Raw genomic sequence first — 72,089 nt, 5'->3', positions numbered from 1 at the left:
GCGTTGTGGCGAGCTACTTTGTCCTCAATAAGAAAAAAAGTGTAGAGGTGGATTTTTTCCCCGAAGCCTAAGAGATTGAACCATTAGGCCGCTGTAAGCAACAGTTCTGTACACAGGACCGACCTGGTCTGTGAGAGTGAATCATATATTTAACCCTGTCCTGAAGAGGCCAAAGAAGACCTGGCTGAAATGGGGATCACTTTGACACACCAGTGGAGGAATCTTGGAATACCTGCAATTTTTTGTCATTTCTGTATGTTACACGTAAATTTGGCGAACTCATAGCCATTTAGTGTGACATCTTGAAGATTTCCTTGTAGTGGTTCTCCTATAATTAGAGGGAGACACTAGTGTATATATATGTATATATGCTTGTAGGGTTAGTATATATTTTTGTGTATTTTTTTGTATGCTGTATTCTTGTATTTGCACATTGTTGAATGTTGTACTGTATATTATTTGGCCATTTGTTGTCACATGTCGCGCTTTGAATAGGCAACCTTGCCCTTTGTATGTATAAGATTGATTAGTTCTGATCAAATTAAGTTGAAGTGAGAAGGCAATTAAAGTACTCTTCTCATGAAGAATTAAGTATTGTTTCCTTCAATACCTAATTTTGCATATATTGAATCATGCTTCATTATAGGCACCCTCCCCCCACCCAGGTAAGATGGTGCTACCAGAGCGGACTCAACCTCCACTAAGACTTGGTGAAAGGAGGGAGTTCTTACATAAAACTTCCTGGACAAAATCGGGATACAGTTCTATTAAAAATACCTTGAGGAGTCTCAGTTATCACCTTTATTAGTGAGGACCTCAGGTATGTTAAAAACAAATACGTTGATGGAGACTGAAGAGCATAATATTCTCATAATCCAATATGTTTCTGCCCACACACAGAGCCAGAAAGTTCTGGGGCATTCGTCAGGGCTGTCGGATCCCTAGGAAATCGCAAAACGGTGTTCCCTACATCTATTACATGCTAAAGTGGGGAGTACACCTAAGGTATGCCCAAGTGAATCCTACCTGGGATATTCTTATACTCAGATCGTCTGAAACCCCAGATTTTAGGGGATACCGGAGACTTGGTCAAAGGAGGGGTGGTGGCTTTTGTAGTCACACATTCTTCAGGAAGCGCGCCATGCCAGAGCACCAACATCCTTGGGTTCCCTGCTGGTTGGTATCTCCTGTATGATGTGAAATAGCAAAATCATGATACATATTCATCACATGCAGTTGTAATTCTTGAGTTGAAGTCAACATGACTTGTTGACTAAAATAAAAATTGTTATATTGTTTCAATGGGCAGGCAGGTAAAGAGGAAGCTCCTCTAGCTTGTTAGGATCCAATTGCTCTTGATGCTCTCTAACACTTTCCAAATGGATTGATCAAATATTAATGATGATCAAATATAAATGTATAAACAAAAAAAGAGAGGTTACATAGGTCTCAAAAAGCCACAGAGACGGAGCGATGCAACTGGGGAATCACACACCCACTTTGGGTGGATAAGAAAGCCCTCACACGCCGACCTAGTCAGTGTCATGCTTCATCATCGGGCCCCACCAAAAGAGGCCGAGTGCCTCTTTGGTGTGCTACGACGCCAGAAGATTGCGGATTTGGTTGTGTGAAAAGGGCGTGCAGTGAGGTATAAAAGTAAAGAACTAAAGTTAGTCAGTCAGTTAGACTGACTAACTTTAATTCTGAATTAACCAATCCATCACCTTTGGCAAAAAATTCAGACACATAACCCCTTTTAACCATGTCCTAGGGATCTATCATTAAAATATTTTTTGCAGATACCCTTTAGGCACTTTTACTTTTATACCTCACTGCACGCCCTTTTTACACAACCAGAAGACTGCGGGTCGTAGCACACCAAAGAGGCACTCGGCCTCTTTTGGTGGGGCCCGATGATGAAGCATGACACTGACTAGGTCGGCTTGTGAGGGCTTTCTTATCCACCCAAAGTGGGTGTGTGATTCCCCAGTTGCATCACTCCGTCTCTGGGGCTTTTTGAGACCTATTTAACCTCTCTTATTTTGTTTATACGTACTAACCGGGGACTAAGAGAGTGTTCCTTAATCTCCCTACCTCTCCTATTGTTGTTTTGGATCAAATATAAATGACAATTCTAGAGAGTAATACGATAAGGCACCAGCCAAAAGGTTTTTTGAGCCAGGAACATGTGTTATAGTAAAGTCATACTGTGCAAACAAAATGCCTTTCTAACTTCACAACTAGTACTACGATGGAGATTTTGTAAATATTGCACATTCTTACTATAAGGCCAAATTTCAAAAGGTTCTCTAGTGTCTGATAGTAAATGTCTCCATTCAGTTATTTTCATGGCTATTTACTTTCTTTCACGACAGAAGAAGGGACAGGTACGAATCAGGATCTTCATTTACATTACTTTCCTGAAATTCCAACAACATAATCCGGATTCCTCTTCCAGAGGAAATCAGTCTCTTCAAACAACTCCTTAGAAGTATCAGAATGTCACAGAATTGGAGCGCAAGTAAAATGTTGAAAAGAAACTCAGCTTCAGGAATTTAAAGGAAAACGTCCTTTCATTCTTTTTCTAGAACATGAATAATTTTACTGGTTACATTTCCAATATTTTTGACCAAGGGATTTTAAATAATTACAAAAGCAAACAATTGACAATGACGTGTTAACTTTAAAGATAAGATGCTCAATGTCCACGTTCACAAATGCACATTCGTCAGGGTTGGAGGTTAAAATGCTGTTGAAGCCTAGTCAGACTCTCTCCAATTATAGTAGGAATCTTAAAATATTCAAAGTATTATCATGATAGAATCAGTACCAAATAATGTAGGGCATCAGAAAAGACTGGATTGATGAAACATTACAAAATAGCAGGAGCATTGCACACTCCAAATGACATTAGACAGTGCCCAAAATGCCCACTCAGAGAAAACAAAGCTGGTGTCCAGGAGGGAGGCCAGTCCATATTTTCTGGCTGTCTTGAGTTGCTGTGGTACTCGTTGATGGCTAGTTTGAAGTTAGAGCGGCCATTGTTTGTTTTGCTGCTGCACCAGATCCTTTTAAGATGCTTGCAGGTGCACTTGGGGAATTTGAGCTCTGGTGTGAACCAGCTGTGATGTTTGAAGGATCTGCTTGTTTTGGTGGTTTGAAGAGTGCTACTACGTCAACGTAATTGTTGATCCATGCGTTGAAGTTTGCTCAACGTTGGTGGTGGTCTTAGGAGGTGAGGCGCTGGGTGACCTGGTTCAGAGAACTTTGGCTACTTTGCTCCAGCTCCAGTAGAGGGGGTTGGGCGGGGCGATGGAGGTGGTGGAGGTGGTCGTGATGTGAAAGTTGACAATGGAGCGGTCAGGCCAGGTGATTTTGGTGGCTTGGCTGTATTTGATTCGGTTGAGAATATGGGGTTCAGTGTGTGTCCGGTGATGTGCATGGGTTCCGTGACCAGTTGAGAGAGTATTTCCATGACCTCAGGTAGAATGGCTGTGTTGTGTTGTTGAGGTCTTCCAGGTGAAAGTTGAGGTCGCCGAGGAAGACTAAGGGGTCTATTATGATGTCAGGCGGATCCCATTTACCCCTGCCATATTATGATAGCGAGGGGTACCGCAGTGGATGGGAAGACCGTCCGCTGCTTTTCTGCCCAGTCGACTGGGCGGAAAAGGGTTGATTATGGTGGCAGTAGACAACGCCATCCATATTATAATGGGAGGGGGGTAGCAGCCTTTCCGTGGCGGCATTGCCGCCAAAGAAAGGCATGCGTTTTTCACAGATGGGGGCCTGTTGCGGGACCCCAGGATGTTGGGAGGGTGGGGATGCTCATGGGGGGGTACCTATGGTACCCCCTTCATTTGCATGCACTATGCAAATATTGTTGCATAGGCATTGTACTGATCTAGCGCAGTAGAAAGATTGGCCGAAATTAGATTAGAAATGATAGTGAAATCTTTTCAATATATGACAACCTCCAGGTGGATAACAATGGTCAAGGCAAAATTGTGATGATAACAATACTTTTCTAGTAGGCCAATTAGGATGTTGATTGTGCTTCTTAAACCAAGCAATTTAAGAAATCATAGCATATTAAGGAGCAGCTATTCTATCATATGAAAGCTCTTTTGAATGATCTCTAAATGAGGCCTGTGAAGGTAAGATGCATTTTTACTCATCCAGAATCCAATGGTGAAACATCAACTGTTTACACAACCTCTGAATCTCTTTCACTCTCTCGTAGGAATGTTGTTTTTAAGGCCTCAACTATCATCAATAAACATCAATAAACATTTCTCACGCTTCACTATCTAACTGTGCTGGAACAACAATGCTCTCAGCTTCACTTTTTAAGGAAAATGATAATGGAAACAATTGACTGTCAGGACCACTCAAAAGATTCAATGTAAGAAACTCATCACACACTTGCTGATTTCACTTTCTCAGAAGCTTGGTATTTAATCTATTGCTTTTCAGGACAAATAGGACAGACATGGATCAAGTGTCCAGACTCACAGCAACATAGATGCAATTCTATCTTTAATCAACATCTCTCTTTTAGTGTTTGGCTGTTCCTATGTGCATAAGTTCTTTTTTAGGCAAGGAATCCACATAACAATTAACAGGGATATATCAAAAGTTCAGAAAATTAAGTTGGACAATGAACACAGTCTAACTCATCCTAGATGTTGTCCTTCAAACTCAATGAAATAATGGCATACGGGTCCTCTCAAAACAAGTCATTTCTGTTGCCAGTTGACAAAAATGAGTTGCCTTTCCATCTTGCTGAATGTCACACAGAGCTTCCTCAGAAAAATGCTCTAATTAAAGTTATTTGAACATATTCTTAAAAGCTAATAAGAAAGTATTATAACTATCCAAATAATAATCTGAATTTCTAGCCAAGGGAGTAGCCAAAGCTAAAGGAAACCAGTAAGGCAACTAATTATAAACCTTACTGAAGGAAATTAGCCATGACCATTGGGTGATGCAGTATTTTTCGGCTTTTGCTGGACCGTATATTTTTTTCAGATTTTAGAACGCTGTAAACTTTACCTCTCCTTTAAGTGCCTGTGCTCCTGCTTTAAACATGTTCCAATATGCTTGTTTTTTATAACTTGACTATAAGTCCCTAGTAAATGGACTGCAGCACCTACTGTGCCATCCACTATAGTGGCAATGTAGATCTTATTTCAGGCCTTTTAGTGTAGCCTGACCATTACAATGTAAAAACTGCAATTGGATCTGTGAAAATTTACAATTTTGACAAGTCCAAACCTCCCTTTTAAATATTAATAAGTCACTTATGTGCAGCCCTTGCAATCCACAAGGCATGTGCCTGGTATTTAAAAGTAGGACATGTAGAAATGTAATGTTAATGTAGTGACAAACCCCCAGACGTTATTCTTCACTTTGGCAGGTCTAGCTGTTCTAGTTAGAAAACCAGTGTACAGATTCAGAATCCTAATATTGTATCTCAGGTATGGCACTAGCTAGAAAAATAAATAAATAACTATTTGTAATACTTATTAAAATCCACTTCAGTAATTAAGCTGTCTTTTTAATGAATATTAAGGAAAAATAAATTTCAGAAAGTCACCATTTGCCTGCCTGACTTCCCTGGAGAGTATATTTGCATTTGCTCTTCCACTTCTGCTAGGCAATAATCAGAATTTTAATGGGTGTGGAAAGGGTGCAACGTGCCTCCTAGGAGCAAATAATATGCTGACCTGTATAAAGAGGCAATAATCTCAGCGAAATCATACTTTTTTGCTGAGAAAATTAGTTCTACTAAAAACTTTTCTGCCTTATCTAAATTTGGTGAAAGCAAACAATTTAGCCCTAATACAGATTTCTGTGACAAATTAGCAGAGTTTTTCCATAACAAAGTAAAAAAGATATATGATGAGTTCTGTAGCTGCCAAGTGGGGGACAGCCTGGATGTGTTGAACAAAGGTGAGGCTACTATGCAGGCTCGCCTACGAAAGTTTAATTAATCACGTAACACCAGTTGAGAGGCCCATATTTTCAACAAAGCCTGGATATCCACTGGACCCCTGTCCAACCATGGTCCTTCATATGTTCCCCAACATTATTGCAGACCACTTAGCACCTCTCCATAACAACATCTTGGATGCCGGACGCTTACCTAACACCTGGAAAAAGTCCCTAATTCAGCCCATTTTGAAAGAACCTTCCAATGATCCTACGGAGGTTAACACTTATTGGCCTATCTCCTGTTTTCCATTTCCATTTAACATTTTTTAAAAAGCTCTTAACGAAGAACTGCTTCTTTTTCTAGAGTCTAATGACAAACTGGACCCTGTACAACATGGATTTCGGCTCCTACACAGCACAGAGTATGCACTGATTGCTACTACCGAGGAGATCTGTGTTCAATTAGACGGTGGTAGGGAAGGCTATACTGATTTTGCTCGACCTCTCAGCCATGTACCATATAGTTAATCATTTGTTACACAGATGACACTCCAATAGTGGTGTCTTTATCCTCAAAGTCTGAGAATGTGGCAACTGAATTTAATGACTGAATGGTTCAAATTATCAGGTGGATGCGTTACAACTGCTTAAAGTTGAATAATGACAAAACCGAAGTGGTATTGTTTGGCAAGGATACTTCCTTTTGGAATACTTCCTGCTGGCCGGAAGCAGCTAGGCCTTGCTCATCCCCAGTAAAAAAGATTCAACATCTCAGTGTCACTCTAGTCTAGATGACCATTTATCATAATCTGTTCAGGTTAACTGCATTACATCATCATGCTTTTTTTACGCTGAAGATCCTATAAAAAATCTTACCTTTCATTCCTATGGATCTAAGGAAAACAGTTATCGTTGCTTTGGTGCGATCAAAATTCGACTATTGCAACGCCCTCTACTTAGGGGCAAACAATAGGACTATACGCAAGCTGCAATCATTACAAAATACAGCTGCACAATTACTGCTTAAAAATACCCAAATTTAGTCCTGCCTCCCATTCAAGACCTGTACTGGCTCCCAGTCCAGGCAAGGATCCAATTTAAGTAAATGTGCATTTTGTACAAAACCTGCCTATCTTTTTAAGCATATCAGACGGCAAGTCCCACAACAAAACCTCAGGTCATCGACGGCCTCCCTCCTGGTTGTTCCCAGGGTGATGACTGTAAAATGAGGTGGCAGAAGTTTTTTCCATCTGGCCCCTAAACTGTGAAACACTCTGCCCATAAGTCTGAGAAGTCAAACCAACAGACAATTGTTCAGGAAATCGCTATAAACATGGCTTTTTGCATCTAAGCCATAGTCCCTACCATCTCCCTTTGGTCTAGTTTCAATGACAGCTAGCCCTAAGACGCCTCGGCATACACACCCTTTATAAAACTTTCATTTCATTAGGGGCAGAGATGACTCCTCTGAACATGACAGAATATGCAGGGTGGGGCTGTCAACTTCCCTTTTCACATTGCAGTGTCAAATATTGGTTAAATGTCAAATTCTGCTTGACAGGTCAGCTGGGTACTGCAAACAATACTGGGGTTGCACTTCACAGGAAGGGTAGCTGGATGCCAAAACAATTCTTGTGCAAGCCACTCTCTGATTGTTGGAAAACCCAACTTCTGTCCTCCCAGACCGCTGTCTAGACATTGTGAGTACACAGATTGCCCCAAATTGGATTTCAACTTATAGATGTAGGAGAATGCTAGGATTACCATAGTACACTTTCCACACACCCAGACCTGAAAGTCCAAGTTAAGTGTGGCCGAAGACTTTGCCTTGTTGAAAATGCCAACATTTGGTAGGGTTCACTCAGGGAACGTTTCCCCATTGGTTAGAGAGTGTTCAGAGGACATTCCCACCCACTAGCTCCTACTAGGCCTAAATGTGGCATCTCTTAGCACCCATTTGAGAACACTCCTGAACCTGAGGAAGATGAGAGGAGGTCTGGATTTGCTTCCGTAATCTGAAATGGGCCATAAAGAACTGAACATGCTCTCTTTTGTACCCAGCTACAAGGATGCAACAAGCTACAAAAGACCTTGTAACAACTGGACCTGCACTGAACCTGCTGTTTGGCCTTTGTCCAACACCCTGCAGGCTTCTATGTGCCTCCCTTAAAGTCCTGAGGGGCTTTGTATGTGATCTCCTGTATTGAGTTGGGATGTAAAGAATTAAAGCCAGAAGATTAGCAGCCAGATTCATGAAACAAGAATCGGCTCGTAAAGGGCCAAATTCTTCGAATCTGGCCCTTTGCGAGCACTTTTTTTGCAATTGGGATTCATCATCCCAAATGCAAAAATCGCTAATTTTAAAATCGCTAAATTGCGAGGAATTGCATTTAAGGAATCTTCATTTGAGATTCCTCAAATGCAATTCATGAACCAATTTTGATTTGCGAAATCGCAATTTTTGGCCGCTATTTACCGCGAAGTCTGACTTCGTGGTAAATAGCGAAAACTTAGAAAAATGCACTTTAGTGCATTTATCTAAGTTGTATGTTACACACACACATGTCCTTTGGACATGTGTGTGCGCAACATCAGTCTACATTTACATTTCAGGGGTGCTACAGGGTGTCCTTTGGACACCCCTGGCACCCTTGAAATCGCATCCTTATTTGCGATTAGCAAATTGCTAATCGCAAATAAGGAATGTCTCCCCATTCATTCCTATGGGCCTATAGGCCCATAGGAATGAATGGGGAGTTATTCCTTATTTGCGATTAGCAATTTGCTAATCGCAAATAAGGAAGCTGTAGAAATCGCAATTTTATTTGCGATTTCTACATGAATCCCGTTTTTCGAGTCTTTAATAGCGATTCCTTAATAATCGCTATTAAGGACTCCCAAAACGGGACATTGATGAATCTGGCTGAAAGTCTTTGACAAGTATGAACCTATTTTGTGTATCAACTCATGCTCCAAAACAGTCGGTGTCAAATTGCGCCCAGGTCCCAGTCTACCACAGTCATTGCTATATTCGACACTTTAGGCTTCTTGCCTCTATTCCAACCTGAAACTTTAAACATTCATATCTCTGGTTTCCTTTATTGGATTTTTGTCTTTTTGGTGTAATTTTGTTTCTAAGATTTTTCTCTATTTTACTAAACCTTTGGGGGATTTTTATTGTGTTGCATTTCAATATTATTATTATTATTTTGGTACTGCATAAATACTTTACACATTTCCCTAAATTAAGACTGTCTGCTCTGTGTTACAGCTACTAGGGGGATGAGCTCTGGTTAATTTAGTGACTTGGAAGGTTCACTCTGACAAAGGTTATGATTGTTTCTTGAGGTGGGTATTCACCCACCCCAAATAATAATCCAATATTTTACACCCGCCTTTCTTCAATCTTGCATAAACTGTGAAGGACAAAAAGCTAAATTCAGCCTTAAGTGAATCTAAACCTTTTCTTAACTTAACAGGGCCTTCAGAAAAATGTGGGATGCGTAAAAGGACTACTGGAATATCACTAGATCTTAAAGCTAAAGTCTGTTTTAAGGTTGAATTTTTAAGAAAAGTTTGTTCAGTCAAATCCTGCGTAGGATCCATAGCACAGACTGGCATTACAAACTCTCAAGGACTGAATGGTGTACATATTTTTCTAATTTCCTTCTTGATTGCTCGAGCAAAGGGTGACTCCTTATAGTACCCGCTATGCCGCTCTGTACAATAATATCCATGTAAAAGTTGCTAACCGTCTCTTTAAAAGGGTACTAGTAATGAGGGAAAAGTCACAAAGGGCAGTAAAACCTACTTTGCAATTTGGGTAAACTTTGTAGTTGATAGTTAATGTCAAAATTGGAAAGCAAGGCATAATCAACATCCGCAAACTAGGGATGAGGAAGACCCCAGTATGAGATCCTCTAGAAGAGAAAATCCCAGAGGAATTCTTCTACAGAAAAGAGTCAAATATCATGGAAAGAAAAGGTAAATGAGTGGGTGGGTGATAAACGCAACATCATTTCAAGGGGCAATGCATTACAATGCATCCTTCTCAAGCCCAAGCCTCCTTCTATATGATCTGGACAGGAAATTATTTCACAAAAAATGAGGATGTTCCCACATTTAATTGGCAACTTCAGGCCCCAAAGACTGGAGAGGCAACCATCTTGGATAGGCATTGATTTAAAGATAGTCATGACTGTTCTTCCAGGAGCATGAAGCAAGACAGACCCTACGTTTCACATTATGCCTCATACATGCACACGTTGACAACCACTTCCTGCATTCAGCCATCTGCAACACCTGCAGAACATCCCTCAGAGCAGCCATAACTGTGGAGACACAGATGCTGGCCTGGAAGAGCAAAGGAAAACCTCTCAACAAAGGCCAGGAGATAAAATCAAAGATGCACTGTCTTCTTATGGCAAAGTATGAGGCCAAGAAAAGACGTTGTTGCTAATGTGTCGTGTTCTGAGATGTAACACACAGTCAGTTTGACAGGTAACAATATGTGTGTTTTGTCAGCTATCAATCATAGTTTAGTAGACCTGTCAGTTCTGTAGAGTCAGATGTGTCTCCCCATGCTCATACAACCCACAGTCATTGATGCTCTTCACACTAACAATATGCTAGTTTTATCAGCTGTCATTCATAGTTAAGTAGACTTATCAGTTCTGTAGATTCAGCAGCCCCTCCCAATGCTCATACCTCCACAGTAATTAATGCTCTTCACACTAGTTTAGGGAGCCCCTTCTTCATTTACCGGTCCCTGGCAGAGTCTGCTGACCTGTGAGAATTCCTGCTTTATTCAGCACCAATAGAAGCACAGACTCTTGGTGGCCATTTTGGGCCGGCCTTTTATAAATGCAGCGACCAAGCCCTCACCCTTTCCTTATCTCAAGAGTATCTGTGGTATAACTGAATTACCTAGCTCTTCTACATTACCTCGCTTCATTTACATTTACATTTACATTTACATTCTGTCTGTGTGTTGTCAGTGCTTCCCTTGTAGTTTTGTCCAGAATGGAATTTGGGCTTGTCAAACAACAGCAGTGAACTGGAATATAATCTGTCATAAAAAGGAAAAAACAAAAAAGCAATCATGCCAGTGGTGATTGATGCTAGAGCAGGAGCCGGCTTTTTCAGTCACAGAACAACTGTGATCACTGATGCATGAAAAGGGCAGTGGTGGCTGGTAACCCAAATATTTGGTGGGGTAACCAAACACACAATACCAGCACCTTTATTAGGCTCCAAATCGCGCTGATGTCACAACCAGAAACTAGTCCCAAAACACAATTTCCCAAACATCAACTTTCTAAGAACGAAATAACACACTATTTTCTCAAACCCAGCTATCAAGAACATTGGCCAACTAATAATTAACAAAATAAAAATTGTACTTGTACTTATATAGCACTTAGTAACCCTGATGAGGCATTGGAGCGTTTTACGCCGGCAGCATGGTGCTCCAGAACCCAAGGTTAGTGATTAGCTCAGTGCTATTGGTTACTGTTAGTTATTAGGATTATTCTTGGGCCCTTAGAACAAACCATTCCGTGCAGTTAATACTACCCCTTAGAGAGAGGTTCGACTCATGGGGCATAAGGCTTTCCAGGCAGGCAAAACCACGCTACCCAGGCCCACTAAAAGAACCATTTGAAGAAAAAGGAAAAAAAGAAAATCTGCTAGAACATAAAGCCCAGGCCGTTTCAGTACTACGGAACGCAAGAGGGAATAGCCCACCATCGGCAATCCATCCTCTATTCAACACAGATAAACAACCAAACCCCAAGACGATACCAACTATTGGCGCGGTCTAACAGACACATTGAACAAACAGAAGAAAAACTGACCATCCCAAAAACTTGAAAAGGACAACAGCCAGGAAAAGTTCCATCTACTGTCCTGGAATATAGCCGGGTCCAGGAAGTGGTTGGAAGATGGCCTACCCCCCCACAACTGGACCGCATGCGATATCATCGCCCTTCAAGAAACCTGGGCACTTGAGGGGCTACCTCTTGTTGGGTACACACATTTTAGCATCCCTGCGAGCAAAAACTTCACCTACGGTCGACCAAAAGGGAGACTATCAGTTTATATCTCGTCGGAAATTAACATTAAATCAGAACAAATAGCACCGCAAGGGCCAAATACACAACTAATAAAACTATCCCTACCTGGCAGATCAGCTCCGGTACTATTGGTTAATTTCTACGCACCGCCAAAGGCGAAAGAGAAACAAGCCCAGCTGGATGAGCTAGTATCCACAATTAGGGACATCCGAAATAACAATCCCACCTGGGAAGTCATCCTGACAGGTGACTTTAACTCAAATTTAATCTTTACACCAGAGGAGGACGAGATGCTAAGTGCTGCCAACGAATTCTGGAATGCTAAACCACAAAGCCAGCTTAAAACAGAGCGCTTCGATCCAATCGGGCAACAATTGGTAACAACCCTGGAATTCCTTGGGCTGCGGTTCCTCAACGGAAGAACTCCAGGTGATAACCCACAGCAGTACACCCATTTAGGAACCGTGACCACCTCAAGACTCGATTACACAGCAGTCTCACTTCCATTACTGCAATTCGTCCAGGAATTTTCAATTGAATACACATCAAAAGCGATCATTCATACCAACACACTTACTTTAATTTAAAACTCACCCAACATCGCAGCTCCAGGTCAGTGGGAGATAGCTCCTCTACCACTAACCTGAAACGACTTAATTGGACAACGGCCAACATCGACGAGTTGCAGGCCAATGTACAGAGATTAAAAATGGAAAGTGAAACAACTACAGGCAACCAAATACAAAAATGGGAGGACTTTACGGCAAAGTTAACAACAACTAAGTACATCACAAAAAAACCACGGCCCCTAACTCCTAAAAACCCACTGCCTAAGAACCTGGTAAAGCTCAAAATAGATATAAGGAGTGTTGGACTTGGCCTTTTCCCCCCAAAATTTATTCGTTTTTGACCCCCTTATCTAGATTGTCTCCCCCATGGGATTAAACCTGTATAGGCCATGAGTGGTGTAAGACCCCTGGTGAAAAATGTAATTACCTGAAATAATGTGAGCACTTGTAAAATCCCCCATTTTAAAACTGCACCTGATTGAAATGTAGTGTTTTTAAAATGGATGCCATGGCCCTGGGTTTTGCCACTGGACTGATATAGGTCAGCGGACTAGATAATATTACCCAGCTACCCCTAGCTTTTGGAGGGAAAGCCTGGCACCCAGGGTGCTCACCCCCTCCCCTAGAACCAGTTTAGGCTAGATGTGCCAACATTCTAGAAGGTCCTGGCACTGCCTGGGAGGAGGGTATAAATAGGGAGAAGTGTCACCAGAGAGTCAGTCAGCGCTGGGACAAGAAAGAGAGGGGACCTGCTACAAGGTGCTACCGCCACATGGGCCTGTGAGCTGGGCCCTGCACCCCTATAAACCCCCTACTCTACTGTCCCCTGGGCCCCTGACACGGGAGGGCCCCTGCCCAGGTCCCTGACACAGTGGGGACCGGGAACTACGCCAGCGCTGAGCGACAGAAACACCCAGAACAAGAGGAGTGCTGTGGGCTTGAACCCCTTAGGAGGTGAGGAGAGTGGCCCTGGGGCTAGCTGTGGAACTGATTGCCCCTGTGAGGTGTGCCTGCCGGACGCTGTGCTGTGGAAGCGCTGTTTTGGGGAGGTTGGTGCCCCCAAGGAAGCTGTGGCCCCTTTGCCAGCTGTGTGAGGAGAACTGTGACCACGGAGAAGCGCCGAAGTACTGTGTGGCCTGACTGAACTGCCTCTATTCTGGCGGGCTGAGAGAGAGGAGCTGAGCGCTGTGAATAGCGCTGTGGGTGCTTACCCCACGTGGTGATGTCCTTTTGCTGAGGAGATAGTGCCACGGGAGCCTACCCCTTATCGACGTCTCACGCCGGTTGGAACGGCCCGTGAAATAAATAATGAAATAAAAGGGAGCCTACCCCTTATCGCCGCCAGAAATCACTGCCGCGGCCCGGCGCTGTGAGGAGATCGTCCCCCGCTGTGGGAGGCATCGTTGTGGCGACCCCCGGTACCAGGAGGGGGCCGCCGATGAGGAGGAGCGGGCCGCGCTAGGCCCTGAAGCCGGAGAGGCCGGCATCACATGGCGGGGGCGCCGGTGACGTCACCGGTCACAACCCCAGCCCCGCCGCGCAGGGATTGGCTGCCGGAAGAAGCCGGCCGGCGGTGTCGCGGGGCCCCCAGTGAGCTGAGGGGAGCCCCGATGGTGTAGGAAGACCGGAGCGGGAGCCTACCCCGCCGGTCTGCGGTCGCGGACAGAAGCTGTGGAGGAGGCGGGGCCGGCGCACACTGTCGGTGCCAGCCCCGCCGCCACAAAAAGAAGCGTAGCCGTGGGGAGAGTGCGGAGGGCGGGAGCCTACCCCGCCTCCGCCTGCCAAGGAAAGCCCGGCCGCAGGAAGACCCCGGAAGACTGGAGCAATGTCGCGGCTGAGGGAGAGCGGAGGGCGGGAGCCACCCCGCCTCCGCCAGTGCCAGGAGTGCCGCAAGTGTTGCGACTGGCTGCCAGAGCACGGAGGGGGCCCGAGGCACATTGCCGGTGCCTGCCCCCTCCCCTTCGAAATCTGGGGGACGCCTGCAGGACTGCAAGAGGCCGGTGAGTGGGGCCTCTATTAAACTGTGTAGGGGGGTGAATAGGGCAACGCAGCACAAGGTCGGTGCTCGGCGCCCCCCCCCTGTTGGAAACTGGGATTGGGCCCTGTTGGCCCCAGATACCCCGGCGGTGGCCCGGACTGATCCCGTGGGGGACATTTGTAGTGGGACTGCAAAGGCACTAGGGGAATGTGGCCTGACTTCTGAAAGGGGTCTGCTCCTGGACAAGGGAAGAGTAATTCCCTCTTAATGCGGCGGCTACTGAAAGGTGTTCCATTTGGGAAAGTGGTTGCATTTAAGGAAATTGTTTTCCATGGAAAGGAATGTTATGCCCTCATCTAATGTCCAAGGAAATGTTCTTCCTGATTAGGGAAATGAGTACCCTGGCCTAAAGAAAGGTTACCTGATCCCAGTGAAAGGTTATCTGACCTCTAAAAAGTGTTACATTTGAGCACACGTTTTACATCTGCTGAAAGGTTATCTGACCTCTAAAAAGTGTTACATTTGAGCACACGTTTTACATCTGCTGGAATGTTGCCTGGCCAATTACCTGAATGGGTCTACTGCTCCTCTAGGGAAGTGTTAATTGCACGAGGAGATGTTTGCGTTTACCCTGATGAAATGTGTATGCCCCATGATAAGGAGCCAGCTGCGCTGATCCATTACAGGTGTTCCTGTCTGGTATTATATGATGTTTTTCCCTTACAGGGGTTGGGTTGGTGTTGTCACGCATGAGGTGTACTTACGCTAATGTTGCAACTTACAATTTCAGCCAACCCCCTAAGGATGAGAGCCTGAGTTGGCCCCGCCAGATTGGCCCCAGGTCTAGTGTTAAGTTAACCATCCTTTTTCCTTGCAGCATGGACTTATGGACTCAACCTTTTTGTCCCTTGTAAATAATTCCTCATGATGTACTTGGCTCTGGCGCCAGTTGGCGCCTTGTTGTGATTACCAGTGTATTTGCCCTTTTTACCTTGCAGGTTGGAGATATCACTAAATTTATTCTTTTTCCAACCAAAGGTGGTGTCGTGACTCTTTTGTAGTGTGATTGGTGGGTCCTCTGTGGGTACTGCGTGAATGCTTCACATGTCCTCGAAGTTTGGCCTGCCCGCTTGATGCCATGCTACCCCCTTTGGAGATCTGGGTAACCCCCATTTCCAACATTTGGTGGCAAGCGGTGGGATAGGACTTGTGTTTGCGCAGTACCACAGCGGCCACGGGTTACACTGCAAATAGAGCTTTGGATGTAATCCGAGCCTTGTTGTGGGGATTATTGTTGTTTGCTAAATTGCTTCCTCCTGAAAGTGTTTGACAATTGTGTCCCCTTGTTCCACTGGGAGGGTGTGTCCCGGGTGTACCTCGCCACGATGGGGTTGATTTACCAGGAAGTGGAACTGATGGAGTACACCGAACAGGAGGTGATAGACTTCCTCCTGGAGAGAGGGATACCCACAGTAGGGAACATTAGGAGGAATTTGTTTCTCTATGAGGCCCTCAAGAGGGGAGAGCCCTTAGAGATTGATGGGGACTTGTCTGACTACCCCCCCGAAGTTTTGAAGGGTCAGTGGGTTAGAGACCAGAGAGAGGGCTCCCCATCCAGAACCCTGGGAGGTAATTGCTCCGATGAGGAGGAGGAAGAGTCTAGCAGGGCAGAGACGCCAGTAGCTGTGGAGGACACCGAAGATAGGGAGTCTCGCACTGGGTCCAGTCCCGGGGGCACTGCCCCATCCCTTTCCCTGTCCCCAGAAGAATGGGTAGATAGGAGAGAAGTAAGGGAGTATCAGCTGGCGCTGGCAAAGCTCAGGCATGCCGAGGGCTTAGCGCAGCTGAGGGTAGAAGAGCAGCGACTAGAGACTGAAAAAGTCCTAGCCCAGGAGAGGATGGCGGAGGCGGAGAGGGCCTTCGCCAGAGAGAGATCAGCTCAGGTGGGTAGGTTGTCCCCTGAGAGTGGTTTTAGGAGTCTGGATTCACCGAAGAGGGTGGGATCTAGTGGTGGCAGCGAGTGTAGGTCCAGTGCAAGGAGTCCCACTCCCGAAGCCCAAGAGACTGTGCCTGATTCCCCGGAAGAGGAGGACGGGTTAGTGTTTAGGGGCAGGGGAAAGCTGTTCCATCAGTCCTGGGGAGAGTTCGAGGAGGAGTGTTGGACTGTACTGGAGGATTGGGTGGTGAGGAGAGCAGTGGAGGATTGGGAAGGGCTGTGCCATGCCGTTATCCGGGAGCACATGCTGAGGAGTTGTTTCCCAAGACTGCGTCACCATCTGTTGCGGTGCAGGTTCTCAGACCCCAGGGAACTTGCACGGGAGGCAGACCTCTGGGTAAGTGCCAGAGCGTCTGGGAAGGCTGAGGGGAGTGATCCTGAAGGGAGTGAGACGGGGAGGTGTCCCGAGATGCCCCAGCTGTGGTCACCGGGCCTGGAGTGTTCTTTAAGAGAACCCCAGGTTGGGAGACTAGGCTGTCCCGATGTGTCATCCAGAGGAAGGGATCCCCTCATGTCAGGAGGACCCGGAGCATCAATAATCGGAGCTCCAGTGGTTCGGGGGTCTGACCAGTCACAGGGTTTAGATCCTGGACTGGGGTTCCAGGTTAAGGGGTTGCCTGACCCGGAGGGTGGGGTACCTGTAATTCAGGTCCCTACCAATTTGACTCCCAGGGGTACTACTCCCAGTGGGAGGGTGCGGAACTCTGGGAGGGGGTGCAGAGGGAGGAAGGTCTCTTCTCTGTCACCAGCTCAGCCACAGGGCGCAGATCCTGGGTTGGGTGGCCAGGGACAGGGGTTGCCTGCCCTGGTGGGAGGGACCTCTGTAACCAGAGTCCCCCCGGAAGTGACTCCCAGGGGTACTTCTCCGGGTAGGAGGGTGCGGAACTCTGGGAGGGGGTGCAGGGAGAGGGAGGACTCGCCCCTGTCACCAGTTCAGCCTGTGGGTTTCGACTCGGACTGATCCCGTGGGGGACATTTGTAGTGGGACTGCAAAGGCACTAGGGGAATGTGGCCTGACTTCTGAAAGGGGACTGCTCCTGGACAAGGAAAGAGTAATTCCCTCTTAATGCGGCGGCTACTGAAAGGTGTTCCATTTGGGAAAGTGGTTGCATTTAAGGAAATTGTTTTCCATGGAAAGGAATGTTATGCCCTCATCTAATGTCCAAGGAAATGTTCTTCCTGATTAGGGAAATGAGTACCCTGGCCTAAAGAAAGGTTACCTGATCCCAGTGAAAGGTTATCTGACCTCTAAAAAGTGTTACATTTGAGCACACGTTTTACATCTGCTGAAAGGTTATCTGACCTCTAAAAAGTGTTACATTTGAGCACACGTTTTACATCTGCTGGAATGTTGCCTGGCCAATTACCTGAATGGGTCTACTGCTCCTCTAGGGAAGTGTTAATTGCACGAGGAGATGTTTGCGTTTACCCTGATGAAATGTGTATGCCCCATGATAAGGAGCCAGCTGCGCTGATCCATTACAGGTGTTCCTGTCTGGTATTATATGATGTTTTTCCCTTACAGGGGTTGGGTTGGTGTTGTCACGCATGAGGTGTACTTACGCTAATGTTGCAACTTACAATTTCAGCCAACCCCCTAAGGATGAGAGCCTGAGTTGGCCCCGCCAGATTGGCCCCAGGTCTAGTGTTAAGTTAACCATCCTTTTTCCTTGCAGCATGGACTTATGGACTCAACCTTTTTGTCCCTTGTAAATAATTCCTCATGATGTACTTGGCTCTGGCGCCAGTTGGCGCCTTGTTGTGATTACCAGTGTATTTGCCCTTTTTACCTTGCAGGTTGGAGATATCACTAAATTTATTCTTTTTCCAACCAAAGGTGGTGTCGTGACTCTTTTGTAGTGTGATTGGTGGGTCCTCTGTGGGTACTGCGTGAATGCTTCACATGTCCTCGAAGTTTGGCTTGCCCGCTTGATGCCATGCTACCCCCTTTGGAGATCTGGGTAACCCCCATTTCCAACAAGGAGAAACGCCAGAGCACTAAAAAAGACAACCACGTCCCCAAAAGACTGGGCTCAAAGACAGAACCTTAAGAAAGAGTACAAAAAGAAAATGTGGGAACATAAAAGATTACTGAATGATAACTTCTGGGCAGGACTACTCTGCACGGCAAAGAACACCAACTCAAACGCATTCTGGAGGATCATAAACAGTTTAAACCATCCCTCAAACCCAATAACATCTAATGTCCAAGAAGCGGATTGGGTCACGCTACTAACACAGAGGTTCTCGCAAGTAACACCCGACCAGCCCAATATAGAAGGAAACCAACAAAATACCAACAAAGAGGACAAACAAAGAAAAGCAAGCACCGTTTCCAGTGGCGAACTCAAAACCGCTCGCAGGCAAACACAACACCCGAAGGAAGAACGCAGGGCAAATCAATCACCAGAAGGGGAGCTTTTTACAACAAGGCTTCACTGTGACATGGTTCAGCCACCGGAGATGAGGTTCTGCGAAGAGGATATAAGGAAAATTCTAAGGAATACTCGCTGCAGTGGAGCTCCAGGGCCGAACGGGATACCACCGATAATCTTCAAAACTGATCCGGACTTTTGGAGCGGAAAATTAAAAAAACTCTTTGACGAGATAGAAAGGGTAAATCAAATTCCATCAAGCTGGCGGGGTTCCATAATCTCACCCATCTTTAAAGGAGGAGACAGGACATCCCCAGCAAATTACAGACTGATCACCCTCCTGGACGTCGAGGCGAAGTACTTTGCATCCCTAATCCTGGAAGATCTAACAAACTGGTCTGATGTCACAAAGAGAATACTGCCCAATCAAACAGGCTTCAGGAAATGGACCGGGACGATGACAAACATCCTGTCTCTCTCAGTGTTAGCCGATAAATACCTACGGAAAAAACTGCCCCTCTACCTATGTTTCATCGACTTAAAGGCGGCCTTCGATAGCGTAGATCGTAACATCCTATGGAGAAAACTGCGCAGTTGGAACATCCCGGACAAAACACTGAGAGGAATCCTACTCCTTTATTCCAACACTTGGATGGAAGTAAAATTAGGGAACGGTACACAGCTCTCAAAACAAATCAATACCAACAGAGGCCTCAAGCAGGGCTGTGTTCTGGCACCTCATCTTTTTAATCTTTTTATGGCAGACTTAGCCCCAATCCTAAACAAGATCTCATCTCATTCACCCAAACTAGGCTCCTTATCCTTAAACCATCTATCCTACGCGGATGACGTGGTATTGCTGAGCCTAACGAAGATTGGCCTTCAAAGGTCTCTAGTAGGGCTGGCGGAATTCATAACAAATAACAACCTGGAGATAAATACAACAAAAACAAAAACAATGGTCATCACCAGACGACGATCAGTCAACTCACACATTCAACTGGAGGGAACAAAAATAGAGGCCGTAACCAACTATAAGTATCTGGGCTTCTATTTTGACAATCGACATAACCACCAGCAGCAAAAGACGTACATCGCCCAGAGAGCAAACTCACTGTCATTTGCTTTAAGATCCTTAGCCAAAAAGCTTAAGGGGCCATCATACAAACCTCTATTGGCAACGATAAAAGCAAAGGTGCTTCCCACCCTGTCATACGGCAGCGTGGGATTGCACGGGAAAGACGCGGAATTGCTCAATAAAATGCAGACAGCATCTTTAAATCCACCTTCCAAATTCAACGGGGAGCTTCACCAGCCCAGATGAGATTGGAATTTGGAATAATAAATGAAATAGTGGGAAGAAAGTATGCAAATATAAAGTACTGGTATAGCTTGAAACAGAACATAGCAACCTCAGAACTGCATCAAGCATTGTGGGAAGAGATAAAAAATTATGTTAAATCCCCACATAACCAGTACCTTGAGAAGGCCATAACCGAGACTGGAATAAGAAATCTCTGGGAACTAAATTTGCCCTATCCAGTGTTTAAACAAGCCATAAACAGGTCAACAAAATTCCATTCTCTTCTACTCGACAAAGCCACGTTCAGCACAAGAAAACGCGCTTGGATGGTCATATCAAACTATAAAACTCTCACTGCAGCCCCATATCTAATAATTACATTTCCGGCTTGCAAAAAACAAAAATTAATGGGGCTCCGTCTGGGAAACTTTCCATCAACTATGGACCAACCAACTTCGCTACACGACGGACCCAAAACTTGTAGACTATGGTGTCGATTCCGATCCGGTAAAATGCGCTCCGAATGGTCGTACGGAGAGTTTTTTCCCCGTACGAATCGTATCCGTAGACGTCCCGTACGTACGATGAAGTACGATCCGTACTAGGTGCCGAACTCCGTACGAGTCGTACAGGACTCCGTACGACTCAAATCTCCGTACGAATCTCACTCGGAACCCGCTGTACGCGACATCGCGGCACGTTTTTACGACCCAGCAAGTACGATTCGTGTCGGGTACGCGCCGTACGACCCTTTTCCTACGGGAGCCGAAAACAGTTGTAAACGCAGAGTTCGCGCCGAAACAGGTACGGAACGCCCCCCCCCCCGGGTACGGCACGTACCCCCCATGATCGCAGGGGTACGCGGCGTACCCCTGTGGTCATGCGGGGTACGTGCCGTACACCCAGCGTACATGGGGTACGCACCGTACCCCATGTACAGTGGGTGTACGGCACATACCCCATGTATGCTGGGTGTACGGCACGTACACCGCATGACCACAGGGGTACGCCGCGTACCCCAGCGATCATGGGGGGTACGCGCCGTACGGTGTGTAGGTGATCGTGCGCTTTTCCGTACGAATCGACGTCTACCGTACGAATCGCGCCCGGGTCGGCCGATCGGGATCGGAATCGTCCGGTCGTACGGCGTCTGTACGAGTCGTACGGAAACGGCTCCGGATACGATTCGTACGGACGGGGATTTTACCAGATCGGAATCGACCCCTATTTGGGAGCAGCAAGAAGGACTTTACTCATCTAGTTTGTATCTGCCCGAATTTAGCCCAAGCACGAGCAGTCTTCTTAAAAAGGGCAATGAACGAACGAGGCATAAGAACGTGTAGATCGGCGATTATGTCAACTTTGAATCCAACAGATACCCGTTTGAACTGTTTACTATTAAAGTTCCTCATGGCTCACGCTCAAGCGTTAAAACATAACCAGGCACCCGGTCGACATAAGGACAACAAAACTGCGGTAGTGCAGTGAGAGGGCTCCTTTGAACTGAATAAATATCAGAACTCTTGGAACTATAAACAACATGGATTGCTTAATTGTTTTTAACACCAAATTTTAGCACTAGACTAGAATGAATTAATAGAGAATTTATCCATATAAAAGGAAATTTTAAATGAGTAGTTGATTTTATAAAATTGTATTGTTATGGTTTTAATTAACTGAAACAATAAAACTTTTTCACTCATTCATTCATTCATTCCATGCAGTCATTTCCGTTTTTATGGTGTGCTCCAGGGTGTAGCTAATAAATGCACCAAAACATAGGTAGAAAACAGATTTGCAGAGGATCACACAGTTTTGGTCAGGGCTGACAGCCTTGAAAATCTGGATTTGAACTGAAGGTTACAGGTTAAAAAAACTGAACCAGAGTGACAAGTTCAGTTCGCAGCAGAATAGTTCTAAAGAAAAATACAGTTCCTATAAGGACACCTCAGCACCCCCTGAGACCCAAGAACAGAAACTGCTATGACTGCACCTCCTCCCATGACCAGGCCTTGGAAAGGCAGAGAGGCCTAACCCTCAGAGGAGTTAAAGACTGAAATCAAGGCACTTCTGATATTTTCAAACAGGGCCTTCTATAGGCCTTACCTACAACAAATGGCCTTCCCTTGAGTACTGTGGGGTAAACACCCCCAAATAGGATCTACTCTTCGTATTATCAGACAGAGGGTACCTATCACCCTTCTCTCCAATTGTGCTGCTCCTAGTCACTTATCTTAGCTGTTGAGCATTGGAATTAAAACGAATGTGTGTGCGTGTATGTATCCCACGGCTGACACTTACTCCTCACTACTCCTTTCTACTGTGAAAAAGGGGAGGGGAAGGTTGACAGAGCCTCACGTGAGCAACACCCAGGGGAGGATATGACAGGCTGGTACTCGCCTTAATCCCCACTTCTCATCATCAGCATCTGTCAACCATGAAAATAAAGGGGAAGAACGGTGTGCAATGAAACCAAAAAAACAAATGTGTTACCCGTGTTGTAAGACCCACTTTTAAAAGAGCTGAGCTAAACTGGCCACTCCACCTTTATTCTGTGCTATTTGCTCGCTCTATTAAAAACCACAAACCGACATGTTTCATCACCAACATGTACTATACCGGTGATTTCTTCAGGGTTTAGTTCGGGTCAGCGTAAATCTTGCACCTCTGGATTCTCCCTTTATTGTACCTGTAGTCAGATTAGAAGAGCAAACACACACACACATATATAATGTACTCAATGTGTCTCGGCTTATCAGTAGAAATCTCCAACTAAGAAGATTTCAGGTTAAAAATGGCTACTCCACTCGTGGTTCGTGCCAGCATTCATCATACATTACCAGGTGGCCTCTTTATTCCGGCCTACCGGCCCCCGTAGAAGAATCTGGGACTGTAGGGCACCCCTATATCATTATTGGGTCCCGTGTGCCGCCCGCTGGTCGGTCTCTATAATGAAAAGAAAGGGAAACCAAAAATGCATACGATGTTCGTGTACTTAATCACTTATGGTTGCTCCATGGACGCTATTCCGATCAGCGCCTAGTGATCTCCTTATAGCTATTGTGGGGACAATCCATGTTCCCGGTCGGGATTTCTTCCTCATAATCCCAGCCTGTTGTTGCTACTGAGGACCGGTAATAGTCATGGGTTAGTGTAGCGGCCTCATTATTCATGTTGTGCTCCGTTCTAAACGCTGAGAGTCCCCCGCCCAATGTCCGAGACCCACACCCTTGCATACGACATGATGATTACTTTTAAGTCTGTCTCACCTATGGGTATATCCCGCCCCGGTGATTTGACTCCTTACCGTTAGAATGCACAAGTCTGGCTTCCGCTCACCCTGCGTCTACCCGGGTGTGGTAGGTGTGCAGTTCTTAGCTTTGTGATTCCGGTCACATGATCGTTACGTGATGCTCTGCGTGTGTAGAGCGTAAACCACATACTCGATCTGTATGGCGGACATCTTTAAGGGGGTTTGTTTATAGGTCAAATGTGGTGTGTATCACGGTTATTTCAAAGTTGCATCGATCATATTTATATCTAAACTCCGCCCATATTGCCGAAGCCTAAATCATTACAGATCTGTAGCAACTATGTGTCGGTTATGCCCTCGGGCCTACCACCGGGTGTGCTGGAATATAGCCCCGAATGGCTATGTACATCCAGTTAGTTGGACTACTGATAACATGATATTCATACTGGCTCTTTGGTTGTCCAGACATTCTCACAGCATTAATTCCAGTATTCAGAGCCATTTCCAAAGGCCCCTATCACAATTGGGTACCGGAAGACTCTCTTGATTTATCGTTTTTTAGAAAAACTTGGAGCTAAGGTGCATCGCCCCGGTAGCTGTCTATAATCATGTCAATATCTACTGTTTATAGCACGGGTGACGCCTACATTGATGAGAGTCTATTCCACTCAATAATTTCGTTGAGGCCCTTCTGGTCCGTGCCCTCCTCAAAAATCCAGCGTGCTTCTTTTTTAAGTAATCTGTTGCCCATATTATACTGGTCTCCTTTTACTCTTTCAACGACCAGGAGGTCCCTGGGCTGATGTTTCAGATCACTAAAATGTTGCACCAATTTGGTCATAAGTTTCGCTGCTTTGAGGGTACTGAGGTGTTCTTGAATTCTGATTTTTAGGTCTCGCCTGTCGATGCGCATGCGCATCGAGCTTGCGAGACTATTGGGGCTTAAACAGTCTTTAACCAACTTGCAAGGAATCGTGGCGATTCCTTGCAGTGCCCGTGAAATTCAAGCTTAATGCGCATGTGCATTGAGCTTAAAAGCGCGTGCACATGCCCCCAGCCGCCTGCTTGCATGTATTTTCCCTCAGCCGCACTCCTCCCACACCCCCGCTCCGCCCCCTCCCCTGCCTGCCCTGTCGCGTTTCTTCAGTTATCTTAGCCGCACTCCAGGCCCCTGCTGCTTTCCCACCCTCATGCCGCTCTCCCCGCTCACCCCCTCCCCTGCCCGCCGTGTCGCATTCATTCCCCCTCCCCTTCTCTGCCTTCCCTCCGTCTTCCCTCCCACTAGTTCACGACGCACGTCCACATCACAGCCATCAGCCTCCCTCCCGCGGGCAGTTTGGCCTCAGGTATTCACCCCAGCGCGACTTCTCCTCCCCCCTAATTACATGCCTGCTGTTTACTTCTTTCACGGCAGCTCTCTCGCACATCAAAGGCTGCCCCTCCACGCCTCGCAACAGACTTCGTTGGCCCCGAGGCAACCAGTTCTGACACACACCAACTTAGAGCTTGACTTGTACTGACCCTGCACCCCAGCAGACATGCAAGCATCAGACATCCACAAGCATCAGACATATATATTCACCCACTCTGCTTCAGTCACCCACTTACACAAATCGCGCCAATACCCCGAGCAGCAGTGCCCGCAATACCGAGCGTTCTGTTATGCCACATTTCTCAGCTTACAGATACCTTCGCTCTTTCTTTTCTTTTCCTCTCAACGTTTCTGCCTCTTTCACTCTCTCCTCCAACTCTCTCCCCCCTCTCCATTTACTTAAACAAATCTCGCAGATACCCCAAGCAGCAGTGCCCGCACTACCAAGCGTTCTGTTATGCCACATCTCTCAGGTTACAGATCCCTTCGCTCTTTCTATTCCTCTCCACGTTTCTGCAAATTTCACTCTCTTCCAACTCTCTCCCTCCCTCTCCAATTACTTACACAAATCTCGCCGATACCCCGAGCAGCAGTGCCCGCACTAGCGAGCGTTCTGTTATGCCACATCTCTCAGGTTACAGATCCCTTCTCTCTTTCTATTCCTCTCCACGTTTCTGCCTCTTTCACTCTCTCTTCCAACTCTCTCCCTCCCTCTCCAATTACTTACACAAATCTCGCCGATACCCCGAGCAGCAGTGCCCGCACTAGCGAGCGTTCTGTTATGCCACATCTCTCAGCTTACAGATTCCTTCGCTCTTTCTTTTACTCTCCACGTTTCTGCCTCTTTCACTCTCTCTTCCAACTCTCTCCCTCCATCTCCATTTACTTACACAAATCTTGGTGATACCCCGAGCAGCAGTGCCCACAATACCGAGCGTTCTGTTATGCCACATCTCTCAGCTTACAGATCCCTTCGCTCTCTCTTTTCCTCTCCATGTTTCTGCAAATTTCACTCGCTCTTCCAACTCTCTCCCTCCCTCTACCTTTACTTACAAAAAGCACTCACACATAGATCAGGTACAGCACAGGCGGCAGCAGTGCAAGCTTCCCTTACACATGGAACAGGTACAGCACCGACAGCAGCAGTGCAAGCTTCCCTCACACACGGAGCAGGTACAGCACAGGCAGCAGCAGTGCAAGCTTCCCTCACACACAGAGCAGGTACAGCACAGGCAGCTACAGTGCAAGCTTCCCTCACACACAGAGCAGGTACAGCACAGGCAGCAACAGTGCAAGCTTCCCTCACACACAGAGCAGGTACAGCACAGGCAGCTACAGTGCAAGCTTCCCTCACACACGGAGCAGGTACAGCACAGGCAGCAACAGTGCAAGCTTCCCTCACACACAGAGCAGGTACAGCACAGGCAGCAACAGTGCAAGCTTCCCTCACACACAGAGCAGGTACAGCACAGGCAGCAACAGTGCAAGCTTCCCTCACACACAGAGCAGGTACAGCACAGGCAGCAACAGTGCAAGCTTCCATCACAAATCGCGCCGATACCCCGAGCAGCAGTGCCCGCAATACCGAGCGTTCTGTTATGCCACATCTCTCAGCTTACAGATACCTTCGCTCTTTCTTTTCTTTTCCTCTCAACGTTTCTGCCTCTTTCACTCTCTCCTCCAACTCTCTCCCCCCTCTCCATTTACTTAAACAAATCTCGCAGATACCCCAAGCAGCAGTGCCCGCACTACCAAGCGTTCTGTTAGGCCACATCTCTCAGGTTACAGATCCCTTCGCTCTTTCTATTCCTCTCCACGTTTCTGCAAATTTCACTCTCTTCCAACTCTCTCCCTCCCTCTCCAATTACTTACACAAATCTCGCCGATACCCCGAGCAGCAGTGCCCGCAATACCGAGCGTTCTGTTATGCCACATCTCTCAGGTTACAGATCCCTTCTCTCTTTCTATTCCTCTCCACGTTTCTGCCTCTTTCACTCTCTCTTCCAACTCTCTCCCTCCCTCTCCAATTACTTACACAAATCTCGCCGATACCCCGAGCAGCAGTGCCCGCACTAGCGAGCGTTCTGTTATGCCACATCTCTCAGCTTACAGATTCCTTCGCTCTTTCTTTTACTCTCCACGTTTCTGCCTCTTTCACTCTCTCTTCCAACTCTCTCCCTCCATCTCCATTTACTTACACAAATCTTGGTGATACCCCGAGCAGCAGTGCCCACAATACCGAGCGTTCTGTTATGCCACATCTCTCAGCTTACAGATCCCTTCGCTCTCTCTTTTCCTCTCCATGTTTCTGCAAATTTCACTCGCTCTTCCAACTCTCTCCCTCCCTCTACCTTTACTTACAAAAAGCCCTCACACATAGATCAGGTACAGCACAGGCGGCAGCAGTGCAATCTTCCCTTACACATGGAACAGGTACAGCACCGACAGCAGCAGTGCAAGCTTCCCTCACACACGGAGCAGGTACAGCACAGGCAGCAGCAGTGCAAGCTTCCCTCACACACAGAGCAGGTACAGCACAGGCAGCTACAGTGCAAGCTTCCCTCACACACAGAGCAGGTACAGCACAGGCAGCAACAGTGCAAGCTTCCCTCACACACAGAGCAGGTACAGCACAGGCAGCTACAGTGCAAGCTTCCCTCACACACGGAGCAGGTACAGCACAGGCAGCAACAGTGCAAGCTTCCCTCACACACAGAGCAGGTACAGCACAGGCAGCAACAGTGCAAGCTTCCCTCACACACAGAGCAGGTACAGCACAGGCAGCAACAGTGCAAGCTTCCATCACAAATCGCGCCGATACCCCGAGCAGCAGTGCCCGCAATACCGAGCGTTCTGTTATGCCACATCTCTCAGCTTACAGATACCTTCGCTCTTTCTTTTCTATTCCTCTCAACGTTTCTGCCTCTTTCACTCTCTCCCCCCTCTCCATTTACTTAAACAAATCTCGCAGATACCCCAAGCAGCAGTGCCCGCACTACCAAGCGTTCTGTTATGCCACATCTCTCAGGTTACAGATCCCTTCGTTCTTTCTATTCCTCTCCACGTTTCTGCAAATTTCACTCTCTCCCAACTCTCTCCCTCCCTCTCCAATTACTTACACAAATCTCGCCGATACCTCGAGCAGCAGTGCCCGCACTAGCGAGCGTTCTGTTATGCCACATCTCTCAGGTTACAGATCCCTTCTCTCTTTCTATTCCTCTCCACGTTTCTGCCTCTTTCACTCTCTCTTCCAACTCTCTCCCTCCCTCTCCAATTACTTACACAAATCTCGCCGATACCCCGAGCAGCAGTGCCCGCAGTAGCGAGCGTTCTGTTATGCCACATCTCTCAGCTTACAGATTCCTTCGCTCTTTCTTTTACTCTCCACGTTTCTGCCTCTTTCACTCTCTCTTCCAACTCTCTCCCTCCATCTCCATTTACTTACACAAATCTTGGTGATACCCCGAGCAGCAGTGCCCACAATACCGAGCGTTCTGTTATGCCACATCTCTCAGCTTACAGATCCCTTCGCTCTCTCTTTTCCTCTCCATGTTTCTGCAAATTTCACTCGCTCTTCCAACTCTCTCCCTCCCTCTACCTTTACTTACAAAAAGCCCGCAGATACCCCAAGCAGCAGTGCCCGCACTACCGAGCGTTCTGTTATGCCACATCTCTCAGCTTACAGATTCCTTTGCTCTTTCTATTCCTCTCCACGTTTCTGCCTCTTTAACTCTCTCTTCCAAATCTTCCCTTACACATGGAACAGGTACAGCACCGACAGCAGCAGTGCAAGCTTCCCTCACACACGGAGCAGGTACAGCACAGGCAGCAGCAGTGCAAGCTTCCCTCACACATAGATCAGGTACAGCACAGGCGGCAGCAGTGCAAGCTTCCCTTACACATGGAACAGGTACAGCACCGACAGCAGCAGTGCAAGCTTCCCTCACACACGGAGCAGGTACAGCACAGGCAGCAGCAGTGCAAGCTTCCCTCACACACAGAGCAGGTACAGCACAGGCAGCTACAGTGCAAGCTTCCCTCACACACAGAGCAGGTACAGCACAGGCAGCAACAGTGCAAGCTTCCCTCACACACAGAGCAGGTACAGCACAGGCAGCTACAGTGCAAGCTTCCCTCACACACGGAGCAGATACAGCACAGGCAGCAACAGTGCAAGCTTCCCTCACACACAGAGCAGGTACAGCACAGGCAGCTACAGTGCAAGCTTCCCTTACACATGGAACAGGTACAGCACCGACAGCAGCAGTGCAAGCTTCCCTCACACACGGAGCAGGTACAGCACAGGCAGCATCAGTGCAAGCTTCCCTCACACACAGAGCAGGTACAGCACAGGCAGCTACAGTGCAAGCTTCCCACACACACAGAGCAGGTACAGCACAGGCAGCAACAGTGCAAGCTTCCCTCACACACAGAGCAGGTACAGCACAGGCAGCTACAGTGCAAGCTTCCCTCACACACGGAGCAGGTACAGCACAGGCAGCAACAGTGCAAGCTTCCCTCACACACAGAGCAGGTACAGCACAGGCAGCAACAGTGCAAGCTTCCCTCACACACAGAGCAGGTACAGCACAGGCAGCAACAGTGCAAGCTTCCCTCAAACACGGAGCAGGTACAGCACAGGCAACAGCAGTGCAAGCTTCCCTTACACATGGAACAGGTACAGCACCGACAGCAGCAGTGCAAGCTTCCCTCACACACGGAGCAGGTACAGCACAGGCAGCAGCAGTGCAAGCTTCCCTCACACACAGAGCAGGTACAGCACAGGCAGCTACAGTGCAAGCTTCCCTCACACACAGAGCAGGTACAGCACAGGCAGCAACAGTGCAAGCTTCCCTCAAACACAGAGCAGGTACAGCACAGGCAGCTACAGTGCAAGCTTCCCTCACACACGGAGCAGGTACAGCACAGGCAGCAACAGTGCAAGCTTCCCTCACACACAGAGCAGGTACAGCACAGGCAGCAACAGTGCAAGCTTCCCTCACACACAGAGCAGGTACAGCACAGGCAGCAACAGTGCAAGCTTCCATCACAAATCGCGCCGATACCCCGAGCAGCAGTGCCCGCAATACAGAGCGTTCTGTTATGCCACATCTCTCAGCTTACAGATACCTTCGCTCTTTCTTTTCTTTTCCTCTCAACGTTTCTGCCTCTTTCACTCTCTCCTCCAACTCTCTCCCCCCTCTCCATTTACTTAAACAAATCTCGCAGATACCCCAAGCAGCAGTGCCTGCACTACCAAGCGTTCTGTTATGCCACATCTCTCAGGTTACAGATCCCTTCGCTCTTTCTATTCCTCTCCACGTTTCTGCAAATTTCACTCTCTTCCAACTCTCTCCCTCCCTCTCCAATTACTTACACAAATCTCGCCGATACCTTGAGCAGCAGTGCCCGCACTAGCGAGCGTTCTGTTATGCCACATCTCTCAGGTTACAGATCCCTTCTCTCTTTCTATTCCTCTCCACGTTTCTGCCTCTTTCACTCTCTCTTCCAACTCTCTCCCTCCCTCTCCAATTACTTACACAAATCTCGCCGATACCCCGAGCAGCAGTGCCCGCACTAGCGAGCGTTCTGTTATGCCACATCTCTCAGCTTACAGATTCCTTCGCTCTTTCTTTTACTCTCCACGTTTCTGCCTCTTTCACTCTCTCTTCCAACTCTCTCCCTCCATCTCCATTTACTTACACAAATCTTGGTGATACCCCGAGCAGCAGTGCCCACAATACCGAGCGTTCTGTTATGCCACACCTCTCAGCTTACAGATCCCTTCGCTCTCTCTTTTCCTCTCCATGTTTCTGCAAATTTCACTCGCTCTTCCAACTCTCTCCCTCCCTCTACCTTTACTTACAAAAAGCCCGCAGATACCCCAAGCAGCAGTGCCCGCACTACCGAGCGTTCTGTTATGCCACATCTCTCAGCTTACAGATTCCTTTGCTCTTTCTATTCCTCTCCACGTTTCTGCCTCTTTAACTCTCTCTTCCAAATCTTCCCTTACACATGGAACAGGTACAGCACCGACAGCAGCAGTGCAAGCTTCCCTCACACACGGAGCAGGTACAGCACAGGCAGCAGCAGTGCAAGCTTCCCTCACACATAGATCAGGTACAGCACAGGCGGCAGCAGTGCAAGCTTCCCTTACACATGGAACAGGTACAGCACCGACAGCAGCAGTGCAAGCTTCCCTCACACACGGAGCAGGTACAGCACAGGCAGCAGCAGTGCAAGCTTCCCTCACACACAGAGCAGGTACAGCACAGGCAGCTACAGTGCAAGCTTCCCTCACACACAGAGCAGGTACAGCACAGGCAGCAACAGTGCAAGCTTCCCTCACACACAGAGCAGGTACAGCACAGGCAGCTACAGTGCAAGCTTCCCTCACACACGGAGCAGGTACAGCACAGGCAGCAACAGTGCAAGCTTCCCTCACACACAGAGCAGGTACAGAACAGGCAGCAACAGTGCAAGCTTCCATCACACACGGAGCAGGTACAGCACAGGCAACAGCAATGCAAGCTTCCCTCAAACACGGAGCAGGTACAGCACAGGCAACAGCAGTGCAAGCTTCCCTTACACATGGAACAGGTACAGCACCGACAGCAGCAGTGCAAGCTTCCCTCACACACGGAGCAGGTACAGCACAGGCAGCAGCAGTGCAAGCTTCCCTCACACACAGAGCAGGTACAGCACAGGCAGCTACAGTGCAAGCTTCCCTCACACACAGAGCAGGTACAGCACAGGCAGCAACAGTGCAAGCTTCCCTCACACACAGAGCAGGTACAGCACAGGCAGCTACAGTGCAAGCTTCCCTCACACACGGAGCAGGTACAGCACAGGCAGCAACAGTGCAAGCTTCCCTCACACACAGAGCAGGTACAGCACAGGCAGCAACAGTGCAAGCTTCCCTCACACACAGAGCAGGTACAGCACAGGCAGCAACAGTGCAAACTCCCAAGTTTGAGGGCAAATATTGCATGCAGCCTCTGTCCCAATCTGCAGCATACATCAGCGCATACCATTTTTTCACACCTGTGTCTACATTTCGGTCTTTACACACAAATCATCCAGCATCTCTCTCATTCAACACCCCCATTCAGCAGGCCTACTATTTCCCCCCCCCCTCCCTCTACAGCGTGCTACTCAATTTCTTGCCATTATATCTATAGGCTTGCACCTAAAAAACATTTCCTATTTTGACATCATTGGTATTACGTTATTATAACCTTTACAATGCTTGCGAACAATACATACATGCAAACATTTACAGTATGTCTGTTTGTTGAGAAGGGAGATTTATTGTTACGAACGAATCAAACACAGAGCCTCTCTCACATCCACTTGAGTAAACACTCCACCCAAACCCCACAACACCCACCAATACGTCGTTACCGCTCGGACCACTCTTCAATTCCATTAACATAAACAGACAGGCCCCAGACTCCAAGGCTTTCGTCAACAAAACTACAGGATGCTAGAGTACTTTAAGCGCCGTCGTCCAGATTGTAATCAGTTGTCAAGTTCCTTTTGGGATATGCTAATTTGAACAGCAGGATGCGAGCCGGTTGTTAGCCCGAGAATCACAACAAAACAAAAAAACATCCCACAGAAAGAAAATACTAACACTGGAAACGTGATGCTTTTTTTAAGAAAACTCCTATAGTTCACATACCATGCCTACTATTTCACAGCCTCCCTCTAGAGCGTGCTATGGGAAAATGGGGGATTGTACGTCTAGGCTTGCACATATTCAATATTTCCTAAGTTGCCTTCATTGGGATAAGGTTATTAGAACAATTCCAATGCTTGGAAACAATAGACCCATGCGGAAAATTACGGTATGTATTTGGGAACATAAAGGAGATGGCTTTTTACAAACGGAACAAAAACACAGAGCATGCTGGTTGTGCACATTTACCCGTTAGGCACACACAACAGCTCTGGTGAGTACATGCTTCTACAAAAACATACACCAATTATTTTAAATGCCAGCAACACGTACACACACAGCAGCATTACGTAACATAAGCTCAAACTCCTTCGCAAAACCACAAACACTAAAGTGAAAGCAAGAGCAAGTCACAAGAGGGATGGATAGTTTTTTTAACATATACTTGTGTACTAAATTAATAAAAGCCACAGGCTTTTATTAATTAATTTTACCATGCCTACTATTTCACACCCTCCCTCTAGAGCGTGCTATGGAAAAATGGGGGATTGTACTTCTAGGCTTGCACATACTAAAGATTTCCTAGGTTGCCTTCATTGGGATACACTTATTAGAACAATTCCACAACAAACAAACATAACACATGCAGTTTATGCACATTTTAACACACGCCACACACAACTGCAGCTCTTACTGCATGCCTCAACAACGCACATACAAACAACTGTTAATGCATACTTACAACACGTACACACACAGCAACAACACGTACACACTCACGTCAGACATCCACAAGCGTCAGACATCCACAAGCGTCAGACATCCACAAGCATCAGACATCCAAAAGCATCAGACATCCACAAGCATCACAAGCAGCAGACATCCACAAGCGTCAGACATCCACAAGCGTCAGACATCCACAAGGATCACAAGCAGCAGACATCCACAAGCGTCAGACATCCACAAGCGTCAGACATCCACAAGCATCAGGCATCCACAAGCATCAGACATCCACAAGCAACAGACATCCACAAGGATCACAAGCAGCAGACATCCACAAGCGTCAGACAGCCACAAGCGTCAGACAGCCACAAGCGTCAGACATCCACAAGCGTCAGGCATCCACAAGCATCAGGCATCCACAAGAATCAGACATCCACAAGCGTCAGGCATCCACAAGCGTCAGGCATCCACAAGCGTCAGGCATCCACAAGCGTCAGGCATCCACAAGCGTCAGACATCCATCAGCTCAACAACGCACATACAAACAACTGTTAATGCAGACTTACAACACGTACACACACACCAACAACACGTACACACACACCAACAACAACTATTCCAGCATTTAAAAGTACCCACACACACATTTAAGGGCCGCAGCCGCAGCAATGTTCTGTATTTTCATAATAAACATAACGTCCCAACTTTGAGGGCAAATATTCCATCCAGCCTCTGTCCCATTCAGCACCATACATCAGCTCATACCATTTCGCCACACCTGTCTCTACATTTACCTATTGCCAGACACATCATCCACCATCTTTCTCATTGTACATCATAGATTGGATACATTCACAGACATCGCCTCCAAAAAAAAAAAAAATTATCGATACAGTACTTTCTATTCTAACCATCCAGCCTCTGTCCCATTCAGCAGCATACATCAGCTCATACTACTTCGAAAAAACACAAACACAAAATTGAAAGCAAGAGCAAGTCAGAAGAGGGATGGATAGCTTTACTTAAAACATACTTTTGGACAAACTTAATTAAAGCCACAGGCTCAACCACATTCACCATGCCTACTATTTCACACCCTCCCTCTATAGTGTGCTATTGGCAATTGGGGAATTGTAGGTCTAGGCTTCCACAGACTAAACATTTCCTACGTTGCCTTCATTGGGATCATGTTATTAGAACTATTCCAATGCTTGTAAACAATTGATCCATGCGGAAAATTACGGTATGTATTTTGGGACATAATGGAAATTGCTTTTTACAAACGGAACAAAAACACAGAGCCTTCTTGTTGTGCACATTTACCCGTTAGGCACACACAACAGCTCTGGTGAGTACATGCTTCTACAAAAACATACACCAATTATTTTAAATGCCAGTAACACGTACACACAGCAGCATTACCTATGCACTTCCTTAACAACCCACAGCATTACATCTATCTTCCAATAAACAAATATAACACATCCAGTTTATGAACATTTTTACACACGCCACACACAACTGCAGCTCTTACTGCATGCCTCAACAACGCACATGCAAACAACTGTTAATGCATACTTACAACACGTACACACACAGCAACAACAACGATTCCAGTATTTAAAAGTAGCCACACACACATTAAGGTCCGCATCCGCTGCAATGTTCTCTATTTTCCTAATAAAGTTAACGTCACAACTTTGAGGCAGAATATTACAAGAGTTGTAGGTTACAAAGGCCAACTTTGTATACTTTGGAAGCTTTATATATGCCATTTTTACGGGTAACTTGCACCACACAGTTCAAGTCGAATTAGACTAAGGGAAAAAAGAATGGCGTTTGCTTTGTCAGTTGAGAGCGAACTCTTAGGAGCCATTAAGGGAGTTGCCCAGGGAAGTCTACTGTGGCACCAATGTCGAAACTCCATCTGCATACACATTCAAACATTCACACTTCCAAGTCGCACACATCATCTAGTGTGACTTTTCCTTGGGGCAAGCGAAGGACTAAAACCTTTGATCCTTTCTTAAACTAAAAACAAAAAAATAGTTTTTTTCAACGTTAGCCCCTATTTAAGCAGGGGGACGGATCACTTTCAGTCAGACTCTGTTTTTACCTGCGAGAACAGAACTCGGACTTACAGAACGACGCTGTACTTGCTGATAACGACCAACAGCCACTGAAAAACTCCGCCATTCAATCTTCGAAAGTAAGTGCATGGAACTTTTATTTCAATACCCCAAAGGGACAGCATTGATACATTAACTTCAGTTTATTATAACGTTTACTATATCCACATTGCACCTGTGTCTAATTATTGTGCAACATGTTATTTTGGAACACTAAATGTTCTCTGATAATACTTATCAAAGGAATACGTAATTTATCAAGCAGGTCATAGCTTTGTTTTAACATACCGATACATATGTTTTTTTTTTTTATCGTTATATCTTGTAGGTTATTCGGACACATTCAACATTTCCTTGAAAGGGTAAAAGAAACGGCGCACAAACATATATCATGTAAGTACATCCAACTGTTCACTCTGCTACACGTTTTTGCTTTCGTTCATAACACTTCAACTCACCACACAGAACATTTCTACCACTAATTCAAGGCACAACATGACTTTCACACATCTCTCAGCTTACAGATTCCTTCTCTCTTCCTTTTCCTCTCAACGTTTCTGCCTCTTTCACTCTCTTTTCCAACTCTCTCCCTCCCTCTCCATTTACTTACACAAATCTCGCCGATACCCCAAGCAGCAGTGCCCGCACTACCGAGCGTTCTGTTATGCCACATCTCTCAGCTTACAGATCCCTTCGCACTTTTTTTTCATCTCCACGTTTCTGCCTCTTTCACTCTCTCTTCCAACTCTCTCCCTCCCTCTCCATTTACTTACACAAATCGAGCAGATACCCCGAGCAGCAGTGCCCGCACTAGCGAGCGTTCTGTTATGCCACATCTCTCAACTAACAGAACCCTTCGCTCTTTCTTTTACTATACACGTTTCTGCCTTTTTCACTCTCTTACAACTCTCTCCCTCCCGCTCCATTTACTTACACAAATCGCGCCGACACCCCGAGCAGCAGTGCCCGCAATACCGAGCGTTCTGTTATGCCACATCTCTCAGCTTACAGATACCTTCGCTCTTTCTTTTCTTTTCCTCTCAACGTTTCTTCCTCTTTCACTCTCTCCTCCAACTCTCTCCCCCCTCTCCATTTACTTAAACAAATCTCGCAGATACCCCAAGCAGCAGTGCCCGCACTACCAAGCGTTATGTTATGCCACATCTCTCAGCTTACAGATCCCTTCGCTCTTTCTTTTCCTCTCCACGTTTCTGCAAATCGCTCTGTTATGCCACATCTCTCAGCTTACAGATCCCTTCGCTCTTTCTTTTCCTCTCAACGTTTCTGCCTCTTTCACTCTCTCTTCCAACTCTCTCCCCCCTCTCCATTTACTTACACAAATCTCGGAGATACCCCAAGCAGCAGTGCCGGCACTACCAAGCCTTCTGTTATGCCACATCTCTCAGCTTACAGATTCCTATGCTCTTTCTTTTACTCTCCACGTTTCTGCCTCTTTCACTCTCTCTTCCAACTCTCTCCCTCCATCTCCATTTACTTACACAAATCTTGGTGATACCCCAAGCAGCAGTGCCCGCACTACCGAGCGTTCTGTTATGCCACATCTCTCAGCTTACAGATTCCTTTGCTCTTTCTATTCCTCTCCACGTTTCTGCCTCTTTAACTCTCTCTTCCAAATATCTCCCTCCCTCTCCATTTACTTACACAAATCTCGCAGATACCACGAGCAGCAGTGCCAGCACTACCAAGCGTTCTGTTATGCCACATCTCTCAGCTTACAGATTCCTTCGCTCTTTCTTTTCCTCTCAACGTTTCTGCCTCTTTCACTCGCTCTTCCAACTCTCTCCCTCCCTCTCCATTTACTTACACAAATCGCGCAGATACCCCGAGCAGCAGTGCCCACACTAGCGAGCGTTCTGTTATGCCACATCTCTCAACTAACAGAACCCTTCGCTCTTTCTTTTACTATACACGTTTCTGCCTTTTTCACTCTCTTACAACTCTCTCCCTCCCGCTCCATTTACTTACACAAATCGCGTCGAGACCCCGAGCAGCAGTGCCCGCAATACCGAGCGTTCTGTTATGCCACATCTCTCAGCTTACAGATACCTTCGCTCTTTATTTTCTTTTCCTCTCAACGTTTCTTCCTCTTTCACTCTCTCCTCCAACTCTCTCCCCCCTCTCCATTTACTTAAACAAATCTCGCAGATACCCCAAGCAGCAGTGCCCGCACTACCAAGTGTTCTGTTATGCCACATCTCTCAGCTTACAGATCCCTTCCCTCTTTCTTTTCCTCTCCACGTTTCTGCAAATCGTTCTGTTATGCCACATCTCTCAGCTTACAGATTCCTTCGCTCTTTCTTTTCCTCTCAACGTTTCTGCCTCTTTCACTCTCTCTTCCAACTCTCTCCCCCCTCTCCATTTATTACACAAATCTCGCAGATACCCCAGGCAGCAGTGCCCGCACTACAAAGCCTTCTGTTATGCCACATCTCTCAGCTTACATATTCCTTCGCTCTTTCTTTTACTCTCCACGTTTCTGCCTCTTTCACTCTCTCTTCCAACTCTCTCCCTCCATCTCCATTTACTTACACAAATCTTGGTGATACCCCGAGCAGCAGTGCCCACAATACCGAGCGTTCTGTTATGCCACATCTCTCAGCTTACAGATCCCTTCGCTCTCTCTTTTCCTCTCCACGTTTCTGCAAATTTCACTCGCTCTTCCAACTCTCTCCCTCCCTCTACCTTTACTTACAAAAAGCCCGCAGATACCCCAAGCAGCAGTGCCCGCACTACCGAGCGTTCTCTTATGCCACATCTCTCAGCTTACAGATTCCTTTGCTTTTTCTATTCCTCTCCACGTTTCTGCCTCTTTCACTCGCTCTTCCAACTCTCTCCCTCCCTCTCCATTTACTTACACAAATCGCGCAGATACCCCGAGCAGCAGTGCCCGCACTAGCGAGCGTTCTGTTATGCCACATCTCTCAACTAACAGAACCCTTCGCTCTTTCTTTTACTATACACGTTTCTGCCTTTTTCACTCTCTTACAACTCTCTCCCTCCCGCTCCATTTACTTACACAAATCGCGCCGATACACCGAGCAGCAGTGCCCGCAATACCGAGCGTTCTGTTATGCCACATCTCTCAGCTTACAGATACCTTCGCTCTTTCTTTTCTTTTCCTCTCAACGTTTCTGCCTCTTTCACTCTCTCCTCCAACTCTCTCCCCCCTCTACATTTACTTAAACAAATCTCGCAGATACCCCAAGCAGCAGTGCCCGCACTACCGAGCGTTCAGTCATGCCACATCTCTCAGCTTACAGATTCCTTCGCTCTTTCTTTTCCTCTCCACGTTTCTGCCTCTTAAACTCTCTCTTCCAACTCTCTCCCTCCCTCTCCATCTACTTACACAAATCTCGCAGATACCCCGAGCAGCAGTGCCAGCACTACCAAGCGTTCTGTTATGCCACATCTCTCAGTTTACAGATTCCTTCGCTTTTTCTTTTAAAAGAATTGCATTAACAAAATGTTAAGTACTTCACGTGAAGACTTACAAAAGATATATTATAACCAACATTTCTTTCTTCTCCTTTCAGATTATTAAAACAACAACGAAAGAAACACAAGTTAAGGTAAATACTACTTTGCCAGTTAGGGGAAAGATTGTCAAAAGTTTATACCTTACAGTCCCCCCAATAAATTAGGTACTCGGAAAAGGTTTTTAATTTAAAATTGGTGCAAACATACTTTTATTATAACATCTAAGATGCAGAGATGCTTGAAAGCAAGTTACCATCAAGGGAATAGAAAATTTAATAGCAAATCACAAGGTAAGCAATGCTTACCAAATAGTGTTTTTGCTGTCTTGCACAATTTATGCAAACCAGTAACTACTTGGAACTCTAATGATCTGCATTATATAATGGACCGTGGGGACGCTTTATATCTACAAATGCATTCTATTAACAAAGAAACACTTATGCATCCAGATGACTTGCCAAGGTATATAGACCACAATCAAGAGATATATTCACTCACGCTACGGAACGCTTACTACGGTGATGTCCTTAAACGTTTTGATAAAGCGTACCCAGATATTAGCACAGCATTAAATGTAACTCTTAATAAGCACTGTGGTGTTATACTTTGTATGGATGTATATGTTATAGCAATTTTCAAACATATGCAAACATACTTTGTATTTGATTCACATAGCAGGGACGATGAAGGCATGCCTCATTCTAACGGAACATGTGTTACAATTGCATTTCATTCTTTTGAAGGGCTGATTCAATATGTTGTGAAACTAGCATATCAGTTTACACATCAGGCTGAGCAATGTGTCCAATTTGAATTAACACCAATAGATATAAAAGTCATTAAGAGGAAATCTTTTACTAAAGCACTTACTGTGCACAAGAAAAATAGTCACCTACCGCAAGAAAGAAACATTTGGGTACATACTACTGAATGTACTCCTAATCAGACTATAACATCAACTACAATGTCTTCAGATGATTTACTGAATCAAAGTAAGCCAGGGAATAGCAATTTATCACAATTACCAGGAAATAGTAAATCTATACAGGGAACAAAGAAACACTCTCTGAAAAGAAAAAGGGATTTAAGTACATGTCCACAAAAAGTTGTAAAAAGGAAACAAATTAATGCAGCTGAAGAAGACAATACCAACAGTAAACAAATTGGTCTTGATCAAAACAGACCAAAATTAACGAAGTGTCAAAGGCAGAAACGAGGTAAACAAATCCATACAATTATTAGGAAATTCCACCGTGAAATATTGCATGGGCCAGAATACATTTGTACTCTTTGCAATCAATTGTGGCATAAACCAACGGTGAAAAATACACACAGTGTTAGCCAATCCGAAATTTTCAGAAAGTGTAACATTAGTAAGAAGAAAACAAATTTAATTTGTATGTCTTGCTATTATTACATTCGCAAAGATAAAATACCACCATGTTCAATTCTAAATGGCATGGGGTTCCCAAATGTACCAGCTGAATTAGAATTATATGATTTAGAAGAACGATTAGTTTCACCTAGGATACCATTCTTACAAATTCGGACTCTGCCACGCGGTTTTCAAAAATCATTATCAGGTGCAGTAGTTAATGTACCTGCAGATGTTATGACAACTGTTACCATTTTACCAAGGCAAATTAATGACGCCATGACAATCCCAGTGAAATTAAAAAGGAAATTAGTCTATAAATCATATACACATTATGAAAATATTAGACCAAATACAGTAAAAAAGGCAGCTACATGGCTAGCTAAAAATAGTACAATGTTTAATGAATATGGTGTTACTATTAACCCTGACTGGGAGTATATACCTCCAGAAATAGAATCTCACAATGAGACTTCGGAGACAAACAATTCATCTGATAGTTCAGACAACATAGAAGCTGGAAATTTGGATACTATGTTAACAAATGAAACTATTACTAGTAATTCGGTGAATGTGTTAAGTTTAGCTCCAGCTGAACATAACACGCCAAGAGGTTTATATGAGGATAAAGATTCTGAGTTTTTGGCTTTCCCTACTATTTTTTGTGGTGAACGAAGGCCAAACAATAAGGAAAGGCACATACCGGTACATTATAGTACTATTTGCCAAACAGAGTTAAGAAGTTATGATAGAAGAGTCGCTAAATCTATTAGTAATGTCTTTTTTAAACTGAAGAAATTACATATTAAGCAGATCCACGGTAAAATCAACATTTCCATCAGGAAAAAATTTACAGATGGAAATAAAATAACTGCTAAAGACATAAAATATAATATTGAGAATGTTTTACAGTTTAATGAGGGTTACAAAGTATTAAAAACTATACGCAGTTCACCTCCATATTGGGAAGGTTGCAAAAAAGATATTTTTGCAATGATAAGGCAACTTGGCATACCTACTTTCTTTTTGACTTTATCTGCTTCCGAAACAAAATGGCACCATTTAATAAATATACTATTGAGAGTTAGAAACTTAAAGGAATGCACAGAGGAAGAATTCTTAAACATGTCTTGGGAAACTAAAAGTAAATTAATACAAGAAGATCCTATAACATGTGCAAGACAGTTTGACTATCAAGTTAGGAAATTCTTTAATTGTGTTTTGATGAATGGCACTAATCCTATTGGGGAAATAGTAGACTACTTTTACAGAGTCGAATTCCAACAAAGAGGTTCTCCACATATACATGCATTACTCTGGGTAAACAAAGCACCACTGTATGGTGTTTCACCAGTGGAAGAAGTCAATAGCTTCATTGACAAATATATCACTTGTCATAAGTCTGAGAACCCTAGTTTACAACCGTTAATAAATCTACAAAGGCATGGTCATACAAAAAATTGCAGGCGTAAACATCAAAGGACATGCAAATATCAATATCCTAAATACCCAATGTCAACAACGCTTATATTAGAGCCATTAACACTTGAGGCGACAAATAAGCAATGGCAAGATAATTTTAAAATAATACATGAAGCTATGAATAGTACTACTTTTAATACACTTTCTTTTGACGAATTTTTAGACTTCATTAACATGGATGATAACGAATATATTACTTCAATACAAACTAGCTTACAAAAAACAACAATTTTTTTGAAACGAACACCAGCCGAATGCTTCATCAATAACTACAATAGTATTCTTTTAGAAGCTTGGCGAGCAAACATAGACTTGCAGTTTATACTGGACCCTTATGCTTGTGCTGTCTACATTATCTCATATATCAGTAAATCTCAAAGAAGAATTAGCAAACTTCTAGCGCAAGCTGCTAAAGAGGTAACAAGCAATAGTAATGTCAAAGATCAACTTAAACACATAGGAAACAAATTCCTCAACTGCACAGAAATTAGTGCTCAAGAAGCAGCATATCTAATTCTTCAAATACCATTAAGGAAAAGCTCACGATCATTTGTATTTATTAATACTAGCCGTCCAGAAAAAAGAACTTATTTAATGCGTGATATGGAAACGATTAATAACTTGCCAGAAAATTCAACTGACATTCAATGTGAAAATATTATTATAAAGTACTGCAAACGCCCACAATCATTAGAGATGTGCACGTTAGCAGACTATGCAGCTAATTTTAACTATGTGAAGAAAAAAACACATGGGAGAGAAATCAATGATAGCGAAGATTTACTTGCAGAACAAAACTTTTACAGCTCAGATGAGGAAGAATTAGAAATAGCATGTAGTCACGGGAATAAAGAACAAGAGAAAAAAAATTATGATTATGCTTTAAATAAGCGCACACAAGGGAAAATAATACGCTTTTGCAGATTTAACAAAAATAATGAACCAGAAGAGTATTATAGAGAGATATTAATGTTGCACTATCCATGGAGGGAAGAACATAAAATACGAATAAACAAGGAAACTTACTATGACAGGTATCTGGAAGTTAAAACATTTGTTGACGCACAACTAAAAATCTATAACAAACAGCATGGAGAAGTTACAAACATTCTTCATGAACAGTGTCATGAAAATGTAATTTCACCTCCTCTATCACCAACAGTAAATATACAGAGATCAAAATAATGAAATAAATAATATATATGATTTGGCGCTAGATTTAGGAATTAGAACTACCACCAATGAACAAAGCTCAACTAACTTTTTCTTACCCAATGAGAAATACCAACAACTTATGCAAAACTTAACGGAAGAACAACTACAATTTGTTTACCATCACTTGCATTGGTTTAAAACTACAAGCACTCCATGCTATACTTTTTGCACCGGAGGGGCTGGTGTTGGGAAAAGTTTTGTAATATCTGCACTATATCAAACTTTACTACGTTACTATAACACAAAGGCAGGTGAAAATCCAGACAATGTTTATATCTTACTTACTGCTCCAACTGGAAAGGCTGCCCATAATATTAATGGCAAAACACTGCATAGCACTTTCAAAATACCTGTGTCGCAAAGTTTGACTTATAAACAACTGAGTCATGAACATAGAACTGCTCTACAAATGGAAATGATGCATGTTAGAGTTGTTATTATAGATGAAATTTCAATGGTAGGGCACAATATGTTAAATTTTATACATAACAGGCTACAAGAAATAAAATCATCTAATGAACCATTTGGAGGCATTTCTATTTTAGCCATTGGTGACTTTTACCAATTAAAACCTGTATTTGACAGATACATTTTTCAGGATTCTACACAGTTGTATGGTCCTTTAAGTGCAAACTTATGGAAAAACATTTTAAAATTTTTGAATTAACAAAAATTATGCGCCAAAAAGAAGATCTTCAATTTGCTCAACTACTAAACCGGTTGAGAGAAGGCAAGCATACTGAAGAAGATATTTCACAAATTAAGCTAAGGGAAATACAACCTGATGAGAGTCTATTAGAAACAATCCCATATATCATGTCAACTAATAGAGAAGTTAATGAAATTAACAAAAATGTTTTGGAAAAACATAGCAAACATTATCCAGTCTACATAACAGTAGCAAGCGATACCGTAAGTTCTGATTTGTCAGAAAATGTGAAAAAAACAATTCTGAAGCAACTGCCCAAAGATCCACAGAAAACAATGGGCCTTTCACATACATTACACATAGCCTTACAACTTCGTTATGATTTAAGTTGCAAAGTGGATGTAAATGATGGTTTAACAAATGGCGCAACTGGTGTGGTACAATTAGTTGAATTGATTAACAATACACCTATTATTGTTTGGTTGTTATTTGAGAATCAGAGTATAGGACAAACAACCAGACAACAATATAAACACTTATATCATTCACAAATTCAAAACACATGGACACCAATACATGCTATAGCTAGACATTTTCAATACACTAAGAAATGTATTACCATTATACGGAAGCAATTTCCTTTACGCCAAGCATCAGCACGGACTATACATCGCACACAAGGTGCAACTATCGAACCACTTTATATACACTTTAATAACAGCAAGATTCATCATTTGCATTATGTTGCTATTAGCAGGGCCAAATCAATACAAAATGTATATGTACAGAATTTTGATGAAGGTAAAATTTTAGTACATCCAAAAGTTAATGAGGAAATGCACAGATTAAGGACAGAAATGCCACTTGAAATACATATCCCACAGTTACATACATACACTGCACATTTCAATATAATTGCACACAATATAAGATCACTACAGAAAAATGTTACTTCTATGATAGCTGATAGGAATATATTACAAGCAGACATTATTTGCTTAACTGAGATCAACACTACAAGGAAGGCCACAGATAGTGATTTTACGATACAACAATACCATCACATTATATTTGATAAATTTCATACATACAACACAAACCATGGAATGATCATGTACTACAAAAAAGATTTATTTATATTGCCTATTTATGAGACACATGAAGGGATAGACATTTTACATTTTACTGTACATATTCATAACACGGATTACCTTATTATTATTTTATACAAACCACCACAAAAAAGTATAACTTCTCTTTTGGATTTTATCACAAATATTACGGATTTTTACCCCACACACAAATTTATCATTATAGGGGATTTCAATGTGGATCTATCTCAACAAAATTCATACACTAAGCAATTAATTGGATTCTTTGAAGCTAAATTACAATGTAAACAACTCATTTCCAGTTACACAACTAACTACCAATCCATTTTAGATCATATATATACAAATGGAAAACTGCACAACTATGGTACATTAGAATGCTATTACAGTGATCATAAAGCAATATGGGTTTGTATTTAACATGTTATAACGCATTTTATATTTCAGATGATGTCTATTGAAGAAATCAGTAACATTAATACCAATGACAACAAACCATATCAGAAACCCATACGAGTTAATGTAATCAACTGCTCTGGAAAAACTACTTACAAAAATTCAAAACAAGAACAAAAAATGCTATTTCATTTGGCTCTAGCAGATAAAACTGGTACTATGAAATGTACTTGTTATCAAGAAGAATTATACGAGCAAACTCAAAGTAACTGTGGACTACTGATACGCAACTTCATCATCAAAAACAAAACAATTCTAATTACTAAGCAAACAAAAGTTACAAAATTTCCGGCAATGAAAATTGAGGAGGGCCTTATCCAACAAGCGAAGAACATTTTGCATCCGCCTGCACCATCTGCTTCTCCCATTAAGGAAATAAAACGTGCAAGTCTAAAAAGTCTTATGACCGTTTCAGGGACAATATGTGGCGTAAGTATCAACGCAAATATGTCATCATGTCACAACTAAAAATGCCTAGTTAGCTTACACACACATTACACCTTTGCTAACTTCACTAACAAGCTAAAAACACATAGCATTATACACTCTGTCACACTATGTAGAAAGCACGAAGTTTTTAAACCATAATATGCCAGTGTTTCGCTGTCTACTATAAATACAAGCACTCTCTACAAATCCATTTTGGGAAATAAACAATGCTATCTTTTCTAAAGGAGGTTATGTTGGGTCCTTAAATATGACACCTTAGATTGCCATTCATACAGCGCACTATTACTAAGTGTTTTTTCTTTCGGAATTTAATACAATGCTTCTTTTGTGTAGGAAGAGGACGTAAAGACTGTCTTTATCAATGGAGAAGATACTCCACTGAAATCGATTACTTTAAAAGATGCAACAGATGACATCAAAGTGACACTGTGGAGAGAAGCTACACTATTTAACATACATCTTGGAGATTATGTCACGCTAACTCATGTAACTGTCCATGAATTTAATGCACAGAAAATATTGAATACAACGAGGCACAGCAAAATAGAGGTAAGCAGACAAAAATTTTTATTGGGAAATAAGAACTAATATTTCACTAACTATATACAAATTTCTCACTCTCGCACCCACTCTGGACATATCACCCACTTGCATCCTTTCAAGCACTTTCTATCTTTCCATCACGATGGAGCTTTCAACTACCCTGCCTCTTTCTGACACTCTGGCTCTTTCAGACACTCTGGCTCTTTCAGACACTCTGGCTCTTTCAGACACTCTGGCTCTTTCAAACACTCTGGCTCTTTCAGACACTCTGGCTCTTTCAGACACTCTGCCTCTTTCAGACACTCTGCCTCTTTCAGACACTCTGGCGCTTTCACCCACTCTGACTCTTTTAGCCACTCTGTCTCTTTTAGCCACTCTGTCTCTTTCAGCCACTCTGTGCCTTTCACCCACTCTGTGCCTTTCCCCCACTCTGTGCCTTTCCCCAACTCTGTGCCTTTCCCCCCCTCTGAGCCTTTCGCCCACTCTGAGCCTTTCACCCACTCTGAGCCTTTCACCCACTCTGTACTTTTCACGCACTCTCTGCCTTTCACGCACTCTGAACCTTTCACGCACTCTGTACCTTTCACCCACTCTGTACCTTTCACCCACTCTGTACCTTTCACCCACTCTGTACCTTTCACCCACTCTGTACCTTTCACACACTCTGTACCTTTCGCCCACTCTGTACCTTTCGCCCACTCTGTACCTTTCGCCCACTGTGTACCTTTCACCCACTCGGTAACTTTCACCCACTCGGTAACTTTCACCCACTCGGTACCTTTCACCCACTCGGTACCTTTCACCCACTCTGTACCTTTCAGCCACTCTGTACCTTTCACCCACTCTGTACCTTTCACCCACTCTGTACCTTTCACCCACTCTGTACCTTTCACCCACTCTGTACCTTTCGCAAACTCTGTACCTTTTGCCAACTCTGTACCTTTCGCCCACTCTGTACCTTTCGCCCACTCTGTACCTTTCGCCCACTCTGTACCTTTCGCCCACTCTGTACCGTTCACACACTCTGTACCTTTCACCCACTCTGTACCTTTCACCCACTCTGTACCTTTCACCCTCTATGTATCTTTCACCCTCTATGTAGCTTTCACCCACTCTGTACCTTTCTCTGTACCTTTCACCTACTCTGTACCTTTCACCCACTCTGTACCTTCAGCCCACTCACCCACTCTGTACCTTTCACCCACTCTGTTCCTTTCGCCCACTCTGTACCTTTCGCCCACTCTGTACCTTTCGCCCACTCTGTACCTTTCACCCACTCTGTACCTTTCGCCCACTCTTTACTTTTCGCCCACTCTGTACCTTTCGCCCACTCTGTACCTTTCGCCCACTCTGTACCTTTCGCCCACTCGGTACCTTTCGCCCACTCTGTACCTTTCGCCCACTCTGTACCTTTCGCCCACTCTATATTGAAAATATTGACATACAAATTTATGGCGTCGAAAGCACCAAAGATGAAACAAGTATTATAACTATTAGGGTGACAAACACAGACGTTTATCAATCGATGCCAATTCAAAATGACATATTAATTAAATGGTTTATGTTGGATGATGAGGTGGACAACATTGGAAATGCACTTGTACATTATTTGCCACAAACTTGTGAAGTGGTGTTTTGTAATGGGAAAATCATAAACATTGTAAAAGAGAAAGACAATGAAGACATATGTTCCGACTAAAAATCTCATGTTGCCATGCTCTCACATTTTTGTACAAAGTTTCAAAGTAATTATTATTGTGTTTAATAAAAATAAAAAGGTGTGAAATACAAACTTTGAACTTCTTTGGTCTTGTTTTGCTAAAGGAAGGATACATACAACTACAACTACACTCAACTAATACAACATAGTCACACACACATAGAACAATCATGCAATACATCTGCCAAACTAAAAACACTACCAATTACACACACTCTGTAGCTTGCGCGAACTCCGATGCTTTAAGCCACTCTGCATCGTTCCGCCACTCTGCATCATTCACCCACTCAGCTTCATTCACCCACTCTGCTTCATTCACCCATTCTGCTTCATTCACCCACTCTGCTTCATTCACCCACTCTGCTTCATTCACCCACTCTGCTTCATTCACCCACTCTGCTTCATTCACCCACTCTGCTTCATTCACCCACTCTGCTTCAGTCACCCAGTCTGCATCTTTCACCCACTCTGCATCTTTCACCCACTCTGCTTCTTTCACCCACTCTGCATCTTACACACACTCTGCATCTTGCACCCACTCTGCATCTTTCACCCACTCTGCATCTTTCACCCACTCTGCATCTTTCACCCACTCTGCATCTTTCACCCACTCTGCATCTTTCACACACTCTAAATCTTTCACCCACTCTAATTATTTCACCCACGCTGTACCTTTCACCCACTCTGTACCTTTCACCCACTCTGTACCTTTCGCCCACTCTGTACCTTTCGCCCACTCTACCTTTCGCCCACTCTGTACCTTTCGCCCACTCTGTACCTTTCGCCCACTCTGTAGCTTTCGCCCACTCTGTACCTTTCACCCACTCTGTACCTTTCGCAAACTCTGTACCTTTTGCCAACTCTGTACCTTTCGCCCACTCTGTACCTTTCGCCCACTCTGTACCTTTCGCCCACTCTGTACCTTTCGCCCACTCTGTACCGTTCACACACTCTGTACCTTTCACCCACTCTGTACCTTTCACCCACTCTGTACCTTTCACCCTCTATGTATCTTTCACCCTCTATGTAGCTTTCACCCACTCTGTACCTTTCTCTGTACCTTTCACCTACTCTGTACCTTTCACCCACTCTGTACCTTCAGCCCACTCTGTTCCTTTCGCCCACTCTGTACCTTTCGCCCACTCTGTACCTTTCGCCCACTCTGTACCTTTCGCCCACTCTGTACCTTTCGCCCACTCTGTACCTTTCACCCACTCTGTACCTTTCGCCCACTCTGTACCTTTCGCCCACTCTGTACCTTTCGCCCACTCGGTACCTTTCGCCCACTCTGTACCTTTCGCCCACTCTGTACCTTTCGCCCACTCTGTAACTTTAACCCACTCTACTTCATTCACTCACTAAGCATCTTTCACCCACTCTGCATTTTCACCCACTCTGCATCTTTCACCCACTCTGCATCTTTCACCCACTAAGCATCTTTCGCCCACTATGCATCTTTCGCCCACTAAGCATCTTTCACCCACCCTGCATCTTTCACCCATTCGGCATCTTTCACCCACTCTGCATCTTTCACCCACTCTGCATCTTTCACCCATTCTGCATCTTTCACCCAGTCTGCATCTTTCACCCACTCTGCATCTTTCACCCCCTCTGCATCAGTCACCCACTCTGCTTCAGTCACCCACTCTGCTTCAGTCACCCACTCTGCTTCAGTCACCCACTCTGCATCATTCACCCACTCTGCATCATTCACCCACTCTGCTTCATTCGCCCACTCAGCATCATTCGGCCACTCTGTACCTCTGTAGCATCTTTCGCCCACTAAGCTTCTTTCGCCCACTAAGCATCTTTCACCCACTCTGCATCTTTCACCCATTCTGCATCTTTCACCCACTCTGCATCTTTCACCCACTCTGCATCTTTCACCCAATCTGCATCTTTCACCCATTCTGCATCTTTCACCCACTCTGCATCTTTCACCCACTCTGCATCTTTCACCCCCTCTGCATCAGTCACTCACTCTGCTTCAGTCACCCACTCTGCATCATTCACCCACTCTGCTTCATTCACCCACTCTGCTTCATTCACCCACTCTGCTTCATTTACCCACTCTGCATCATTCACCCACTCTGCATCATTCACCCACTCTGCATCATTCACCCACTCTGCAAATTGATGAATGTTATGCCATTTTCATAGACATAAACAACTTTTAGTACGGGAAAAAAAAAGGGGGTCTACGGAGTAGTGCATCAGATACGTTACACACAAAATATACTTCCCAAAAGTGAGCTACAGCATGCAAGGATGTTGATCAGGCCTCAGGCCAAAAAGCAAAAATGATTCGTACAATATTACACCAACAAAACAAAGAAAAATATGTGGCAGTAATCGAGGACGAGGATGTACAGACACAAAAGTGAAACAGCCAACTTTTTATTGGGACAATAAACCAGCACTATTCATCCGGGGAATGGGACGGATTAAACACAATAGTCAAGAGTTACACAAAAAGCCGTACGCATATAACAATAGCAGTTATTCACACGGAATTACATCAAATATAAGAAATATATTACGCAACTTGGATTCAGCGCTAACAGCATCAATAAACTTTACATATGTCTCTTAGCTTCACAAAACAACGCGTAATAAAATTAATTCTTTTAAAGTGTACAATATTCATGGCGAAAATAGAACTTAAAAACTCAAAGAACAGCTCTTGTATGTCAAATAACAAACACCAGCTAAAAATACATTACATAACACTTTAAGAAAAAAAATACATTACATATCGAAGAATAAAAACAAGACTTTAATTTACATCACATAATATTCATTTAGAAATATTGCGAACGAAAACATACAATGTCAACATTATTAAAAATACACTCCTATTCATTCGTTAACTTAAACATACTAGAGATACTACATTACATTACTTAAAAAAAAAATTAGGATTACATTCTTACCTGTCAAACGACGCAGCAACAGCACAAGAACAAGGACACGCCTTCCGCGATTCAACATTCTCGCTCTTCTGGGGAATTCCACCGTTGACGTAAGCAAATCAGAATGCAACGTCAAAAAAGTCGCATTCCGATTGGCTACAAATAAACGTCAAGGGGACGTAAACACTCACAACACCAAAAAAACTAGAACGCTAACGTAGGCAACGTCAAGGTGACGCGTTGCGTCGGCCATTTTTAACATAATACTATTAAGACGGGACTCCACTGACACAAAAAACACACCTAACACCACACATTAATTTAAACACACACATTTACCTGCATCTCTATTTACCTGTCTGAGGAGACTCCTGACTTGGGTCAAGAGGATGCAATTTTAACAAATTACACACACTCTGTAGCTTGCGCGAAGTCTGATGCTTTAAGCCACTCTGCATCGTTCCGCCACTCTGCAACATTCAGCCACTCTGCATCATTCAGCCACTCTGCTTCATTCAGCCACTCTGCATCATTCAGCCACTCTGCATCATTCAGCCACTCTGCTTCATTCACCCACTCTGCTTCATTCACCCACTCTGCTTCATTCACACACTCTGCTTCATTCACCCACTCTGCTTCATTCACCCACTCTGCTTCATTCACCCACTCTGCTTCATTCACCCACTCTGCTTCATTCACCCACTCTGCTTCAGTCACCCACTCTGCTTCATTCGCCCACTCTGCTTCAGTCGTCCACTCTGCTTCAGTCGCCCACTCTGCTTCAGTCGCCCACTCTGCTTCAGTCGCCCACTCTGCTTCAGTCGCCCACTCTGCATCTTTTACCCACTCTGCATCTTTCACCCACTCTGCATCTTTCACCCACTCTGCATCTTTCACCCACTCTGCATCATCATCCACTCTGCATCTTTCACCCACTCTGCATCTTTCACCCACTCTGCATCTTTCACCCACTCTGCATCTTTCACACACTCTGCATCTTTCACCCACTCTGCATCTTTCAACCACTCTGCATCTTTCACCCACTCTGCATCTTTCACCCTCTCTGCATCTTTCACACACTCTGCATCTTTCACCCACTCTGCATCTTTCACCCACTCTGCATCTTTTACCCACTCTGCGTCTTTCACCCACTCTAAATATTTCACCCACTCTGCATCTTTCACCCACTCTGCATCTTTCACCCACTCTGCATCTTTCACCCACTCTGCATCTTTCACCCACTCTGTACCTTTCACCCACTCTGTACCTTTCACCCACTCTGTATCTTTCACCCACTCTGTACCTTTAAGCCACTCTGTACCTTTCAGCCACTCTGTACCTTTCACCCACTCTGTACCTTTCACCCACTCTGCACTTTTCACCCACTCTGTACCTTTCACCCACTCTGTACCTTTCACCCACTCTGTACCTTTCACCCACTCTGTACCTTTCACCCACTCTGCACTTTTCACCCACTCTGTACCTTTCACCAACTCCGTACCTTTCACACACACTGTACCTTTCACACACTCTGTACCTTTCACCCACTCTGTACCTTTCACCCACTATGTACCTTTCACACACTCTGTACCTTTCGCCCAATCTGTACCTTTCGCCCAATCTGTACCTTTCGCCCACTCTGTACCTTTTGCCCACTCTGTACCTTTCACCCAGTCTGTACCTTTCAGCCACTCTGTACCTTTCACCCACTCTGCACTTTTCACCCACTCTGTACCTTTCACCCACTCCGTACCTTTCACCCACTCTGTATCTTTCACCCACTCTGTCCCTTTCACCCACTCTGTACCTTTCACCCACTCCGTACCTTTCACCCACTCTGTACCTTTCGCCCACTCCGTACCTTTCACCCACTCTGTACCTTTCACCCACTCTGTACCTTTCACCCACTCTGCACTTTTCACCCACTATGTACATTTCACCAACTCCGTACCTTTCACACACACTGTACCTTTCACCCACTCCGTACCTTTCGCCCACTCTGTACCTTTTACACACTCTGTACCTTTCACCCACTCTGTACCTTTCACCCACTCTGCATTTTTCACCCACTCTGTACCTTTCACCCACTCCGTACCTTTCACACACACTGTACCTTTCACACACTCTGTACCTTTCACACACTCTGTACCTTTCACACACTGTGTACCTTTCACACACTCTGTACCTTTCACCCACTCTGTACCTTTCACACACTCTGTACCTTTCGCCCACTCTGTACCTTTCGCCCACTCTTTCGCCCACTCTGTACCTTTCACCCAGTCTGTACCTTTCACCCACTCTGTACCTTTCACCCACTCTGTACCTTTCACCCACTCTGTACCTTTCACCCAATCTGTACCTTTCACCAACTCTGTACCTTTCACCCACTATGTACCTTTCACCCACGTTGTACCTTTCACCGCCTCTTTACCTTTCACCCACTCCGTACCTTTCGCCCACTCTGTACCTTTTACACACTCTGTACCTTTCACCCACTCTGTACCTTTCACCCACTCTGCACTTTTCACCCACTCTGTACCTTTCACCCACTCCGTACCTTTCACACACACTGTACCTTTCACACACTCTGTACCTTTCACACACTCTGTACCTTTCACACACTCTGTACCTTTCACACACTCTGTACCTTTCACCCACTCTGTACCTTTCACACACTCTGTAGTTTCAAGTTTCAAGTTTTTTATTAGTTTAGCACAGTTACTTAAAACTATTGCTATACAAAGTCTACATTCGCATGAATATAAAATTTAGTTTTTAGCACATTTATCAGATAAGAACAAGGCTAAAAAGCAATTTACAAGGCTGAGTGGCCAGTAAGCTTATTAAGAAGCAGTATTATGGTTGCCTATGTGAACGTTTTGCTATACTTGGCCGGATAAAATAGTTAATACAGAGGGTACTGGGCCGAGGGACGAAAAAAGTCTGTAATGAGTCTTTGAGGGGGAGGGGGAGGAAGCATGGCAACCAAGGGGGGTGATAAAAGCTTGTCCAAAAGTCTCACAAATTTTCCAAACCTAGCAAGTGCTTGAATGTCAGTAGATGTAAAGCACAAGGCAGAGGCCTCCCAGCACGTCCTGGCGCCCCATTTTAGGAACAAGGGTTTCAAAAGGGACCTCCTGGGGGCTGCTAGAGCCGGGCAGCAGCACAGGAGATGCAGCCATGATTCGGAGTGGTATTTGCACAGCCTACATGCTCCCCCCTCACTTGTTGGGGCCCATTTATTAAAGGCCGTCGAGCGCAGGCCTAGAAGTCGCATAAACATTATGTTCTCCCTAGCCACTTTGCCTAAGTTTTCCTGGCAGTATGCTTGTGGGCGCCCAAGAAGATACGAAGAGTTCAAAGGGAGCAGAATGGTTGGTGCCTTTAGAGCCTGCAGATCCATAGACTGTGAAATAAGTTTGACTTGCTTATTGATGGTGCTTTTCCAGGCCGAGTATGGAATAGTGGCTGAGGGGAGAGATGACTCGTCAATCGCTAACACTCTAATGGCCTTTATAATCTGGGTGTTCCAGGGATTGCCCGGGCTAGACAGGATTCCTTTTAGCTGGAATTTAAGAGTGTTATCACCTGCTTTTAGGGTCCTAATAAAGTATTTCAGGGTGTCGGCCTCGCAGTAAAGAGATTGTCTTTGTAGGCCCAGCTCCAGTCGTAGTCTAGCCCGCTGAATAAAACTTGGCAGATGGAAAAGTTTTTTATAGGTGGAGATTTGGGCGAGCTCAAGACTGGAGGAGCACGCTCCAGGAAAAGCCTGGTGACCATAAGTTAATGCAGGAAGTAGAGTGGCTTTAGCCACCTTCAGGATAGCTTCTGCAGAGGGGCTGCTCAGAGTTTGGTTCAGCCGGGTCAGGGAGAATGTTATTGCGCCTGCTCTCTTTTGCAGAGCGGCTAGGTGAGCGGTAGGCCTAGACGCCTCATTGAACCAGACTCCCAAGTAATTATATTTTACTGTTGTATTAATCCTGGCGGGTCCGATGTTCCATGCCAGCCTTTTCTTGTTCTTACATCTGCCAAATACCAGTACCTTCGTCTTTGCCTGGTTGATTTTCAGGGCATTGGCGGAGTTATATGTATGGAGCCTATTTAAAGCCCGTTGGAGACCCGATTTTGCTTGGTCCATTATTACAATATCATCTGCATATTGTAATATGTGAAGAGGCTTTTTGGCAGGACCCAATTTTGGCGGGAGAAGGTAACTATTCTCCAAGAATGTTCCGAGGTCGGCTGTGTAGAGATTGAACAGCAGTGGGGCGAGAACACAGCCTTGCTTTAGTCCATCTTCTACGGCAATTCTTGAGGAAAGTGTCTTTGGGCTGGTTTTAATTCGCACCCACGTGTTCTTATGCAGAGCAATTAGTGCGTCTAGTAGGTCATGCGGGATCCCCCATTTGTTCAGCTTCCTCCACAAGATGTTCCGAGACACTTTGTCAAAAGCCGCGCTGTAGTCTATAAAGCAGCAATAGAGTGGAAGGTGGTTTTTTTGTGCAGCTTTTTGACTCAGAGCAGCTAGAGTAATAATGTTGTCTATTGTGGAGGCCGATGCCCGGAACCCAGTTTGGTAGTATGGTAGTATATTGTTTTCTTCGACCCATTTTTCCAGCAACCGAAGAAGACATCGAGCGTATGCCTTTGCCTCCAGGTCTAAAAGGGCAATGAGGCGGTAGTTAGCCGGTGACGCAGGGTCACCTTTCTTGAATATGGGGCATAGAGTCGAACCTAACCAAGAGTCTGGGAGCTGGCCTGTCGCGAAAACGTTGTTAAATAGCGGAGTCAGAAGGTCAGCCCACTCTTCCGGGGCGCATTTAAATATCCCAGCTGGTAGACCATTGGGCCCTGGAGCTCCGTCTTTTTTCATGGCTCGCAGATACTTGGTGACCTCGGCTGCAGTGGTCAACTCGAAGGTTTCTATTTGAGTGGAAGCAGCGCGATCTCTTAGTACTATCTCCGCGGGGTCGCCAGAGTCGCTGCGATATAGGTCGGACACGTGCAGGGCCCAGGCTTCTTCACAGACTGCATTTCCTCTCGTCTTGTTGGTGGAGCGGAGTTTGTTCATATAGTTCCAAAACTGGGACTGACTTTTGTTCTTGAGAAGGGCAAAGATTTTTACCCACTCAGACTGTTCTTTGAGTCTCTTGTTCTCCCATAAGGATTTCTTGTAGGTCGTCCGCAGCGATGCCACCTTTTTGGCGGAGAGCACAGTTCCAATTAGATTGTGCCGTCGGACGGCCTTCCTGAGGGTCTTTCTTTGGAGGGCTAGCAGTGGGTCGTGAGTTTGCCTCGGATGTGGCCTGAATGTTCTATGATGGAGCGCGGGCCCTGCCAGGAGATCCTGTAGCTTAGCGATGGAGTTATCCCACCGGTGGTGTGATTCTATCGGAGCAATGTGATTGAAGTTGCGCGTTTCGTCCTTGAGCCAGGTTCCCACCTTGGCGGATCCCTGTGAGTCCCATTTGATTCTCCTAACCATTGTGTGCAATTCAGCTCGCGTTGAATGCCCCACCTCTGCCGTTTCGTGAGCAGCTTGCACTTGCAGGTCCAGTGTGGCCACTATGGGGTTATGGTCACTCTCCAAGCGGTAGGGGATTTCCATCCTGGCCAGACGATTACCCAGAAGCGGGGAAAGAAAGATGTAATCAATGGTAGAGATTCTCCTAAATGTTGGCAAGAAATGAGCATCCGGGAGCAGTTCCTGCGAAATTTGCTGAGCCGAGCGGAAGTTATGGGTTGTTAGAAAAGTGATCATCGCTTCTTGCTCTTTGTTTTTCCTAGCTAAGAGGCCGTTGGATGCGAGGTCTTTGATGTTGAAGTCTCCTAGTAGCAGTACCTCCATTGATGAAAATTCCGCTAGAAGGTCTTCCAGTTGTTTTATCATCAGGTGCGTTGCAGATGATTTTGCGGTTTTTGCTGTATTATGATAAATGTTAATTAGGAGGATAGAGCGTGCCCTGCCTGAAAAAGACAGACCGGTAATCAGAACCGTCTGCCCTGCCGTCAGGTTCCGAGTGATGGGTGTGGCCGTTAACTTGCACCTGTGGCTAATGAAAATGGAGAGGCCCCCTGAGGGTCTTCCATAAGATTTGACTTTAGCGGCCGGTTGGAAAAGTTCATGCTAGCCAAGGAGAGGCGAGGGGGATAGAGACCAGGTCTCCTGAAAGCAGATTATGTCGCTTTTGTTCAGGAATTCAACGGCTGATTTTGAAGCTAGGGTTGACTTTAGCCCGCTCGTGTTCCAAGTTGTGATAGTTAGTTTGGAATCGGGCCAGTTGGTGATCTTATTAGGAGGGTCGCTGTTGCTGGGCAAAGTTGATTGATGACTCTGGGATTGAGTCTCCGTAGCACATGTCGTTGACATGGGGGACACACTCTGTACCTTTCGCCCACTCTGTACCTTTCGCCCACTCTGTACCTTTCGCCCACTCTGTACCTTTCACCCAGTCTGTACCTTTCGCCCACTCTGTACCTTTCACCCACTCTGTACCTTTCACCCACTCTGTACCTTTCACCCAATCTGTACCTTTCACCTACTCTGTACCTTTCACCCACTATGTACCTTTCACCCACGTTGTACCTTTCACCGACTCTGTACCTTTCAACCACTCTGTACCTTTCACACACTATGTAGCTTTCACCCACTCTGTAGCTTTCACCCACTCTGTAGCTTTCACCCACTCCGTACCTTTCACCCACTCTGTACCTTTCACCCACTCTGTACCTTTCACCCACTCTGTACCTTTCACCCACTCTGCACTTTTCACCCACTCTGTACCTTTCACCCACTCCGTACCTTTCACACACACTGTACCTTTCACACACTCTGTACCTTTCACACACTCTGTACCTTTCACACACTCTGTACCTTTCACACACTCTGTACCTTTCACCCACTCTGTACCTTTCACCCACTCTGTACCTTTCGCCCACTCTGTACCTTTCACCCACTCTGTACCTTTCACCCACTCTGTACCTTTCACCCACTCTGTACCTTTCAACAACTCTGTACCTTTCACCCACTCTGTACCTTTCATCCACTCTGTACCTTTCACCCACTCACCCATCCACAAGCGTCAGACATCCACAAGCATCACAAGCAGCAGACATCCACAAGCAACACAAGCTGCACACATACACAAGCAACAGACATCCACAAGCAACAGACATCCACAAGCATCAGACATGCAGCAAACACACTCACTGACGCTCACACACCCTCACACACCGTCACACACCCTCAACTTCACACACCCTCACTCACCCTCACACACACACACACACACACATACAACAACAAAAGGAAGAATAGAAATAAACTATCCTAATCCACACTCTAACTCCAAGATAGAAATCCTGAGTCCTAATTCACCCTAATAAACTAATAGCCTAATTCACCCTACAAATACACCCTCAAGATACGCAACAGAAAGACATCCTAGAAAATAAAAACCAAAGGAAAAATACGCCATCCTAATGCACCAGCCAAATAAACAATCAAATAAAACTAAACAAAACACAATATAAGTAAAGACTCAAAAAATAGCCTCCTATTCCACCCTATTAAAAAAATTGATAGTGCATTTAACAGATAGATAAGTTTTATGCCATTTTCTGAGACATAAACAAATTTTAGCACGCAATTAAAAACAAAGGGGGTCAACGGAGTCGTGCATCAGATACGTTACACACAAAATCTACTTCCCAAATGTGAGCTACAACATGCAATGATGTTTATCAGGCTTCACGTCACCAAACAAAAATTATTCGGACAAAATAACACCAACAAAAGAACGAAGAAATATCTGTCAGGAAGCGAGGACGAGGATGTACAAACACAAATGTGAAACAGCCTACTTTTTTTGGGGGGAATAAATAAGCATTATTCAGGCGGGGAATGGGACGGATTAAACACAATTGTCAAGAGTTACACAAAAAGCCGTACGCATATAACAGGAGCTTTTAGTCACACGAAATTAGCGCAAATATACAAAATAAAAATGTCGCTACTCTACAGTAATGTGGACATAAGTCACAATTCTGATAGCAACATGGAGAAAGCATATATAACAAGACAATATTGCTTTAAAAATACATCGTAACACAAAGCTGAGACATTGCATTGATTATTAACGAAGAGGAAGTATCACAAACAACAGCACGAAATTTACATAAACATCAAATTAAAAAGCTATACAAACATACGTTTAATAAAAACTGCAATAACAGAACGTAGAGATGAAACAATATAAATTATTCACGCAGATATACAACATACTACACAATTACACCAAAAAAACACTGCTCTAATTATTAACACAACTAGTAACAAAATACATACATTTTAAAAATTAGATCTGAACAATAGGATACAATGCATTACATACATAAAGAGCGGACAAATCAAAATAAACATCCTTCGTTGCAAAACAAAGACACTACTATGCCAATAAAAATAATAGGAAACAACAAATCGAATATTCACCCAATCTGCATCATTCACCCACTCTGCATCATTCACCCACTCTGCATCATTCACCCACTCTGCATCATTCACCCACTCTGCATCATTCACCCAACCTGCAAATTAATGAATGTTATGCCATTTTCATTGACATAAACAACTTTTAGGACGGAAAAAAAAAGGGGGTCTACGGAGTACTGCATCAGATACGTTACACACAAAATATACTTCCCAAACTGAGCTACAGCATGCAAGGATGTTGATCAGGCTTCAGGCCAAAAAGCAAAAGTCATTCCTACAATATTACACCAACAAAACAAAGAAAAATATGTGGCAGGAAGCGAGAACGAGGATGTACAAACACAAAAGTGAAACAGCCAATTTTTAATAGGGGTAATAAACAAGCACTATTCATCCGGGGAATGGGACGGATTAAACACAATGGTCAAGAGTTACACAAAAAGCCGTACGCATATAACAATAGCAGTTCATCACACGGAATTACATCAAATATAAAAAACATATTACGCAACTTGGATTCAGCGCTAACAGCATCAATAAACATTACATATGTCTCTTAGCTTCACAAAACAACATGAATACAATTAATACTTTTGAAGTGTACAATATTCATGGCGAAAAGAGTACTTAGAAACTCAAAGAACAGCTCTTGGACGTCAAATAACAAACAACTGCTAATAATACATTACATAACACTTTAAGAAAATAAATACATTACATATCGAAGAATAAAAACAAGACTTTAATTACATTATATAATATTCATTTCGAAATATTACAAACAAAAAAATACAATGTCAAAATTATTAAAAATACACTCCTATTCATTCGTTAACTTAAACATACTATAGGTAGTAAATAGAAACACTTACTTACATATAAATTAAATAAATAACTAAAATAATTGCAATCGCTAACAAAATATGTCACTATTTATATAAATACACTCATAATTATTAACTAATTTATGCATACTATCAATTCTACTTTAAATTAGATTAAAAAAACAGTTAGAGGAAATCTCTTACCTATCATACGACGCACCAACAGCACACGAACAGGAACACGCCTTCCGCATCCCACGATTCTCGATGTTCTGGAGAATTCCACCGATTACGTATGCAAATCGGAACGGGACGTCAAAAACGTAGCGCTCCGATTGGCTAAAAAAAATGTCAATCAAAAATAATACGGAACGGTAGGAAAAAATAAAAAACTACAACGCTAACCTAATAAATGTTGGTAGCGTTAAGGTGGCGCTTTGCGTCCGACATTTAAATAAAAAAAAATATATCACCCTCAACCCCTCACCCTCACTCACCCTCACTCACCCTCAATGCCTCACCCTCACTCACCCTCAACCCCTCACCCTCACTCACCCTCACCCTCACTCCCCCTCACTCACCCTCACCCTCACTCACCCTCAACACCTCACCCTCACCCACACTCACCCTCACCCTCACTCACCCTCAACACCTCACCCTCACTCACCCTAAACCCCTCACCCTCATCCTCACTCACCCTCACCCTCACTCACCCTCACTCACCCTCAACCCCTCACCCTCACCCACCCTCACCCACCCTCACCCTCACTCACCCTCAACCCCTCACCCTCACCCTCACTCACCCTCAACCCCTCACCCTCACTCACCCTCAACCCCTCACCCTCACTCACCCTCACTCACCCTCACTCACCCTCAACCCCTCACCCTCACTCACCCTCACTCACCCTCACTCACCCTCAATCCCTCACCCTCACTCACCCTCAACCCCTCCCCCTCCCCCTCACTAACCCTCAACCCCTCACCCTCAACACCTCACTCACCCTCACTCTCACTCACCCTCAGTCACCCTCACTCACCCTCAACCCCTCACCCTCACTCACCCTCAATCACCCTCACCCTCACTCACCCTCACCCTCACTCACCCTCAACCCCTCACCCTCAATCACCCTCACCCTCACTCACCCTCAACCCCTCACCCTCACCCTCACTCACCCTCACCTTCACCCTCTCACCCTCAACCCCTCACCCTCACTCACCCTCAACCCCTCACCCACCCTCAACACCCTCACCCTCACTCACCCTCACTCACACTCACTCACCCTCACTCACCCCCACCCTCACTCACACTCACTCACCCTCACCCTCACTCACCCTCACTCACCCTCACTCACCCTCAACCCTCACCCTCACCCTCACTCACCCTCAACCCCTCACCCTCACCCTCACTCACCCTCAACCCCTTACCCTCAATCACCCTCACCCTCAATCACCCTCAACCACTCACCCTCACTCACCCTCAACCCCTCACCCTCACTCACCCTCAACCCCTCACCCTCACTCACCCTCAACACCTCACCCTCACTCACCCTCACCCTCACTCACCCTCACTCACCCTCACTCACCCTCACTCACCCTCACCCTCACTCACCCTCACTCACCCTCACTCACCCTCACCCTCACTCACCCTCACTCACCCTCACCCTCACTCACCCTCACTCACCCTCACTCACCCTCACCCTCACTCACCCTCACTCACCCTCACTCACCCTCACTCACCCTCAACCTCACTCACCCTCAACCCCTCACCCTCACTCACCCTCACCCTCACTCACCCTCACCCTCCCTCAACCCTCACCCTCACTCACCCTCAATCCCTCACCCTCACCCACCCTCAACCCCTCACCCTCAACCCCTCACTCACCCTCACTCTCACTCACCCTCACTCACCCTAAACCCCTCACCCTCACCCTCACTCACCCTCACCCTCACTCACCCTCACCCTCACTCACCCTCAACCCCTCACCCTCACCCACCCTCACCCCCCTCACCCCACCCTCACTCACCCTCACCCCTCACCCTCACCCTCACTCACCCTCAACCCCTCACCCTCTCTCACCCTCAACCCCTCACCCTCACTCACCCTCACTCACCCTCACTCACCCTCAACCCCTCACCCTCACTCCTCCCTCACTCACCCTCACCCACCATCACTCTCCTCACCCTCACCCTCACTCCACCCTCAACCCCTCTCCCTCCCCTCACTCACCCCAACCCTCACCCTCAACACCTCACTCACCCTCACTCTCACTCTCACTCACCCTCAGTCACCCTCACTCACCCTCAACCCCTCACCCTCACCCTCACTCACCCTCAATCACCCTCACCCTCACCCTCACCCTCACTCACCCTCAACCCCTTACCCTCAATCACCCTCACCCTCACTCACCCTCAACCCCTCACCCTTACCCTCACTCACCCTCACCTTCACCCTCTCACCCTCAACCCCTCACCCTCACTCACCCTCACCCCTCACCCACCCTCAACCCCTCACCCTCACTCACCCTCACTCACACTCACTCACCCTCACTCACCCCCACCCTCACTCACACTCACTCAACCCTCACCCTCACTCACCCTCACTCACCCTCACCCTCACTCACCCTCACCCACACTCACCCTCACCCTCACTCACCCTCAACACCTCACCCTCACTCACCCTCAACCACTCACCCTCACCCTCACTCACCCTCAACCCCTTACACTCAATCACCCTCACCCTCACTCACCCTCAACCACTCACCCTCAACCCCTCACCCTCACTCACCCTCAACCCCTCACCCTCACTCACCCTCAACCCCTCACCCTCACTCACCCTCACTCACCCTCACCCTCACTCACCCTCACTCACCCTCACTCACCCTCACCCTCACTCACCCTCACTCACCCTCACCCTCACCCTCACCCTCACCCTCACTCACCCTCACCCTCACTCACCCTCACTCACCCTCACTCACCATCACCCTCACTCACCCTCACTCACCCTCACTCACCCTCACTCACCCTCACCCTCACTCATCCTCAAACCCTCACCCTCACTCACCCTCACCCTCCCTCAACCCTCACCCTCACTCACCCTCAATCCCTCACCCTCACCCACCCTCAACCCCTCACCCTCAACCCCTCACTCACCCTCACTCTCACTCACCCTCACTCACCCTAAACCCCTCACCCTCACCCTCACTCACCCTCACCCTCACTCACCCTCACCCTCACTCACCCTCAACCCCTCACCCTCACCCACCCTCACCCACCCTCACCCTCACCCTCACTCACCCTCAACCCCTCACCCTCACCCTCACCCTCACCCTCACTCACCCTCACTCACCCTCACCCTCACTCACCCTCAACCCCTCACCCTCACTCACCCTCACTCACCCTCAACCCCTCACCCTCACTCACCCTCAACACCTCACCCTCACCCTCACTCACCCTCAACCCCTCACCCTCAACCCCTCACCCTCACTCACCCTCACCCTCACTCATCTCAACCCCTCACCCTCAACACCTCACCCTCAACCCCTCACCCTCACTCACCCTCACAACACATATTGTGTTACAATAGGTGTCACATTTGCGGAAGATAAAACTATCTAGAGATGTAGCATAACGACCAGAGCTGCCATATAAGTCACGTAAATACAAAACATGTTGCATTCCAAATGCTATAGGTGTCACATTTGCAAAAGTTATAACTATTGGCATTGTAAATGACAAAGCCATCAATTTAGCAATTTTAACAACGAAAAAAATAAAAAATTATGTCATTTACAAGACCAATACCTACAACTTTTCTAATGGGAGACCTATTGCATTCCAACCCCACTCATCCACGCAACGCCACTCACACACGCAACGCCACTCACACGCGCAATGCCACTCACACACGCAACGCCACTCACACACGCAACGCCACTCACACACGCTACGCCACTCACACACGCAACGCCACTCACACACGCAACGCCACTCACACACGCAACGCCACTCACACACGCCACTCATCCACGCAACGCCAATCATCCACGCAACGCCACTCATCCACGCAACACCACTCATCCATTTGCAAAACGAAAAATGTCAAACTCTTCTATTGCGAGACCTATTGCATTTTCAATGCTTGTTATTTTTCTGGTTGTTAGTCCTATGTAATGCAACTCACATGGGCACGAGAGCCTGTAAATCACATTGCATGTGTTGCAGTTACTAAAACTGTTCAGATGCCAGGTCTTCCCGTTGGCCCTGATGATCGAGCCGGTCTTTATTGTAAGGGCACAAATAGTGCAGCCCCCACAGGGATAATGACCCGGCGGGATGTTCGAGTCTGTTGATGACACTTGCGAACGTGAATGGACCAGCCGGTCCTTCAAACTCGACGATCGCTTAAATGCGAATCACGGTTGGGGCATTCGCATAGAATTCGTGCTCAGTAGATGCCAGTGTTTTCGAATTATTTGGCGGATCTTAGTGGAGTGGGGGCCGAAGGTCGTGACTACTGGGATACATTCCTGATGATCTTTTATCCGTCGTTCCAAGAGGGCTTCCCTCAGGGTGTTGAGTGCCCGCTTTTTACAGGCCTGCCTAATTCCACTTTACAGAGGCATTCCTGCTGCAGACTACTTGGGGCAAGCAATAGTACATAGAGCTCTGCCAGTGCGTAGGTTTATATGTTTGTTCTGATAAAAATATTTTTATAGCTTGCAACAGCACATGCAACACTGGTCGGGTGTTGTTATTTGAAACACCATGTTGCTGCTTTACTGCTTAACAACACTATGTAATCCTGGGCAAATCATCCCTTAGACTAATCAGTGAGTACAGGCCACTATCTTCTAGCCACTCCACTAACAAAATAGTATGGTAGCTCTTAGAAAACAAACTGACACTAAAAGCATACAATGAGGGACAGATACAGATAAACATTCACCCAAGCAAGTGTTTGGAACATTGACAGTGTCTCCATGAAAGCTAGTTTTCCAGAGTTAAAGGCACATCACTTGAAGTCTAAATAACTTGCTGGAGAAGCTGCATGTCTGCCTAACACCCAAAAGCCAGCCTGCATGTTCAAAGAGAGAAGGGGAATGTCTGGCCCTGTAGAAGTAGAGATTGTCCAAAAAGAGAAGCCCAGTCATGTTCCCAGTGTGTGGACCACCCAGAAGAAGCTGCTGAAGTTGCCTTCCAGGCAGTAGTCTCCCTGCAATGGTCCTATGCTGTGAAGGACTGTCAGGTCTTCCAGAGTCTGTTGTTATGGTGACCTGCAGAAAGGATCTTGAACCAAGAAACAATGTGACGCCCAGCACTCTAACATTATGATCTAAGAAATGGTGTTACTGCTTCTGATGTGTGGCATAATCCTTGAGAAGACATTGCCAAAATGGAGGACCTGCACCAGCTGGGAGGAGGCAACTACAGAGCATCCCCTACCAGTTTGGTATGTGGGCCCCAACCGCTGAAGACACGCATCTACCAGTCTGGTCGGCCATCATGACATGATGACACCTTCTGTAGTCCGAGACAGAGGAGCTGGACCCCTGCTGTAGTTGAGCAGTGCCAAAGAAGATGCTGAAATTGTAAACCAACATGAGGATCATCCAGTGCCATCAAGGCTACATCCCTGCTGAACAGTTAATGAGAGGCTTGGCCTCCAAAATGCTGAAATAGGCAAATCAAGATAATCCTGGAGTAAGATGTTGTCCTTACTGGTGAGAATCTTTCCCCTAAGAACTGTATTAATTGACCTACAAGTTGACAATGCAGTGAAGGGTTTGCAAACTTGCACCTCTGCTTAATCCTGCCTAATATTCAATTTGCTGGCAGGTCACCACAGACAGAAAGGGAGGAGTTCCTCATAGAGGGTCTAGTGCTTCATTAATAGTCTGTTAGTGAGATAATATTACCTTGTAGTGGTACCCCCTAACTAATTGTGTAGTGTTCTTTTCTCCTGTGAGATAAAATAGTTTGTTTTATTAAAATGATATGCAGTCAGGGACATCTTAAGGATTTTGGGGGCCCAGGGCCAAATATATTTTCGGGCCCCTGTTTGAAACAGCTTCGAATTTATGATTCAATTTCAGCTGTTCCAGGCCCACTTTGGGCATGACTGTGTTTATATCTAATATTCAGGGATAGTGATGTGTGTTTTCAATATTACACCACAGCAGCAGTTGGGTAATATTACTGCAAATAATATTTGTGACCCCCCTCCCATTTCCCATATGTGAGGTCCTATTGTGATCTAAAAAAAACTTTTTTATAGATGTTCCATGAAACATAAACACATTATTTCTCTGCAAAATGTCTGTAATAGACTCTCACACATCACCCACATCAAAAAATGAAAGGAAAATTGTGTTTTAAACAACATTTATTAATATTCAAGGTCATCTGGGCAAGACTCTGCAGAACAGAGCTATCTCTATCAGGGCCCCCTTGGAGGCCCTGGGCCAGAGCCCACTTTGCCCATGCCTTAAAACATCTCTGAGAGTGGACAGTGATTTATTGTATCTTTTGTTTGCCGGTCTGAGTTCTGAGTTTATGCTCCTTACACTACCTCACTGAAAAGCAAATGACTGCTTATTTTGCTATCCTGAGAGTCAAGCTTAGAACGGATGTACTTGGTCTAGTTTTCAGACCCTCTGTAGGACGGGTCCCAGAACACTTGTGGTAAATGTTAATGCCTGCCTGCACTGTGGCATTCTGAATGGGGACTGACACACACTACTTTTTGTAATTAATATTCATTTTCTACAACCTTTTACAATCTTTTGCTAGGGCACTTGTTGCTCAGGACTGTTTGTTGCATTTGTAAAGCTTATTTTTAATCATTTATTTTTTAATTAATTGATTTGTCACGTTCCTCTTTCTGCTTTACTCGAGGTATATAGACTAGTCACATTTTGGGTTTATATTGGTGTTACTATTTCCCTGCAGATGGCTCTCTTTTAAGTGTTGATGCTGACAAAGAAATGAAGACGGTGCAACCTATGAAACAGGCTCCTGCCAAGAAGGCGGCATGTGAGGAGAAGTCTGTCACTCTTGCCAATCTATTTTGGGGCTATCCCATGGGATTGGATGTTTTTAGGTCGAGGACCTATAGGCTGCACTTGCGCAGTCTTTGGTCGGAGATTTAATGTTTTTTAGACGGGGCTTGAACCCGCCTCTCTCCTCCATCTCTCCTCCATTGGCTGGCTTCCTAAACGGAGGCCAGCCATTGGAGGAGAGGGGCATCACTCAAATCAAGCCCCGTCTCTTTCGGATTCGGGGGCGAGTTTTTGGCATTCTTTCCACCTGTGACGTCATCCGTCACTCAGAACGCCAATAACACGCCCCCGAATCCGAAATTTTCGGAGCTTTGCGGCCGCCATTTTGGTTCCCCTGTTGAGGAGTCTGCATCTCTGCTTTCCTTCCCTCCCCAGTCAGTCCGGGCTCCGGTGCAGTTCGGGGTCATATTTCCGCACCCCTGGCTCACGTCGGTCCCCCGCGATCACCCTTCTGCCCTTACGTCTGCGGCTCGAGTGTGCCCTCTCTCCCGAGAGCATGCACGGCGAGAAGCACTAGCACTGCAGCGCCGCCATTTCAGCGTGTGATGGACTGCAGCAGCGATTACCAGCAGATGAGCTGGCGCTCGGCAGCAGCCCCCAGCAGCACGGCTATCAGCAGCAACACCCGCACGCCGGCCATGGGGAGGGCGGACAGCGCTGCCAATAAGCAAAGCTGGCCGAGGTCCGGTCGCAGAGTGTCCGCATGGGGCTCGGCCCTTCACAGGTATGCAGGAACACCTCGGCACAGAAGCGGGCACGGCAGGGAAGACCACCGTTTCTACTCCTAGACACCTTTCACCTTTCTTTTCTCATGAGTTCGCCCTATCCCTGTCCTCAATCTTTCCTCACCAGCCCCTGCTGTCCTTTATAACTGTCAATTCCTCTTCGCCCGTCCCCTCTCCCTCATTGGTAGCTGCTCCCCATTTCACCGGTATTCTCACTCCCATATCTCTTCCTGCTGTCCTTTTTATCAGTCCAAAATCTATCTCTTGCTCATTCGTCTCTGCTCTCCGTTTATCCGTATTCCCTCTCCTCCCGCCTGTCGCCTCTCCCTCACTAGCCCCTGCTCTCTTAACTAGTCTGTCCCCAACCCCTCGCTGGTTAGTGCTAGTCAGTCTGCTTTCCAGTGAGTGCTCCCTGCTCGCTCCTCCTTTCATCCGCATATCTATTCTACCCGCGCTCCTCTTCTTCACCGTGCCCTCTCCTGCGCACTAGCTCCCGTGAACCATTCCCCCGTCTGCCACTCTCCCCACGCTAGTATTTTGTATCCATTCACCATTCGACCCCCCCCCCGGCCCCCTGCTTTCCCTCACATCCGTCTGTCCTGCCTCTCCCTCGTTGCTATCCACTCTCCATTTCATCCCTCTGTCCCCGCTTCCACACTGCCTCCTGCGCTTCTTTCAGCAGGCCGTCCCCGCTCCACTCACTGGTCCTCTTCTCACCTTTTCACCCACCTATCCCCACCAGTCCGGGCTCCGCTTTTCACCTCTCTATCAACTCTAGTTGTAGTTTGCCAGTGTGCTCTCGCCGCCCTACCCCCAAATTCGACCCTCCTCTCCGTTTCGTCCGTCTGTCCTCTCTCCCTCGTTAATATCTGTCCGCCTGTCCCTCGCTCTCACCAGTGCCTGCACACTGCCCTCTTTCACACCAGTCCATTATCTCCGTCCCTCGTTTGTCCCTCCTCTCTTTCTCCTCCGCTGGTCCCCTCTCCCTAGTCCCCGCTCTCTCTTTTTCCACCCATCTGTCTCCTGCTCCTCTCACTGGGTCGCGTTTTGCTTTCGGCAGCCTGTCCTCCCTCCGCGCTCTTGTCCCTTCTCTCTCATATTCATTCGCCTCCATCCCCCTCACTATGATCTGCTTATCTTTTCAGCTGCCTGCTCCCTCTCCCTTACTATCCCTGCCCTCATTCCACTATATCAGCGCCCCCTCTCACTAGTCTCTGCTCGCCTTTCTATACTCCTGTCTCGCTAGCCCCGCTCCCCTTTTTTCCCGTCACCAGCACCGTCTCCCCTCTATCGGCCTTGCCCTCTCTTTGAACGGCCCGTCCCTTTCACCCAACAAGTTGCTGCTTTCCTTGCCTCTCCCCGTCGGCCCGTCTCCCTCGCAGTATAGATGTATTTCTGACCCGGGCTCACCCATTAGCCGCCCCCTACCCATCCAGCAAGGGTGCAAGGATGTGAAATGGGCCCGCCTCCCCCAGCTGGAGTAAAGTGGACCCCTCTCAACCCCCCTGGGCCCGGTGCCACAGCTGCACAAGTAATGTTCTCATAAATGTAATATAATGTCCCCCCCTCCCCCCTATTCACCTTGCACCTAACCCGCTTTGCCCCACTTTCCTGATAGGTGGCTCTCTTCGCAGCAGGTGTCTTGGCCGGGTGCCTGGTCATTCCCTGTGGCCGTACGCCCTCTCTATCGTGGTCTCTTTTTCCCCTCACTGAGTGACCCTGCCGCATCCTGGCCCCTGGCTCGGCCCCTGCCCCCTCCCTTCTCCTCACCACGACCCCACGCACAGGTCTCAGACCCTCCCTCGCACATCTGGGCTCCCGCCCAGCCTCGGGTTTCCAGGGCGCCAGCATCAGCGCTATGCCAGCCCCTCCCGGGCTCCCAGACTCGCCCCTCCCATGTCTCTACCACCACACTCGCTGCCTTTACCAATGTTTCAGCAGTCACCTTTCTTTGGGACATTTTTGGGATTTTGATTCTTTCGGTTTGAGCCTCCCACGTTCTATTTTATCTGTGGTATAAGTTTATGTTCATTTGTCCTGACCTTTGACCTATGTTTTTACCCTTTAGGCTCCGACCTTTGAATTTGACTTTGAACTTGTGCTTCTAACCAACCAATGCCAATGCCATTTGCTTTCTGTTATCTGGTTCTGATTTGTGACAGGCGCCTGCATTGCCCTAGTCGCGACCGCTCTGTGTGTGTGTGGGGCTCTGTGTGTGTGTGGGGCTCTGTGTGTGTGTGTGTATGTGAGGCTCTGTGTGTGTGTGTGTGTGTGTGTGTGTGAGGCACTGTGTGTGGGGCTCTGTGTGTGGGGCTCTGTGTGTGGGGCTCTGTGTGTGGGGCTCTGTGTGTGGGGCTCTGCGTGTATGTGTGTGGTGCTCTGTGTGCGTGTGTGGATCTGTGTCTGCGAATACTCTCTACTACTCTCTAATGCTCACCTATTGCCATTGTAAATGACAATACCATTTATTTATGTTTAATAAAAAAAAAGAAAAAAGTCATGAGCAATGCCAATAGCTCTACCTTTAATAATGCCGAGACCATTGCATTGTAAATGCGTGTTTTCTTTTCATATGAGACAGTATTTCCTCCCCCAGTACCAAGTGCCTACCTGACCTACTGTTTTGCTGCCGACTGTATTCCTGCAATGTATTTCTCATTTAGTGTAAGGAAACCACAAATTGGAGATGAGACTTTCCTCATAAATAAAAAACAGAAGAACTTGTGGTGGAAATAGGCTGGATTTTCTTTTGATTAGGCTGGGCTGGGTCTATGAAGGGGTTGCTGTGATCATTTTTTGTGATATGGGGAAGACGAAAGCAGGAGGTGGTGGTAGAGGAAAATGCTAAGACTTTGGGCCATATGTATCAAGCAGAATTGCATTCGCAAACAATGAAATTTGCAGAATTTTCGGCTTTTGCGATCACAATTTTGCCAAATGGTATGTATGAGGCAAATCTGCGTGCAAAATAAGGAATCGCAAAATTTGCGATTCCTTATTTTGCGATTGCATTTAAGGAATCGCTAATTTTGCAATGTAAGACGCACCAAAAAAGTGCAATTTGGCCTTAAGGAATCGCAAATTACCACCAACTTCAAGTTGGTGGTAATTTGCGATTTCTTTAAAAAATGCACTTTTTTGCATTTTTCAAAGTGCAATGTGAAGCACATACATGCCCTTAGGGCATGTATGTGCGCCACATGTGCACCCATGCTTATTTCAGGGGTGCAACAGGGTGTCCTTTTGACACCCCTGCTCCCTTGAAATTGCATTCTCAATTTGTGATTCGCTAATTGCTAATAGCAAATTGAGAATGTCTTCCCATTCATTCCTATGGGCCTTTAGGCCCTTAGGAATGAATGGGGAGGTAATCCTTAATTGCGATTCGCAATTTGAGATTTGCAATTAAGGAATATGTGGGATTCCCAAAATGTATTGCAAATCCTACATACATAGCATTTTGCGATTCTCAAATAGCGATTCACAAAAAATCGCTATTTGAGAATCGCAAATGGAGATGTTGATACATATGGCCCTTTGTCATTTACACTTCCTTAGAGCCTCTCATTGTAACTTTCCTTTTGCCTTGTCTTCCGTGGCAGGACTCGGGTGTACACTTCCTGTCACATTCATATACAGGGGGCTCGAGGAAGATGGGGGAAGTGGTCTTTAGTTTTCTCGTCGGAGGAGAGAGTCAAGAAAATTGCAAAAAGTTCATCACAATAAACATTTAAAAAATCGGGATAATGGCTTAAAAAGGATCAGGAAATTATGCATATGGAAAATAGACGAAGGAAATGGAGAAGAGAAAACTAAAAGAGAAGTAAGGAAGAGTTTTTTCCACAATAACAAAAAACAGGAAATATCAAAAGTGAGAGAGAAATTGGGAGAGCAGCTAAGCCTCTGTCCCCTTATGCTGCCACGTTTTTGTTTCAGAAAGGAGAGAGCTACATGCTCCTCCCCCTTCCAGTTCACTTTTTCCCCTTCTGCTCAACTCCCCTCTCTCCACGCCTGCCCAGCATTTGACCCCGAGCTCACATGTATCACCTGCTCAGAGCATGTGGCAGATATCAGCGTTAATTCCCATTAAACAGGGAGAGGTGTTAACACATAGTACTGGTAATTATGGGTGTGGAGTTTACAACTCAGGGCCTCATTTATGAAAAGTGACGCATCGCTGCGTGAAAACAGC

General features: G+C 45.7%; 1 long non-coding RNA gene across 1 annotated transcript; it reads left to right on the top strand.

Moving 5' to 3' along the window:
- Positions 1 to 35,714: 35,714 nt before the first annotated feature.
- LOC144761909 (uncharacterized) lies at positions 35,715 to 46,171 on the top strand. Its single transcript, XR_013595943.1, has 4 exons — positions 35,715 to 35,780; positions 38,942 to 38,977; positions 45,166 to 45,603; positions 45,958 to 46,171. It is a non-coding gene; the product is annotated as an uncharacterized LOC144761909 (long non-coding RNA).
- Positions 46,172 to 72,089: the final 25,918 nt, after the last annotated feature.

The sequence above is a fragment of the Lissotriton helveticus genome, chromosome 6 (genome assembly GCF_964261635.1).
Source record: "Lissotriton helveticus chromosome 6, aLisHel1.1, whole genome shotgun sequence".
NCBI lineage: Eukaryota > Metazoa > Chordata > Amphibia > Caudata > Salamandridae > Lissotriton > Lissotriton helveticus.
The sequence above is the reverse complement of the archived record's forward strand: the minus strand, read 5'-3'. Positions and strand labels throughout refer to the sequence as shown.